This window comes from Saccopteryx bilineata, chromosome 2 (genome assembly GCF_036850765.1).
Source record: "Saccopteryx bilineata isolate mSacBil1 chromosome 2, mSacBil1_pri_phased_curated, whole genome shotgun sequence".
Lineage (NCBI taxonomy): Eukaryota > Metazoa > Chordata > Mammalia > Chiroptera > Emballonuridae > Saccopteryx > Saccopteryx bilineata.
This window is the reverse complement of record NC_089491.1, coordinates 279,659,778-279,720,725: the sequence shown is the minus strand read 5'-3', so window position 1 is coordinate 279,720,725 and position 60,948 is coordinate 279,659,778. Positions and strand designations below refer to the sequence as shown.

General features: G+C 50.3%; 2 protein-coding genes across 4 annotated transcripts; one reads left to right on the top strand and one right to left on the bottom strand.

The window, feature by feature from the left end:
• The first annotated feature begins 389 nt into the window (after positions 1-389).
• On the top strand, positions 390-15,370 carry TADA1 (transcriptional adaptor 1). Of its 3 annotated transcripts, XR_010729327.1 has the most exons (9): positions 390-537; positions 4,493-4,584; positions 4,843-4,908; positions 8,370-8,467; positions 9,909-10,118; positions 11,352-11,503; positions 13,326-13,488; positions 13,921-14,167; positions 14,763-15,370. XR_010729327.1 is itself a non-coding variant. In XM_066261040.1 (8 exons), exons 1-8 carry the CDS (start codon positions 464-466, stop codon positions 14,071-14,073), a joined length of 1,008 nt encoding a protein of 335 aa, XP_066117137.1. In that variant the 5' UTR covers positions 390-463; the 3' UTR covers positions 14,074-15,370. The 3 variants fall into 3 exon arrangements, 2 of the variants coding, with proteins under 2 accessions (XP_066117137.1, XP_066117138.1); XM_066261040.1 differs by having other exon boundaries at positions 13,921-15,370; XM_066261041.1 differs by lacking the exons at positions 390-537; positions 4,493-4,584 and having other exon boundaries at positions 4,855-4,908; positions 9,914-10,118; positions 13,921-15,370.
• A 1,144-nt stretch (positions 15,371-16,514) lies between these two features.
• On the bottom strand, positions 16,515-32,347 carry POGK (pogo transposable element derived with KRAB domain). The gene is given in 7 exon segments (XM_066261039.1): positions 16,515-18,351; positions 20,656-22,107; positions 22,109-22,131; positions 23,955-24,053; positions 24,778-24,904; positions 31,089-31,222; positions 32,241-32,347. Coding segments are annotated over 5 exon segments (1,821 nt in total). The 5' UTR covers positions 31,221-31,222; positions 32,241-32,347; the 3' UTR covers positions 16,515-18,351; positions 20,656-20,667.
• Positions 32,348-60,948: the final 28,601 nt, after the last annotated feature.

Sequence of the window (60,948 nt, the reverse complement as noted above, 5' to 3'; positions counted from 1 at the left end):
GATGATTAGGTCCCGGAGAAAAATAAAGCCGAGGAAGAGACTAAAATCGACGTTGCACTCACTCTTCCACCCGGAGGGATGAAGACACTCGTTCATGCAGCTGACAGGGCTTGGAGCCATGGGCGGAGCTCGCGAGCCAGGAGGCGGACTGAAAGGGAGGAACATGCCAGCCCAGCAGGCGGCGCTGCAGGCCCGCCGTGCACGCGGAGCGGTCACGTGACCAGTGACTTGCCGTTGGAGGGAGGGAAGCGGGCAGAGCTGGCATTGGCCCCGCCCACTTTCCCTTCGGAGAAGCGGGCGAAGCCGACAACCAAACCTACGTCTTCTGAGCGTCGGGGGGCGGAGCGGGGCGGGGTGGGCGGGATCGGGCTGGGCCTCCTGCGCAAGGCCTCCACCGCGTTGGTTTTTCGGTTGTGGGTCGCGGTGGCCAAGCGGTCTGCGGTCGGGCCAAGAGTTGGGAGCAATGGCGACCTTTGTGAGCGAGCTGGAGGCGGCCAAGAAGAACCTGAGCGAAGCCCTAGGGGACAACGTGAAACAGTAAGCCCCGGCGGCGCCGCTAGCGGCCTCCTCGCGGGGCTCCTCGACCCCGGGCCGTTCAACCGCCCGGTGTGGGCGGCCTGGCGTCGCGGGCGGCAGGGCCTCTGCACCGAGCGGGCCGCCCTGTCTCCCTTGGCACCGGGACTCTGCCCTGGGTGGGGCAGGAGGAGCGCGCTTCACGCTCCAGGCCTGCTGCTGCCTGGGTGCGGGCCCGCTGCGGGGCGCCCCTAGGAGGGCTTCCTGGAGGCGGAGGCGCCATCGGGGTGCGCCTTGGACGGCAGTTTCGGAATGCAGACAGACCCTCCGGTAGAATAATAGTAGCGGACACTTAAGTGTACTGTCTTCTCTAACCTGACAGCAGAGATGTGAGCCAGGAGCAGTTATATCCGTTTGATAGATGAGAAGAAGGGAGACCCAGAGAGGTTAGTAACTCCAACTACAAAGTCATTCACAGCAGGATTAGGGCCCTCACCTCTGCTTCCTGTCTCTGATACCCGACAGGTTGGGTGCAAAGGGCCCCAGAGGTGCCCAGCCACACTTTCACCAGGTTACAGCAGGGCATCAAGGACATCGTGGGTTCAGATGCTGAATGGGCGAGTGTTAAACTCACCATTCAGCCAAGGCTGGGGCCGGATAATACCCTAGTGACATGTTCAAATAGGTGCTTCATTTTTTGGATGACTTGGTCACATGTTACTAATTTTCTCCAGGTCTGACCCGCGTAGACTTGTCACCATCATCCTCTCCTTTGTAGAGATTGACCAGCTGTGTTCTTTGGTATTGCTCAGGAAAATAGCCACTTGGTTCTGGGTATAGAGCAAGCCACCCTAGGGACCAGGACTAGGGGACTCAGTCTTTCAACTCTGGATAGCCAGCGCTGGCTCTTGGGGTGACAAAGCTTGCCGCTGGAGAAGGTGGACAGTGTCACGTTGGCACAGCTCCCCTGCAGAGCCTTGTACAAGCTCACACACTCCTCCTGACGTGCATTTGTATGTCTGCACCTTGTAAATTTGTGATGGGGGCTTTTCAGTCATGACGTCTTTCTCACGTTTACTGACCTCTTTTGTTGGATACAACAGGTTGGGAAAAGATCTGTACTTCATTTCCTAATTGTTCCTGTCCTTTTAAAAAAGGCCTCTTAAGTGTCCACTATTGGGAAGTTATTATTCTCAGTACCGCGCGTGTGACTCTTGCCTGAGACGTGGTGACGAGCTCTAGAACTAAACAGGTTTGGTTGTTGAATGAAATGGATCTTGGGCAACCTTAGGACACCATTAAGGCTGAGATTTTTAATCCATGAAAATAATAATAATATATTGTACATGAACCCAAAGCTTTGGCTGCAACTGTGCACCTCCATGGCCAGTTACGTGCAGAGAGATCCATTGCTGAGACCCCAGAGGCTGATCAGTCAACAGGAGGAAGCTCTGGTTGGGGCTCAGTGAGGCAGAAAGGGCATTAAACCCTCTCGCTAAGAAATCTCTGCCTTTTTTTTCCTGTTAGGAACTCAAATGAGCATTAGAAAGTAAACAAGCGTGACCTGAAAGTGATTGTAAGACATGCCCTGAGTAATGCTTAATCCTCTTTTGTGAACAGGATCCACTTCCTTACGCACTGAAACAAGGGGTGTGGATGTGAAAACCCCTGTGTTTTACTCCTGTTTCTAAAATGTTGTGTTAGAAAAGGTTGGATCTTTGCTTCATCTACCAGTTAACCCAGTGGTTCTCAAAGTGTGCACCCTATGGTATTCCAGAGAAATGGGGACCAAAAAACCAACAGGATTTTTTGAGTTTAGATTTTGGGGGGACAGAGGTGTGGGGAATTGGCTGTAAGCTGACAGTCTGCCTAAGCCCCCACCTCACTTGCCTGATTAGGTTGCAAAAGGCTGTTCAGCTGTGATGCTGTATTGTTTACACTACCCTCCATGTTCCCCCGGAAAGACTGGAGGCAAGTTTCTTCTATCCTTTGTTTGGTGTCAAGTTAAGATGCTATGTATGGTGGGGGTTTTCTGCACTCAACACAAGAATAAAAAGAGAGGAATTATTCAGTGTATTGATGAGGAAATGAGAGTTTGCCTTTCAAATATATGCCCAAACATTGAAGAAATCCCTAAGACACATCAGGCTTATGTTTCTTATAAACACAAGAATGAAAATACTTAACACATTTGTGCCAGGACCGGCCGAATTTACTAAATCTTACTAAGAATGTATCTATATATATATAAAAAGATAATTTTATTGTTGGGTTTTTTTTATTTTTTTTATTTTTATTTTTTGTATTTTTCTGAAGCTGGAAACGGGGAGAGATAGTCAGACAGACTCCCGCATGCGCCCGGCCGGGATCCACCTGGCACGCCCACCAGGGGCGACCCTCTGCCCCTCTGGGGCGTCGGTCTGTTGTGACCAGAGCCACTCTAGCACCTGGGGCAGAGGCCAAGGAGCCATCCCCAGCACCCGGGCCATCTTTGCTCCAATGGAGCCTCGGCTGCGGGAGGGGAAGAGAGAGACAGAGAGGAAGGAGAGGGGGAGGGGTGGAGAAGCAGATGGGCACTTCTCCTGTGTGCCCTGGCCGGGAATCGAACCTGGGACTTCTGCACGCCAGGCCGACGCTCTACCACTGAGCCAACCGGCCAGGGTTGTTTTTTTATTTTAACCCCTCTTTTTTACGAATTCTAAAAAGCATAACTCAAAAAATGTAACATAAAAATGTTTTTTAATGTCAGAATAAATTTAATTTTGTTGTATTTATTTTATTTAATTACCATAAAAGCACGCTTGGACTTTTTTTTTCTTTAATATTTGACTAATTATTTAACATATTTCTCAGAAATTTGTATATAGTGCGCCTACAATTATTTGTAGGATTTTAAATGATCCTCAACTTCAAAAAGTTTGAGAACCACTGAATTAACCGGTTATTTTTACAATGAGCGTTTGGTTTTTTTAAATCCCGCTAAACTTCTGATATCCATTCTCCACAGGGATTTTGGTGGTGGGCTGTTTTAGACACCGACTACGTCAGCCAGTGAGATGAAAACTGGACTCCATTTGAAGGGGGAGAGGTCACCCAGAAGCAATATGAAAGACCACTCCCCAACCCATAAAACACACATTTAAAAAATATAAATCTCTCTTTTTTTTAAATTGAAGTATATAATTGACCAATAACATTAGTTTTGGGCGTATGACATGATGATTTGGTATACGTCCAGGTTGCAAAAACGATCACCTCATTAGGTCTACTTACCATCCATCACCATACCTAGTTAATACTTTTTTCTTCTTGTGATGAGAACTTTTAAGATCTCTCTTAGCTTAGCCACTTTCAGCTAGGCAATATAAGCGTCATTAGCTATAGCCAATAATACTTTTAAGTAGGCATCTTAAATGTAAGTTTCTGAAGAGGTGGTCTTTCGGGAGGTGACAGCGAGGAAGGGAAGGGAGGCTCATAGTCTGATCCTAGGACTACCTGTTGGTCCCTTTCAGGGAAGACTTTCCTTCTGTTGGTATTCTGAATGCCAGGGGTATGAGTCTGCCAGGGCAGCCGGAACAAAAAGCCACGGACCTGGGGGCTTACCCAGCAGACCTTCGTTTCTCACAGTTTTGGAGGCTGCAAGTCTGACATCATTGTGTCAGGAGGGTTGGTTTCTTTTTGGGGCCTCTGCCCGTGGCTTGTAGATGCCATTGTCTGACCCCCCTCTTTCTGACCTATCTCTTCTTACAAGGGCACCAGTCACAGTGGGTTAGGGCCCACCCCGATACTTCCATGTTAACCAATGACCTCTTTAAAGGCCCTACCTCCAAATACAGTCACATTCTGGGCTGGAGGTGGCGGGGAACTCAGCCCCTAATGCCAAGGAGTGTCCATGTCCGTCCCTGGGAGTTGGAGCAGGGACAGTGAACCCGGGAAGAAGCAGAGCCTCTGGGTCTTAATACTGGTTGTGCCTCTGCAGGTACTGGGCCAACTTAAAGTTGTGGTTCAAGCAGAAGATCAGCAAAGAGGAGTTTGACCTTGAAGCTCACAGACTCCTCACGCAGGACAATGGTAAGATAATTACCTGGGGAGTTATTTCTGTGCTCCGGAGTTTTCCAAGATTTGCAATAAGTTGAAGTATTTTCACTTAAAAAAGAAAATTGGTTTTAGGTTTTATTTTTATGTAAGGTCCCTTTAATGTGGATATTTAAAATCAAGTATAAAGAGTGGCAGAACAGGGATATGTAAAATCCTTAACACTAGACTAAAATAGTGGTCTTGCATTATAAATATTTTGTCTTTGACCTGCACCATTCTTCCCTGTTCCAGTCCACTCTCACAATGAGTTCCTCCTGGCGATTCTCACGCGGTGTCAGATTCTGGTGTCCACACCAGGTAAGGGAGCGACAGTACCGGCCGGGACGTTGGGCAGCGAAGTCCCACACTCTGGGCTTCCTGTAACAGACACTTACTCGTGTGTCTGCAAGCAAAATGCTCTTCAAAGGGCTCAGAACAAATGTTACAGTTAGGTCCACTTTCTTCTAATAGAACCTCCTTAAAGCAGGTGATCCCCCTGGACTCACGCTGCCGGTTGGTCTGACCCCCCCACCCCAGGTAGATTTTAGGTACTGAAGTCAGGAGAGGTGGGGGAGGGCTTGGCAGCAGGTGCAGGGAGGGCTGCAGGTGTGGGGAGGGAATTCCGTCAGCGGAGGGAGTGGGGGTCACAACATGTGGGGAACCTGGGCTTCCACGTGCATGCTCCCGGGAGACATTAACACCTGGAAGGTAGGTTAGCGCTGCTGCGTGTGTGTTGGGCAGATTATTGGTGGGAAACAGGGTCGTGGACGGCAGCCTGTTGGGAGGTGGGAGGGAGCTCAGTCTGTCACTTCAGCCTGAATAGGTGTTGACAGAAACACCCACCCCTGCACCCCTCAGTTTTTTGATTTAAGTGGTACAGGCCACCTCTTTCAACCGTCTTCTTTGAGTCAATTAGGCAAAAACAAACAACTGGATACATGAAACGTTTTTCCCACGATTAAACTTACTCTTGTTAAGAAATGGATGCCTCGCCCTCCTGATGTAGGTTACATTGTATTTTTTTTTTTAAAAAAAAGGTCTTGTGGTGATTGTGATGCTCCTTTATTAAAAGCCCAGGTTTATCAAGAAGTGGCTAGTCTTTTGCATCATCCCTCCCTGCTGACTTCTGTTGTGTGGCAGGGTGTTCGGGGAAGGTCTCTCGAAGCCCATTCCCTCCTCTCAGAGAAGCCCCCTTACCCTCACTGTGCCCTCACTGTACCCTCACTGCGTGGGCTCACACAGTGCCCGCTTCCTGTGTCCTGTTCAACTTAAAGAGACGTGGTCTTTAGCCAGTTGGATCATCAAGGTAGCCCACTCCATTGTATAAAACTTAACTTGGTCAGAAAGCCAACATCACAAGAATCAGGTCTTACTTCTACAGCAGGTGTATCCCGAAGTGTCACACGCACAACAGATAAGGGATGGGAAATAAAACCCCGAATGACGGAGTCGAGACCTGGGTTCAGGGTCATCTTAGAGAAAGAACTTAATGGTTGGGCAGTCTTTGCTTTAATTTATAAAATAGAGACAGTGGTATCAACCCTACGGGGTGATAAAAAAAATGCAGATATTTTAAAAAATACAAGGTGTCAAACAAATATGGAGAGGTATTAATAAGTATAGCTGGCTGATTTTAATTAACTAAAGCCTTTGATAGTCTCGAATGTTTATTACATTGGTTATTTTTAAATAAATGAAGAAATTTTTGGAATCTGACATTATTTGTCCATCAACACCTAAAACAGAGTCTCTCAAAATGAAAGTATTTACTACTGGCTTGCAACAAAGAGGTGATTTCTGTTCAACGTAAAATCTGAAAATGTAGGTCTTTGTACTTGTAACCCTTGCAAGTGGGTAGTCTTCTGTTTTTCCAAGCTGGGCAGGAAAGATGACTTCAGTAGTAATTTTTTTTTTTTGTATTTTTCTGAAGCTGGAAACAGGGAGGCAGGCAGTCAGACAGACTCCCGCATGCGCCTGACCAGGATCCACCCAGCACGCCCACAAGGGGGCGATACTCTGCCCATCTGGGGCCTCGCTCTGTCGCAACCAGAGCCACTCTAGCGCCTGGGGCAGAGGCCAAGGAGCCATCCCCAGCACCCGGGCCATCTTTTGCTCCAATGGAGCCTCGGCTGCGGGAGCGGAAGAGAGAGACAGGAAGGAGAGGGGGAGGGGTGGAGAAGCAGATGGGTGCTTTTCCTGTGTGCCCTGGCCGAGAATCGAACCCAGGACTTCCGCACGCCAGGCCGACGCTCTACCACTGAGCCAACAGGCCAGGGCAGTAGTAATTTTTGAGGGGTTGGCTGCACCAGGCTGGACTGGACACGCTCGTGTCTTAACGTTCATCATTCATCCTTCATCCGCACAACAACCTTTCAGGGAGGTATGAGCCTCTTTTTATAGATTAGGAAACAGGCTTCAGAGAAAACAAAACAAAGTAACCACGGGAGGCCCCATCCAACCAACATGTGGAGTGCTGGCTCCCAGCCAGCACCCAGCTGCTGCCCAGAGCTCTCCTTGTGCTACCACCGTTGGTCCTCACCCAAAGTCTCTCGCCACCAGACGGCAGCGTCCCCTAAGGCCCAGCTCCGTTCATTAGGAAAGATTTCTTTGGGGAGTCCTCTGAGGCTGGCTGGTCTTCCCAAGTAAGGTCCAGTTGCGGGAGACCCCTGAAGAGATGGAAGGAGGAATCTGACTTCCCAAACAGGTCTTTTTAAACTGAGGGACTTTGGAGTATTTGTTTTCAAAGATTTAAAAACTCATTCTTCCAAAAATATCAAAAAGGATATAATGTTTTGCTAGGAATGATGGGTGATTTTTTTCTTTCTTAAAAAAAAATTGAGGGAGGGGTATTTTTTCAAGTGAACTATAATGAGCTTGTATTACTTTGATTTTTTTTCTTATAGCACTAAATTATATGTTCATGTTAAAAAGAACAGCAGGAAAAAAAAAAAAGAACAGCAGAGAAGGTCTTTTAATGGGCAGCTTTTTCCCACCCTAAACCTGTTCTCGAAGACAGTTTCTTTTGTTGTTTGTCCTGGTAGGGTCTGAACAGGGCACCCTGAACTCCTGCTCGCTGCTGAGCCCATCCTGGAGGGGAGAGGTTTGTGTGGATGGCTTGAGTGTAGACCTTCCATCAGTGTTGGTCTAACGGACCCCTCCTGGTGCTCACTGCACTCACCTTCTCTAAGTCCAGACCCTTGCAGACTTCTCCCAGGAGGCTGATTCTCCAGCCTCAGCTACCAGCCTGTTCTTAGATCCCTCATATTGTTTCGCTATCCTGGGTCGTGGCCAGCACGTGTCCGCTCTGGGGGTCAGCGCCTTCACAGCCTACCCTGAAAATCTGCTGTGATCTCATCTTGTCTCACACTCATTGTCCTTGTCATCTCCCTCTTGTGTGTGCCTGCGTGCTCCATACTCTCCTCTGTTAGCACGTTAGTGGGGTCCCGAGGGAGAGAGGCGAGTCCACGCACTCCACTCACCATCGCGGACCGGAGAATCCCATTCTGATTTTACAGAACTGCTGCCACTGCTGAGCCAACAGTAGCAAGCAGCATGCAGAACAGGCCAGTCCTAAAAGCACAGCCTGGTTCCAGCTGGAAAAAAAGCGGAGGGAGTTTATGGTTCTGTTTAGAGAATAGAAAGAGAAGATCTGACTTTAAGTATCATTTGTTTACATTATGTGAGCGTTCCTTATTTTTTTTTAGCCCCAAATGAAGACAGACCGAGCAGTTATCAGTTGTTATTATTTTCTCTGATGGTCACTATTTTGTGTCTCTTAGAGGGTGCTGGTTCGTTGCCCTGGACTGGGGGCTCTGCAGCCAAACCTGGAAAACCGAAGGGAAGGAAGAAGCTCTCTTCTGTCCGTCAGAAATTTGATGTAGGTTGTTCTTCAGTAGATCCTGATAATGGCTGGTTTATGTTTTTAAATGAAATTGTTACCGGTAATAGAGTTGAGAAAAACGGGGGCATCATATGGGGGGGAGATATATTCCCTTTTGTGAAGTTGGTGAAGGTGTTCAAAGCTTGTGGCTCCCAGGTGCCTGAATTTTTATAATTCTGGTTTGTTACTGCGTAAGTAGTAATGTTATCATTAGTACCTCATGGCTTTTCAATGATTCAAGAGCTAGGCCTGTGTTCTTTCTCCTCTGAGATATTTTTCTGGAGTGACTTCTGTTTTCTGTTCTGCGGGTCCTGGAGGCCTGTGGTCCTCTGCCAGGAGCCTGGCAGTGCCCGGCTGGGCCTGGCCTTGGAGACCAGCAGCGAAGGCGCAGGCGGCATTTGGCTGTAAGATTTGTACACACTGCAGTAACTTGTTCTTTCCAGGCTAGTTCTAAGGAACCAAGTTTCTCAGAAGTATCCCATCTGTAGATTTTGACTGAGTATCGATAGTTTTATGGTTTAACAGCAACAAACATTCATTTCTACCTTGGCTATACGTTTTATATCAATGACACTCAGTCTGGAGGGCATTGGTATCCCCGGGGGGGGGCTTCCTCAGTTCAGAAACAGACGTGGTCGATGTAAAATGCAGTCTTTTGCCTGGAAAATGGAAAAAACAAGTGTTGCTTTTGTAAAAGGCGAAAGCTTTATACAGAGCATCAACAAGTGTTGCTTTTGTGATACAGACATCCAACATATTTCACTGTGAAACGTATGTCAGGCTTAAGCAAAAGCTACACAGGCACAGATGTCCTGCCGGTGAAGGAGACTGACCGGGCTCCCGGAGTCTCCCCACGGGAATGCTCAAGTGTTATGAGCAGGAGTTGGGGGTGGGGGGTGGGGAGGAGCAAACATGATTCTAAATAGTTACTATGACTGTGTCTTGTGAGGATTCTGGGGTGAGGATTCTTAAGCAGAAGATAATAGTAACTTAAAGTAGTTACACTGTTGCATGGGTCAGGCCAGCTTCTTGGGGCTTACCTGAAGGATTGGTTATATACATACTTACACTTTCAGAACCTGCTTGCTTCAAGGACACTGAACACGCTCTGACTTGTTTGGAAATAGTTTTAAACCTCCCCCCTCAGCGCTATTTTTAGCACAGAGCACTATCTGCTGTCACGCGGAGATGGTAATCATCAGCATGAACCACCATGCGTGCTCCCGTCTCTCCCCTTCACCTGCATCTCACGTGGCATGTGTGAATCTGGGGCTGTTTGCCCGGGACAAGTTGCCCTTTTTGTTTTAACTCCTGTGGTATGGTCTCGGTGGCCGGACTCCGTGGGCCGTTGGACCCAGTGTGTCGGTTCCCCAGTACGTTGGCGTCTCTTGGTCCCTCACCACTGTAATGAATAATTTTGAAGAGTTTTCTCACCCAGCACAGATTCCAGCCTCAGAACCCCCTGTCAGGAGCACAGCAGTTTGTGGCAAAGGATCCCCAAGATGATGATGACCTAAAACTGTGTTCCCACACAATGATGCTGCCCACGCGGGGTCAGCTGGAAGGCAGGATGATTGTCACAGCCTACGAGCACGGCTTGGACAACGTCACTGAGGAGGCAGTGTCGGCCGTGGTCTATGCGGTTGAGGTGGGTTTGCTGGCCGCAGAAAGTTGGTACAGGTTGCATGTGACGAGAGTGTGTTTGTGAGACTGTGTGTGTGTGTGAGTGTTGTTGGGAAGTTGCTCAAGATCCCAGATGTCGCTCTGACCTCAGAATTGTCAACAATTGCATTGTTTTCTTCTGAGGGAGAAACGTGTCACATTCCAAACACATGCCTCCACTTAAGAGACAGAGCTTTCAGAAGGGTTCCTTATGTTTGAGTCGATGTGTAATTTGTCGACAAGGGAACAGTTTTTTAAGGGGAAAAAGTTAAGATCGAGAATCCTAAAGGTGAACATCACGGGGTGTTGCCGTGTTCTGTATCTGGAGAGCGTTGGACTTGGGTCTGTGCGGTGGGGTTCTCGCCTCAGCCCGTTTCCGTCTGTCCACTCGGTGGTTCCATTCTATCATCAGACAGAATCCACACGGGGGTCTGGAGGGCACAGGGGCTCTCTGGGGGAGGGGGGGCGGGGCCCCTTTCCTCAGCTGTACCTCAGAGACTGTAGGTTACAAAACAGTAAATGAATCCTGCATGTGGAAAGTATACACTGGACCGTCCAGTCCTGAGGTGAGATGGTCGTACTGGTGTAACTGAAACCCTGTCCCTGTCTGACCCTATTAGTAACGGAGGGCCAGGACACGGTCTGTTGTAAAATGTCCAACCCTCTCTTGTGCACCTGGCTGTCATGAAGGTGAAGAGATACCAAATACCTAACTTTTTGTTTATGTCCTATATGTCTGTTTATGTGGCTTCTTGGAGAGCCAAGGTTCTTTTCCTGGGAGGACTTCAGGGGACTGGGCACTAGACCCAGTAAATCCCAGCTCTTGAAACTTTTTGTCCCATTTTAAAACACGTTTCAAGGTGGGCGGCCTCTTAAAAAAAAAAGTATTCACTGAGTTCTGTGCTTTTATTTAAAGCTAGCTGAGCATTTTTGAGAGGAGCCAATTTAGAGATATAAAACTTTGTACAACAAATTTCACGTAGAACAAGCTCATCTTCAAAAGAACAGAATAGAAACAGTGCCCCCCCCCCCATCCCTGCGTCCTAGCCTGGCCTGGTCTGGCTCTGCTCTGCAGTGAGCATCTGCTTGGTCCCACACAGGCCAGCCTGTTCCCCACCTTCGTCCACTAAAATGCCTGTGAACGTGACTGGGTCAATGGAAGTTCTAGGACTTGCTTTTAAATGGACTTTGTGCTATATTTTCCTCCTCGTTTTTGCAGAACCACCTCAAAGATATCCTGGCATCGGTCGTGTCGAGAAGGAAAGCTTACCGGTTACGCGACGGTCACTTTAAATACGCCTTCGGCAGCAACGTGACCCCGCAGCCATACCTGAAGAACAGCGTCGTGGTGTACAACAACCTCATAGAAAGGTATTGGAACAGACCTGTCCCTGCCAGGTGGTACCACGGCTCTGAGTCATGGACCACTGTGAGGTATCGGGGTCTGCGTTTCTGTCATTCCCGGGGACCTGGAGTGTGGCCCAGCCTCCTTTCCTGCATCGTCTCCTGGCATGGTCACTAGCCAATTGCTGACTCTTTCTATTAGAAACTGGCCGCTGTCTGTGGTGTGACTATGTGTCCCCTGCTTTCTGAGGCTCCCACGTGGGCAGCCCCTGCTCGGTGGTGGAGGGCCCGGCCCTCCGTCAGCCGTGTGGCCCATGATTGTTGGGTCAGGGCTGGGTTTTCTGATGGCGGGAGGATGGTGCTCCAGCAGACCTTCTCTCACTTCTGTAGCTGTAGCTGATAGTGGCCCGTGCTGGGCGTCACCGCACAGCTGGGGGTGACCGCTGTGCAGACTGAGGTCCCCAGGACCTTTCTGACACCCCGAGTCTCCCTTGTGTGAGCTGATGTGATTACCTGCGACCATGCACAGTCTGGTCCTACCTGGACAGTTTCCCAAAAAACTGTCCCAATTATAAGCCTCTTGGAAAGAAAAATCGGATTATCCTCGTGGTGACTGAAGTGACTGCATTTGTCCAAGTGCTGGACTTTGTATCTGATTACAGTGACAGGGACACAAGCTCCAAGCAGACAGTGTCATGGGGAAGTTCCAGCAAGAGTGATGAAGGTGAAAGATGACAGGACAGTCAGGGTGCGGGGTGGGGTAGGGGGCTGAGCCATGGGAGGAAACCAGGTAGACCCCCACGGGGCCGGGCCTTGCCAGCGCCCACTTCCCGCCCCCGAGGACCCTGACCGCCGGCTCACGCTGAAGGGCAACTCCCTGCACCAGGCTCAGCGTTCGGGTTACACAGGGGACGAGTCACATTCTCGGTTTCTTGCAGGCCTATCTGTTTGGGATCATCTGTTCTCATCTGTAAGTCATTCTAGAGAACAAACAACCAAAAAGAGGGCTCCTTGTGGTGGCGAATTCCCTGGACAGCGTCCCTGACCTGCCAGGTGTCCGTGCGGCCTTCTCCCCGGCGGCCAGTCGCCCGGGGCTCCTGCTGGGGTGGCAAGTGTTTCTGGAACAGGGCCGCCTTTGTCCAAGGCCGCACTGGCTCAGGACACGAGCCCCGGGCTGTGTCTCCTGTGTGTAGTGCTCTGCGTCACCTCCTCCGCGTGGCTTTGCCTCCTGTGTGTTCTTTAGTCACACAGGTTCTGTCCTCTGTGTTAGGGTGCAGAAATTATGCCCAACTTCCTGCCGATTATGTCTGGGTCCTGACTGGGGATGTTGGGGACATGGCTGGAGCTGGGTCCTTTGCCCTACTCTGCGTTTCGCCCGTGGCCGCCTTTGTGTGGAGCCCTGCTTTCCGGCATGTCGTTGGTGGTCCTGTTGGTTCCAGGAAGGAGCGTCCACCTTCCTCTCCACCTCGGTGTCCTTGTTCATTTTCTTTGCATTAAGATCTTGTTACGCTTTAAGATCTAACCTTTCCACTGGACGCTCTAAGGGCTGGAACAATTTTGGCTGGGAGTCCTGAGCCAAAATTGAACACTGGGGAGGGAGAAGGGGGGAGGTAAATACATAGTTGCTCTACATTTCTGTTTCCCCGCTGGGCCCGACAGATGGGCCGCCTTTAAAAATGAGAATTTCAGTCACTTCAGGTCTGCGCTAGCTGGAAAATGACTGGGTTCCGACTTCCCCTGAAGATCTCTGGAAGGCGACGCCGTGTTCCGGCAACCCGCTCCCACTCCGCTCCCCCCAGCTGTCCCCCCTGGGCGGCCAGCGCCATGTCCTAACACACTCTGTTTCCAGCCCTCCAGCCTGTTCTGCACCCTACGCAGGCCAGAACCCCACTTCCCACCTGCACCCCGACGAGGCCGAGCAGCAGGCCGCGCTCCTGCTGGCCTGCTCTGGGAACACCCTGCCCAGGTCCCTGCCTCCCGTGAACATGTACGACCTGTTCGAAGCTTTGCAGGTAACTCCTGGCTCCTTACGGGGTTCCCCTAGATTTACGGCCAGGCTCGTGGTTTCCCCAGGTCTGCAGAGGTGTTCAGTTAACTCTCCCGCTTCCTGGCTGTTTCGCAGTTTGGATTGTTTGCATGAAATCCTTCATCCTACTTTCTTTCCAAATCCTGGGCCCAACAGTCCTTTCTAATTCCTCTCTGCAACCTCCCCAAAGAGAGAATGAATGGGGGGGGGACACGACCTTGTTCCCTTATTCCTAGTTCAGAACAGTATTTCCTGTTTTCTGGTCAGCTGGTCTGGGGTTTGTTAGGTTCTCTGGATTTTAAAGCTCATATAGGTTTCTGTGTCTTCTGTGTGCACGTCCTCTTGATCTAACCTTTTTCATGTTGGGAAAATTGGGACCCTGGAGTGTAACTGGAAACGTGCTCCTGTCTGGCCACAGGTGCACAGGGAAGTCATCCCCACCCACACCGTGTATGCCCTCAACATCGAGAGGGTCATCACCAAGCTCTGGCACCCCAACCACGAGGAGCTGCAGCAGGACAAGATTCACAGGCAGCGCCTGGCCGCCAAGGAGGGCCTTCTCCTCTGCTGAGCCTCAGCGCAGGGGTGGGCCCTACGCAGACGCCACGACGGGGGTCATGGGGCACGTGCTCCTGGGGTCCAACTTCAGGACTGAAGCGGACAGTGTAAATATAACCTTTCCTATGGAAACGTGACATGAGGAATTCTGTGTTGCTACTGTGAAGCCACTCATAGGAACCCAACTTTGATAGGGACTATCGTGTCTGTGTGTGTGTGTACGTGTCCCCATTCGCATGGGCACTGGCAGCACTTCCCAGGAGAGGGGACGCTCGGGCCCCTAAGGCTCAGTGTCCTCTGGTCTGTGTGTCAGGTAGTGACATCCTAGACAGGGAAGCTCTCATGGCTCCATCCCCATGACCTGCAGGACATCTGTGTTTGGTGACGTCAAGTGTTCTGTACCTGCCCCTCTTCTGGGAGAACTGGGCTCTCGGGATTTGGTTGAAATAACCTACACAGTGTTAAGAATCAGATACCTCCTCTAGTGACCAGCTTTTTCAACAGATGTAGGCAGCACCCTGACTCCTTACCACTCTGTATATGGTGTGTCCCAGAAGTGCTGTACTATTAGACGAAAACATCGCAACAAAATGCCTAGAATGTAATTAACCTTATAAAATGTTTCCTCCTAACCCAAGTTTCCTGCATATAGTTAACACGCCCAAAGACTCTGATTGACAGGTTCATTTATTATTCCTACAGGATGTTTCAAAACCTTCACCTGGACATGTTGCATCTCTACTTGGTAATTCCCCTATTCCCTTGAAATATTTGTTTCTATCCTTTTGGGTGATTAAAAAAAAAAGTGAGACTAACTTACATTTGGCATTGTTACCGATAACCAAGTTTATTATTTTATTAGAGATGTGTTATTTTTTACTCAAGAGGTAGTGTTGGTGGTATATAGTTGACCTGAGCCACGTGGGTATTATTAGGGGCACCAACCCCCAATGCAGTTGGAAATTCACATATAACTTGTTGACTCCTCAAAACTTAGCTGTCCCTCAGTATCCGTGGGGGACTAGTTCCAGGATCTCCCCCAGATACGAAAATCCGCAGACACTTGTCCCTCGAACCATAACATGTAGATCTGTCTGTGTCCTCCCAGCCATGATCTGAAACAGGACAGGTATTTATCGAGAAAAGTCCGTTGTTAATGTGGCCTGCACAGCTGAAACCCACGTTCCAAGGTCAGCCATATTAGATGGGGTCTCTGTAGGTTTAGTAACATAGGTATGAATGTGTACAAATGGGTACCTGGGTCTGTGTTTTTGATTCTGTAACTTAAACGTGACAAATAAAACCTTTTGAGACAACTGTTTGCTTATTTAACATATAAGGGACCTGTTTAGTGGGTGCCTTCTACAGAAACACAGAAACCCCCACGTGACGAGACCTCAGCAAGACATCTCAGAAGAACGTTCTAAATGAGAAAGATGAAAAAGGTTCCCACTCAAGTCTGCCCCCTCTTCTGTGATCTGTAGATTAAATAAGACAAAAAAAGAAAACAGTGGAGTTTCAGCTGCTGGCACAAGCCTGAAAAGCCCTTTAAGCTTTCAAATGAGCTGACACTCGAGTGTGTAGGGTTTGGAAGCACTTGAACCAGTACAGACCAGACGTAGTGGTTGTTTTGTACGCGCACCGGGGCCTCAGCATCGAATGAGGTCTGTGCGTTCTGCGGACACAGAGGCGGGCCCACTGTAAGGGCAGGTTCCAAATCCAAACAGAAAGTTTCTTCCCTGTTCTCTAGGACCCAGCCTAAGTCCCTGCAGTCACCTGTTCTGGTGGGACCACAGGACCTCAGAGGACTCCCCTGGCCTCCTATTTTGGGCCTGCACTCGCAGGGTACAAAGGTAGGAAGAATTAATGATGCTGAGGATGGTTTTCAAGAGCCCTTGAAAGAGGCCAGAGCACGTCTGCTCCCCCAGAGGCTGCTGGGACCCTGAGCACTTCTGACCAACCATCCTCTGGGAAAATGTTTCAGGGAGGGAGAACGGTGTGAGAAACCTGGTGATTTATTTCAGACTTAGAACAAAGCTGGTATTTCCCTGCAGGAATCTCCATAGTGGTCCTTTAGCTGCAGGTTCCCTCAGGCCCCCTTGTTTTATCCCAGCCGCCCCCTGCCGCGTGCCGGCCTGGCACAGTCCCCTCCACCCCCTGCCGTGCTCGCCAAGCAGAGTTCTAACACGGTGGCATCTGAGCCAGGACAGAGACAGATCGAGGGGGATCAGCTCCCCTCCCCGTGCAGTGCCAGGCCTTCCTGGCCCATTGAACACCACATGCATCACTTTCCTTTGTCTTCAAGGTACTGCCCCTTCTGGCAAACAGACACTTTGGGACTCAAGGGCGTACTATCCCGGGTACTGTGGACCGTCCAGAGTAAATGCTAGTTTGAAACATGACTCTTCACCACACTGGCTGGTCAGTAATGAATAAAACCACCACAGCCTATGGTCTTGATTATCAAAGTTTATTGTTGAGGTCAAGTTCCTACCTACCAGGGGGGTACAACTATGTCTCTCCACCTGTGCCGGCGTCAATCACCCCGGGGTCAAAGCCGCCCCGCAGAACAGCTATGCCCAGGGATCTTGTCAGGCCCAGGTCGCAATTCATCTGTGGAAGCACGAGCCCAGAGAAACCCCGATGGCAGAACCCACACCCCAAGGGACATCCCGGTGCTGCGCAGCCCCGCAGGGCCCCACCTATCGGCCCACGGCCAGACGTGAGGTGTTGGCGGAAGGAAGCAAGGGCTGTTGAATCCATTTTCTACCCGTCACTGCCAGATAACAGAGGCTCCAGATTGTGGGTGGGGCCCCACGGTCAGGTCTCAGCAAGTCCTTTCCGCTCCCAGAGCAAGCCCACCAGGCAGCGAGAGGGGAGGCGCAGGGAACATGGAGGAGACACTGAAGGGGAATTGAAGGGAATGGAAACTTCTGGAATGCAGAGAAGCTGGGTTTAGATGCCATCTGAAGAGGCAAAGGCTACGGTTCAGTTGGCCAACGGGAGAAACAAAGTTATTCCAATAGCAGAAACTAAGTGACATTTTCCCCCCTTCTTGGAGGAAAACTGGGGTTTAAAAAAAAAAAAAAAAGGAGAAAGGTGTTTCACCCCTAGGAAAAGGAGTACCTGAGTAGAAATAGGTGTTTCAAGATGTCACGCACAGCATCCTACACGAACGAGTAGGGTGTAAGGGAAGGGAGAGGCGGAGGCCTGTGACCAGATTCGACATCGGAATGACGTGTCTGTCTAGCCAATGGCTCTTGTCTGCGAGGTCCTGGAGCATTATCTGTAGTGCAGATAGCTTCGAAGGAGGAATGTTCTCCTAACACTCGACTTAGGTGGGAATGCAAATCACTCTAGTGTCCAAACTCAAAGGCCTCTCGCCTGTCCTATGGGGTAGAAGATTTTTAGTAGCATTTTCGAACAGCAGTGGCCAAGGGCCCAAACCCTCTCACCGCCCTCATGATAAAAATATCAAAGAAGTGAATGAAACAGACGTGAATGAGCCTTGTCCCACGTGGACAGCAGGTAACTCACCCCGACTCCTGCACGCAGCAGCCTGAGAGCTGCCAGAGCCTGCCCTATCATTAAATATAATCATCGTGAGAAAACGGGGCCACTAAGTGGGACCCGAGAAAAAAAAAATGTCTAGCTGCCAACGTAGTGGGGAAGAGGAACAAAACAGCCTAGTTTATTTTAACCTGTCTCTTTCCCCACTAACCCGGTTCATCTACAGAAAAGCCATTGATCGGCTGGCACCAGGCCAGAAGATCTGAATTTTGTTACCATTAGTATCTATCTCTTTGTTTTCTAAAAAAAGGACATGTGTTAATTAAGTACATAAATGACAGGTGTGTAACATCGCTTGCTCTGCAGTCTTGACCTGCTGGGAGAAGAGGCTGGACTCCCTGGAGCATTTTTTTTAAAGGCAGAAGAAAAACGACGACTTAAGAGGTTTTCTTCCCCGGAAAGGACGCCCGCGGACCAATGGTCTTCCTGTCCCACAAATAAACTGTTCATTGTATTTACAGGTTTCTTCTGGGCGGATGCAGGTCTTCTCTACAAGAAATGAAGCACGGCGCAGTTTCTTTCCTCATCGTCTCTCTGATGAACTGAAGGGTCCTAGACTTCTGTGACTCCCCCGTGGGCTTGGGGCTGTGTCTCGGGGAGGGACGCCCAGGCGCTGTCCGGACCGGGCTGCCCCCAGCCCCGCGGCCATTCCTGTTGCTCCCTGCGCATCCACACTTCCAGCCACCTCCGCGTCGGTTCTCCTCCCCAAGTTCCCCATTGGCTGGAAAACAGAGAGAACCTCGGTGTGAATGAGCCCCCGGATTTCAGACAGCGTGTCAGCGTTCACAGGCACAACGATCCTACTAGCCCGCTCTCCAAAGAGACGAGAAGGGGCAGTTTCATGCCCAAATGCCACCCGGGTGTTCTGACCCAGCCCCGGGAGACAGTGACCTTAGAAAACTAAAAACAGGGACAAAGCTGCTGTCTAACAAGAAGAAACAAAAGGCAAAAATGAGAAAGGAAGCAGAGCTCACTGTAAAGTCCCGCTTTGACATCCAACAGTGGCAATAAACGTTTAGAGCAGTGGTCCCCAACCCCCGGGCCGCGGGCCATTTGGTACCAGTCCGCAGAGAAAGAATAAATAACTTACATTATTTCCGTTTTATTTATATTTAAGTCTGAACGATGTTTTATTTTTAAAAAATGACCAGATTCCCTCTGTTACATCCGTCTAAGACTCACTCTTGACGCTTGTCTCGTAAGTTCGACAATTATATTTAAAAATACCACAGTTTTTACTCCGGTCGCATAATTTTATTTTGTGCATTTACCCGTCCCACCTTAAAGGCCGGTCCGTGAAAATATTTTCTGACATTAAACCGGTCCGTGGCCCAAAAAAGGTTGGGGACCACTGGTTTAGAGGACAAGGCGGCTGACTGCTGGGAATGAAAGAATAGGGGACGTGATGAAAACAAAAAGCAACTTTGGTGATTTCAAGTTCACAGTATCAACTGCTTGGCTCCCCTGTAATTGCAGGGACCCCCACCCCAACGGCAGTAGGGTTCAGCAACATGAGCACAACTGGACTCGGTCAGGGGCAGGGAGAGAGGCACAGGTTACTCCTGACAGCACGCAGTGGGGCGACAAGAGACTTTCATTAGTGTCTCATTTAGAGAAAAGCAGCAAACAGGACGGATATGCCTAATTACGCTTTCAAGAGGCGGCTCAGTCCAGACAGTTTTAGGTCCCCCGTCAAAGAAGGAACGGTAAAACACTGCGCCTTTGGAGGAACAAATCAAAGGGCAATTTAAGAGAAATGAGGTCATTTGAATCTTTTGTTCTTTCTGCCTGGGACCCCTCCTGCGCCTGGCCATTCCCTCGAGGCGGGGGGGGGGACACCTGGTACTCTCTCTCTGGCAGACCCCCCTTCTCATCCCCCATTTCTCTTCCAGACTCAGCTCCGAGCACTATAGGCCTGTCAACCTGACCCTCAAACATAATCACCAGTCCTAGCCAGGCACCATATTGTTGTTATTATTATTATTAATTATCTGTGCAAGGACTCAATTTAAAAATACCTTCGCTCAGACAACTGAGGCCTACAAGAAATTATTCTAACCACTTGCTCACTCCACGGAAAGGTCATTATTTTTGGTTTTTTGGGTTGGTTTTTTTTTTACAGAGACAGAGAGTCAGAGAGTAGAACAGATAGGAACAGACAGGCAGGAACGGAGAGAGATGAGAAGCATCAATCAATCAGTTTTTTCTTGCGACACCTTAGTTGTTCATTGATTGCTTTCTCATATGTGCCTTGACCGTGGGCCTTTAGCAGACCGAGTAACCCCTCGCTCAAGCCAGAGACCTTGGGTCCAAGCTGGTGAGCTTTGCTCAAACCAGATGAGCCCGCGGTCAAACTGGCGACCTCGGGGTCTCGAACCTGGGTCTTCTGCATCCCAGTCTGATGCTCTATCCACTGCGCCACCACCTGGTCAGGCCACAGGAAGGTCATTATTAAGAAGAATCAGACGGGAGTTTTAAAACACTTGGGAAAGCCAGTGTAAGTGGCTATGCTCCTTTCCTAGTGGGCTCCCCCAGGCCATCCCGCTACAGGACTGAGATTCGAAGCCCCGAGGACAGGGTCCTGAAGCGCCACTGGGTGCAGTCCCCACGTCCTGATCCTCCAAAAGGGTCATCCCGATTTATCACAGAAACAAAAAGTGGGCTTCTCAGACAGAACCCTATCCGCCCCAGCAGTCAGACCAACTCCCCTTCAGGCCCAAGTCAGGTCAGCCACACAGCGCTGAGATGAACGGTCCCAGCAGCAGCGGACTCCCCATTAGCATTTGTCATCACAGGCACAGGCTCTGGGGTCCGGGCCCCTGAAACAAGTGCTCACAGAGGCAGCCCAGCTACAGGAGCTCCACACAGACAAGGAAACGCCAGTGGCCCGTGACCCACAGCACTGCACGTGGGTCTGAGGGGTCTTGAGAAGAGAGGAAGGTAACGGCAAGACAAAAGGTACCGTGGAACGCACACACGCCCAGTGGGGAGGCACCGGGTCCTCTCCCCCACACCCCACGGTTACCTTGGCCGGCCTTCAGTTGCTCTCCGTTCTGCTCTCCACGGGTGGCTCCCCGCCTCCTGGCAACTCGCCCTCGACTTCCCAGAGGACGTCGTCCTCGTCCTCCAGGTTGCTGGAGATGTGGCACTTCTTGAACCCCTGGACAATGGACTCGCTTGAGATGCTGTTCCATGCCACCATGACCCACTCCAGAAAGAGGCCGAGCGGTGGCTTCTTGGCATTCCCCGTGGGGCTCAGTGCCAGATTGCCTGCCAGCAGCCAGTCGGAGTACTGGGACCGCACACTGTCGTTCAGGGGCTTGTAGACCACCACATCCAGCACCTGCAGCTGCGAGGTCAGGCCCCCCGGGATGATGACCATGTCGGTGTTCAGGCTCTCCATGGAGCTCTTCACAGAGTCGGTGGCATGGCCCCGGAAGCCGTTGAGGATGAGCATTCCGCGCTGCTTGGGCACGGCGCCCGTCCGCCGCCTCCACACCACCTCCAGCCAGTCCTGCATCAGGTCTTCCGTCATCCAGCCGTAACGGTGGCACCGGATCTCCATGCCGCTGGGGAACTTCCCGGGGGGGATGTACGTGCCCCGCAAAATGATGTAGGGGGGCAGCTTCCTCCCGTCGGCCAGGATACCGAGCATCGCCGTGATCTTGAGTTTCTCCCTGCCCGGCGTCTTGACCAAAACAGGCTTCTCCCCCTGGTTGTCCACGGTCACCCTCGACGGCACCTCCAAACAGATGGGCGTCTCATCCGCGTTCCCCATCTGAGCCACTTGGTAGTCATGCGCCCGGCGCAGGGCCAGCACACTGCGCTGGTAGGTGATGAGCTTCTCGGTCAGGTCTTCGGGCAGCTGCTGGGGGACGGGCACCTTATGCCTCAAGGACAGGTCATACCTTCGCATCATCCTCCGGCACCAGCCCAGGCTGGCCTTGAACCCCTTCTCTGGAATGTTCATTTCCTGGGCGATCTCCAGCGCTTTCAGCTGCATGGCCTCCCTGGTGATCGGGTCCCCTTTGGCCTGCATGTACCGGACGTACTCGGCCACGCGCTGGTCCACCAGGGCGAAGCGCCCGTTCTTGGGACCGCGGAAGGCCCGCCGCATGGCGTGGGCGTTCTGCAGCTGTGGCTTGACCTTGCGCCAGTCCCGCACGTTCTTCTCCAGCACACCAAACTGCTTGGCCGCCTGGCAGTTGTTGGTGCTCTCGGCGAACTCAACCACCATCAGCTTGAAGCCTGCGTCATAGCTGCGGCGCACGCCCCGGCTGAACTGGAACTTGGCGGCCAGGTCATAGGCCGAGAGGTCGTACCCCGGGAAGCCCACGGCCATGTAGAAGGGGTACCCCTCGCTCCAGTCGGGCAGCTCGGTGATGTCCCGAGGCAGGCGGAGCCCGAAGCTGTCCAGGGGCTGTGGCAGGGGGCAGGGGGATGCTGTGGGCACTGGGCTGGCCCAGTCTGGGGGGGGGCTTGACATCGGCTTCTTCCTTTTCTGGGAGACACAAAGAAAGGGGGTAAGATAACACCAGTCAGTAAAGAGATGTCCAGCTTGTTCCCCGACTTTGTCGGTAGAAACACCAAGAATCCTTGAACCTGAGGTTCCCCAGAAGGGGTCACTTTGAACAACGACCATGTCCTACGTCCTTACCCACCTACTGCCTCCTGCGGATTACCACTTCTGATCTCATGGCCACTCTGGGCCACCCTTCCTTCTTTGCAGAGGAGGCTGCAGAAGTCAAAGTGTATCAAGGCGGCTGAGCCAGACGGGGCAGAGCTGAGAACCGGGCACAGGGACGGAGCTTGGGTCATGTCACCACATGGCAGCCACGTTTGGGTCAAAACAACTCTCATAGCTTTTGAGAAGCCAAATGCAGTCCACACTAACGTAACACTAATGAGTGTGGCCACGTCATGGCCTGAACCACACCCCCCGAAACAAGTTAATTAGAGCATGCACCACACTTGGCCAAGTCAAACTTCTAAAGGCAGGAAAAGTGGTTCTCACACCCCCAATGTTAGAACTGGGTCTCAGTGTGTTTATCCGTAGAAGGGGGGGGGGGGGTCACAGAAATTGAATGCAATCTGGGGAGATTATCCTGTCTGACCTAAACAAGGATGTCATCCGTGGCAAGATGCACCCTAATTTTCAGAGACGCTAACGTGGTGGGGTGGACATGTCCTAGCATCATGGACTGTAGCGTTTTAGACTCTTAAACCCAAAGAGAGGGCAAATAAAACCATCCTGGCTGTTGGAAGCTATAGTCCACCAACAGCTAATCTCCTACCATGTTTTCTTTCTTTTCTTTTCTTACCTTTCTTTCTTTCTTTTTTTTTTTTTTTTTTTGTGACAGAGAGACAGAGAGAGGGACAGATAGGGACAAACAGGTAGGGAGAGAGATAAGAAGCATCAATTCTTCATTGCGGCTCCTTAGTTGTTCAGAGATTGCGTTCTCATATGTGCCCTGCCTGACCTGTGGTGGTGCAGTGGATAAAGCATCGACCTGGAAATGCTGAGGTTGCCGGTTCGAAACCCTGGGCTTGCATGGTCAAGGCACATATGGGAGTTGATGCTTCCAGCTCCTCCCTCCCTTCTCTCTCTCTCTCTCTCTCTCTCCTCTCTCTCTCTGTCTCTATCCCTCTCCTCTCTAAAATGAATTTAAAAAAAATAAATAAAAAAAATTCATATGTGCCTTGACCAGGGGGCTCAGCAGAGCGAGTGACCCCTTGCTCAAGCCAGCAACCTTGGGCTTCAAGCCAGTGACCATGGGGTCACATCTATGATCCCACGCTCAGGCCAGTGACCCGATGCTCAAGCTGGATGAGCCCACACTCAAGCCGGTGACCTCAGGGTTTCGAACCTGGGTCGTCCATGTCCCAAGCTGACGCTCTATCCACTGTGCCACTATCTGGTCAGGTTTTCCCTACCATGTTTCTTGATGAAGGCCCCTGTCCTCAAATGTGCACTACAGTGAGGAACTCGGGACGTATGCTCTGTCACGTGCTATTCCCTAGTCCATCCGAGGTGCACAGGGTGCCACTGAGGTGGCTCCATTCACCCAGGACGCACGCTGGGCCCAATGCCACACAGGCCTCGGCATGCTTCATAGTCTTCAACAAGAAGCTTCTCACCCACAGCAGAGCGAGGGAGACGAAGAGGCTCAGAGAAGTCAAAGATGCCGCCTAAGGCCACACAGCACTGGAAAGATCTTTAAACACCAAAGCCCAAAACCTTTCTGCCTCAACTTTCACACGGCCCCCGGAACACACACGGAAGCTTAAAACCCCCGTGTCATAAAGCCAGTTTCACAGAGGTACCTGCAAGGGTTCCTCCTGGGGGCTGCCGTCCATCCGCATTCTGAGACTCCTCCTCCGCATCCAGCCTCGAAATCATGTCCGGCTTCGGGAACGGGAATTCTGTCCGGAGGAAGCAATAACACAGCCAAAATCAGTCCTCTACCATACCTGCCCCCAGCCCCGCCCTCTCAACCTGGAGGATGGATGCAAGATAAGGGAAAGAGCTTGGGTCGCTTAAAGAAAAAAACAGGACGGGAAATAGGGCCCATCCGAGGGAATTCACGGATATCTGCAAATGAGGGCTGGTCCGCACGATGACAGAAAAGAACAGCCTTTAGCAGAAAAGTGGGTCGATACAGCCAAACCATGAATGAAAACTCTGGTACCCGTCCCATGCAAATGGGCCAACCTGGTTACATTCTGATAACCTGGCTATCTATGCTGGGAGGGGAGCAAGGATTCTCGGGAGGTGGGGGGGGGTCTCACTCTTAGTCACCCCTCACTCTTCTGAGGCTGAGAAGAGTGACAACAAGGCCCAGGGACTGTGAAGCAGAGGCCCGGACTCGTGCTGACATTTCTTAGGCGATGTCTTTGTTGTTGTTGTTGTTTTGATGCGGATGCCCAGGTTGAATGAGGACCGTCCTGAAAGCCAGCCCAAGTTACTGAGCAGCGTGACAATTTGTATCCCTGACTGAAGCGAGCACAGGAAACTGAACGGGCATGGGGCGCTGAGCGGCCAGAGGCCAAGCTCAGGAGGGAGGGACGCTGGCCCCTCCACGGAGGAGACGTGGAAATAGCACTCTGAGCTCAGAGCGTCCAGCAGACAAGGAACACAAAGCAATACCCAGGGACAGCACGGTTTCATAGTTCATCCTCATGACCTCCCGGTAGAGGGCCTTCTGGGACTCAGTCAAAACTTCCCACTCCTCGTCGGAAAAATAGATGGCCACCTCGTCAAACAGGGCTGGCACCTGGAACAGAACAGGCCTTTCTCAGCTACTGGTAGGCACGTGCAGGTGACTCACACCTTCATCTCGCTGGGAGGGACCTTGACCTGGGCAGCCAGGGGGTGGGAAGGAGTCACACACACACACCATCTGTCCACCCCCACACACAAGGCCACAGAAATGGATGCAAGATAAGGGAAAGGATGCACAGGTCCCCATGCCCCGAGTGCTGGCCACCCCCTTCAGCGCCCGGACGAGGAAAGCAGCACCCCGAGAAGACACCCCCACTCACCCATCTCCAGGTCGGCTACCCTCCTGCACACCGGGGACCATCCCTAACTCCAGAGCCAGACACCGACACCCGTGGGGCGGGTCCCCACACCCCACACCCCTGCCCCGCTCTCTCCCTCGGCACAGGTCCCCCACCGGGGCCGGGTTTGGCTGTTGTTCAGCGTATCACGGCTCCACCTGGACCTCCGAGGTTCCCAGACGCTAGTCTCCACCCTTCGCCGGCCTCCATGTTAGACTCTGAACCTAGAGCAACAGGAGGGATGGAGGGGCCACCGGGCCATTCCCACACGCAGGAGCAGAGAGGGCGAATGAGAGCTCAGAGCGTGGCCCATCTGCCTGGACCTGCACCTGGCCTCAAGGACAGAGATCTGCCCCACTCACATCCCCCAGAGGGAGGGGACGGCCGGCAGCTACAGGCGGCCAAGTCACCCCAACCACCTCCTCTTGTCCATTTAACTATTTGCTTTCCTTTCCTGCTACATTTCTCATTCGCGGTCACTAGAACCCCTGCTGCAGAGGTCACCGGATTCAGTGCTGAGGAATCACTGGGCTGCGGGCTCCAGGCCGGCTACTGTGATTACGGCCTTCAGGGCTATTCCCAAAGCTAGACCTAGGGCCTGGGTGACGATGATGGCTTTCTTCATCAGCTTAGAGCAGTGGTTCTCAAACTTTTTGAAGTCAAGACGCATTTAAAATCCTACAAATTGTAGGTGCACTATATACAAATTTCTGAGAAATATGTTACAATTAAGTCAAATATTAAAGGAAAAAATATAAAGTCCAAGCGTGCTTTTGTGGTAATTAAACGAAATAAATACATCAAAATTAAATTTATTCTGATGTTAAAAAACATTTTTGTTATATTTTTTGAGTTATGCTTTTTAGAATTTATATAAAAGAGGGGTTAAAAAATAAGAAAACAACAAAAAAGTTATCTTTTTATATATATAGATACATTCTTAGTAAGATTTAGTGAATTAGGCAGGTACCAGGCATAAATGTATTAAGTTTTTTCATTCTTGTGTTTATGAGAAACATGAGCCTGATGTGTCCTAGTGATTTCTTCAATGTTTAGGCATATTCTTGAAAGGCAAACTCTCATTTCCTCATCAATACATTGAAGAATTCCTCTCTTTTTACTCTTAATTGTGTTGAATTCAGAAAACCTCCAACATACATATCATCTTAACTTGACACCAAACAAAGGATAGAAGAAACTTGCCTCCAGTCTTTCCGGGGAACATGGGGGTAGTGTAAACAATCCAGCACCACAGCTTAATAGCCTTTTGCAACCTATACAGACAAGTGAGGTGGGGGGGTTGGGCAGACTGTCAGCTTACAGCCAGCCAATTCCCCCATACCTTTGTCCCCCCAAAATCGAAACTCCAAAAACTCTGTTGGTTTTTGGTCCTCAACAGGCAGATATTTCTCTGGAATACCATTGGGCGCACCTGGAAATCTTCCAGGGCTGCACCCTGGCGCACACTTGGAGAACCATTTGTCTTAGAGAATGAACTGTCTGCACAGCCCAGCTTCCTTGGGCGGCCAGTAGCCCGGGGCTTTTCTACCTCACTCCCCAAGCTCACGTATTTCCTCCACACCCTCACAGCACCCGACAAGCAGGGAGCTCTCTCTCACCCACCCCCCCAGAACACTCTGGAACCAACTCACTGTTCCCCCAAGCACTGCAACTCATCACGGAGGAAACGAGATCAGAGAAGGCTCGTGTCTGTCCAAAGTCACACAGCCAATAAACGGGACCGAGCACTGTCTGACTTCCAACCCGGAGCCCTTAACAGAGCCGGGTGGCCTGCTCCATGACTGCCCCCCACTCTGCCCCACCCCCATGCTCAGCTGCACCCCCAGAAACCTGCTTTCCTCCCCACTGCACCCCCACTGTCTCCGAGGTCCCCCCACTCCTGGCCTGGTCGACACCCACACAGCATCCAGGACTCAGCCCAGACGTCCTGAGCTGGGTGCCCACACATCCACGTCTCCGTCTCGCAGTGGGCACTTGTCACACTGGGTGTTCCCGGTTCACGCACCTGCTTCCACTAGCAACACAAGCCCACGGGGGGTGGGGGGGAGGGGCGTGGAGCTTTAACTTCTGTCTCTCTAATCACTTAAAAAAACGTATTTCTGAATAAAAGATTTCGGCAGACACCCTCTGAATTTCCCTGCTCCCCCTCCCAGTGGAATAGTTTCCAATGATCATCACATCTTCTCTGACACCAAACCGAGCCTTGACTTTTGGGGTAAGGGTGGACGAACCCCCCCCCCGTGTGTGAAATGCCAGGAGGACCACATGGCTGGGTCACCAGGCTGTCCTCAGAACTGCACCCATCTGGTCCTGGCAGCCCGCCCCTTCCCTCCCCACCTCCCAGGCTTTTCGACAATGCTCCCTTTCGGCCTATTCTCTCCCGAGGAAATTCCAGATCTAGGCCATCCCTATTTATAGTCCCTTCCCCTCGCTGATAAGAAGGGATGCAGGGCTGGCTGCTGCGTCATGTCGGAGGGGCAATCGATCCGTAGAGGGCAGCATGCCCCAGGCCCGGGGAACAACATCCAGGGGCGAGGGGGTGGCTGGAGGCTGGTGCAGGCTTGTCCCCTGGTCCTGGGGACCGAGCCACAGAGGATCTTCACACAAGCCTGCATTATGCCGCAGAAGGACACAGTGCCCAGCTCGACAGTCCCCTCACAGCCACCCTCTGTGACAACTGGGCAGGGCTTCAGCCTTGCGGTGCTGTCAGCCCTCCACAGAGGCCTTTTATCTGGCTGAGCACAACAGAAGCTCACAGGGCTGGCCCCAGGCAAGACGCGGGAGTCAGCCATCCCAAGGTCTGTCCTCGCAGGGAGGGGCCCTCATCACTGCCCTGCCCCCCAGCACTCAAGACCATCCTCACTGCACCAGAGAGGTCCTCCTCCTCCAGGCTGGCTTCCTGGGACTTACCTTACCTCCAGGGTCAGGGCCAACCACACCTGCACACACTGCCTGGCCACATGGGGGGGGGGGTCACAAGGCTTGTCCCGCACACAGAGAGAGCACCTGCTACCTGCCAGCACCGTGTAGGCACTCACTCCCACAAGCTCAAATGTATTATCTTATTGGATACTTCAAATAACAGCCAGAGAAGAGGATCGCCCACTCTGCTTTCATGGGGGCAAACTGTTAAGTAACAGGCTCACAGGGTGAGCAGGTCAGACCCCAAATCCTCCTCAGGCTGCTCAGGCCTTGGTGTGGTGTCTGTCGGGAGCCTCAGGCTTCCCTTGGAAAGATGCTGTGGCCCTTGTCCCCCAGAGCCACCAAGGAGAGAGCCCCTCTCCCTGAAGTTGCATTTCCACCCTGGACTCTCTGAAGGAGGACCCTGCTCCCAACCAGCACGGTGCTTAAGTCTGAAAGCTTTTCACTGATCACCTGAACACACCAACCGTAGGAAGCGGAGTCTTCCCTTCCCCGAGTTGAATGCCCCAGAGCAGGGTTTCCCACCTTCAGCAGAACTGACATCCTTGCCCAGGTAACTCCTTGTTGTGGCCCGGTCCTGCGCTCTGAAGATGTTCGGCGACATCCCAGGGCCTCTACCCAGGAGATACCAATAGGATCTACCACTCCTCGACCTCACCTCGAGTCAGGACAACCAAAGAAGTCTCCAGATTTTGCCACATGTCCCTTTGGGGGGGGGCAAAATGGCCCACTGACCAAGACCAGGTCCAGGGAGCCTCTGGAGTTGTCCAGCCTGAGGGAGACCCCCTCCCCCGGGCCCAGGAGCTGACTTCCACTGCTACACCCTGAATACTGTACAATTGTTTTAGGTGTCCCTCACGAGACCAGCGACTTCCCGTAACTGGGGGGGAAAGGGGGGGCTCATCTCCACAGCACCCAGTACTGCATTCACTAGTTGCTTCCTCCTTTCCCAGGAGAGCCTGGTCTTCACCTTATGCATTTCTACGTGTCCGACACTGATGCCCGCTGTCACTGCACTTGTCTGCAATGTTCTCCACTCTATACCTAGACGTGCTGGGTGGGCTAATTTAACCTCAAATCCCATGGCTCCTGCGGCCTCGAGTCTTACTCTGAGCTACGTGGGAACCAGTGCATGCCCTCCTGGGTGTCCCCAGCTGCAGGAATCAGAACCAGAGGGGAGCAGGTGGGCAAAGAACACGGAAGAGACAGGAACAGCACAGCCTCTACAGCTAGACGGGCAAACCAGAGCCTGCTGGGAACACTGTGTTTCTATTCCGTACTATTGGGATACACCATGCACACCGCAAAATGCGTTAACTTTTAAGGGTCCGGCTCAAGAGGCACCTGAAGAACAGTCAGGGTACACGGGTATCCTTGGGGCAAACGAGATCCGATTCCTGCACCCCAGTTCCCTTGGGTGGGAGGGGGACTGAGGGGCTGGCAGAACCAGGATTCTCCAACTACAGGTTTCACCAGAAGCAAAGGACAGGAGGAGATTGATAATGTTCACAAGCAATGGAAAACTAACCAGAGAAAAGGAATGTCAACGTGTTGCTTATTTAAAATGCTTGGCAGTCACACCCAACTGTACGGCTGGTTAGCCGTGGCCAGGCAGGTTCATGCTGGATTCGGGCACATGGTAAAAGAACTGTAGAGCCGGAAAATGGTGGGTCATTCCATTTATTAAAGTCTCACAACAGCAGATGAGCAAGCAGGCAGGGAAAACTACTTCTCTCTCTCTCTCTCTCTCTCTCTCTCTCTGGGCTGATGAGCAAACAGGCACAGGGTGGGGGAGGACCCCTTCTCTGGCAAACAACAGCAAAAAAATGGCTCCTCCCCAAGGCTGCAGGCAATCCACAATCTGCCACCCCAAGGGCAAGTACCTGCAGCCTTACACAGACCATACACACGTGGTGCTGCCCTGTGCTCATGCACCAATCACGCAAAGGACAAGCAGGCAAGCCTAACACACTTGTTTGCCCCACACCCAACTATCACGAAGTCCCGTAAGCGCTGTGAATAATTACACCTAATTATACCTCTAGCTGTTGCAAGGGCATTTTCACAAGTCTATCCAAGGTCTCCCCTACTATTTTGCTTAGAGCTGCTCCATATTCCCAGCTGCCGACCGCCCCCCAGCCCCCCCCCCCCACTGTCCAGGTCTGGCAGGTAATGCACGTCTTGTTGAGAGTGAACCCAAGTCTTACTGAAAGTAAGTTCCCTTCCACCACCAGCAGGCGACAGACTCTCTTCTTGCCCAAACTTGAAGCAGGCTCCTCAGAGCCCTCTTCTCCATGAGGTCCCCTCCTGACCTCTGCCTGCCCAGCTCAGTTTTAGCAAGAAAGCTGCTAAGTCACTTTAGAAAGCCCCCAGCCCCCCCTCCACGCTGCCCTGCCTTTGACAAGAATCCTGTGAGATCAGTTTAGCAAGAATCCCCCCATCCTAATTGCATTTACATCCACTGACCCCTCCACATGCTGCCTCTGGGCTCTAAATCCCTTCTTGCCTTGACTGTATTCGGTGTGCAGCCAGATCGGTCCTCTGCTGTGACATCCCGACACCATCTTCAGTAGTCCAGAATAGACCCTTCCTTACCATCCAGCAAACATGGAGCACATATTTTTCTTTAACATCGGTCAGCACACATTTAGTGGTGTCAACATCATGCCTGACACTGAGCAGGGGCTGCAGAAGACCCAGGGGTTCAGGAGAGACTGGGTCTTGGCCTCCCAGAGGGACGGAAACGGAAGGGCCTGCTCAGGTAACCAGCTCTGTTTTCAGGGCACTTCTTAAAGCCACAGCCCTGTTTTCTCAGGAATGCAAACACCCCCGAACTGGGCTGGGCTATTTTTACTTCCTCCGTCTGCCCCAGGAGGAGGCTTCACACAAGCCCCAGGGCTCCCAGGCCTACTGCTCCACCAGCAGTGTGTCCCCACCCCCACAACCTGGACTTACCCATGCGCCCTCAGAGCAGATGCGGACCTTCTGCATATCTGTGGGAACACCCTCCAGTTCCGGGCTCTGAATCTCTTCTTCACTCTCCTCCACTTTCAGGGTCAGATTCAGAGGGAAGGCTGTGGACTCCATGTCTGCAAGCAAGATGCGTTCAGAAAAGAATCAGGCTAGTGTGAAACTGTCTCTTAAAGCCCCAAGCTCTGCTGGGCTGGGATGAAGGAAGGGAACAGTCAGGCCTGGGGGGTGGGGTGGCGGGTGGCACCAGGAAGCTGGAAGGGCACACAAAGGGGGGCTGAAGCAGACAGTCTACGTGGCTGCCTTCAATATTTAAAAAGCTCTCTGTGGAAGAGACCAGACTGGTTCTGTAGGGACCCAATGGCAGAACTGGCTGGTGGGTAAACATTCCGCCTGAAAAACTGCACCGAAAGGCCCAGCGCCCACAGCCAGCACCGCCCAAACATGGACTCAGCCCAGCCAGGGTGTTGGCTTCCTATCAGCGAAGGTGCCTGAACACACACAGGTCACTTGCTCGACTGGGTCGTTCTTCCAGAGCCAGTTAAGCATCAGGAGGTTGTTTGGCTCAGAATCGCCATCACCTGGATTTTCGAGATTCAAAGGTTCTTTCTGTCCATGAACCAGCCCAGAAAATAGTAATTCTGGAGTCTGTGACTAATAGTGACGCCTGGATACCCAAGAAGGTGCCCAAATCTGCTGGGGCCTGGGCCCAGCCCCCCGGGAGTTGCCTGGCTGTGGCCGGGCACAAATACCCTCTTCAGTGGAGCTGGGAGGCCGGTACAAAGGGCCTCACTCCTGCCCTCTGGGGGCGGGCAGTCCCTAGGTGAGCAGTTAGGGTGCATCTCGGCGGCCGCATCGTCCCGGGCGGGCGCGCGGCCGCAGAAAACATCGCTCCTGAGTTCAAAGTCGGATTCTCCCATATTTCCGAAAAGGACGGGCGAATGTGGCAGGGAGGGGTCTGGGGCTCGCGGAACAAGCTTCAGATCTCGGAGTAGGAGCCCCAACTTGGCCGCGGCCTCCCCGCCGCCTCCCGGGCAGCGGGTCGGGGGTGGGAGGCGGGGTGCCCGCGGCCTGGCCGCCGCCCGGGGCCGCTCTGGGCTTTCCAGCCATCTTGTCCCAGTTCTCTTCTCCGCGTACCCGCGCGGCCGGCCCGGTCCGGCCCTGCGCACCTGCCGAGCGCCGCCCGCCTCCCGCTGGCCCGCAACAAAGGCGGCGGCGGCGGCAGTGCAGCTGCAGTCCCGGCGCCCGCCCTGCCTGCCCCGGCCCTGGAGCGTCCCCGCCCCGGTCCCCGCCCGCGCGCTCACCGCCGCCGCGCGCACTCACCTCCGGGCCGACCGCCGGGGCGCGGGCCGGGGCGCGGGGAACGCCGAGAGCTCCAGGCCGGCTGTCACAGCGCCATCCTGGCCGTCTCTCCGGCGGCCCGAGCGCGCGGCCCCTCGGGAGGGAGCGCGAGGACACGTGGTGGGAGAGGGAGGGTCCGGCCGCGAGCTGAGGGTGTTGGGAGGCGAGGGGCGGAGCGCGCTGATGTCAGCCGCCCGGGAGCCCGGGGACGCGCCCACCTCCACCCGCGGCTTCCGGCCGCCGCGCGCGCCCCTCCCGCCCCGCGCGCTCCGGTGCACTCGGCCTCCTGTGCGCCGAGCGCGACCTCCGGTGGAGGCGGCGGGAACAGCCCGCTCTGCGTTTTAACGCGTGACCCGGGGCGCACGCCCCTGTGCTCCGTGGCACTCCCCAGCGTTCTGCACCCGGGGCGCCCACTCCTGCCCCCAGGAATGCGTGATGCCGAGCAGACCATATAGGGGCTGCGGCCGGCGGGGCGTGTGGGCTTGATTTTTGGGGACTACCCCTGCTATGTGCCCGCGGGCATGTGTGCGGAGCTTGGTCTTGTGCATGAGAAAGAACTTCCTGGTTTGTGTTGTCATTGCCAGTGGTGGGATCTCGTGGGCGAAGTGTCTGAAAGGATATTCCCCCGAAATGTTCAAAGGAGCTGTTTGCTTGCTGCTCGCTCTGTGGAGAAGCCAGAAGCCCTTCTTCCAGGACGAGGTTCTGGGTTTGAGTTTTTATTGGGAACGCGTTCAATTAAAAAATATATATATAATTAAAATATATATATTATTCTGACACTTGTTAAAACTGACAGGAAAACTTTATTCCGGATTACTGTATTGAGATAGGTGTCAAAACTGTCCCGAGAAAGGAGAGACATCCACTCAACCCAGAATACAGCAAAGACAAGTTGATGGAATTACAGGCGAACAGAGAGGCCGTGGGCGTGAGGTGCAGGGTCAGCCGGTGAGAATTTACCAAGGGGACACACTAGGGTTGAGGGGATTCTTGTTAAACAGATTTAACAGGATTCTCGCAGATGGCAGGCTAGACTGATCAGACAGATATCAAGGATGGGGGTCCCTAGAATGACGTAGCAGTAGCCCTGACTAACTCAGCCAATACAGCCAAGGTGGCAGCAGTCAGGGCATGTACAAGAATAACCAATGAATGCAAAAATAAGTGGAACAACAAATGGCTGTTTCTCTGCCCCTCTAAAAGTCAATAAAAATATAATTAAAAATACAATGACTTAGGAGAATTCTTGCCAAAACCAGGCTACTAGGCTGGGTAGGTCAAGGACGGGGAAGTGGGGGGGGGTATATATCTGAGACAGAGGCCTGGTGGAGGGGTCCTGGAGGAGCCTGGCTACAATTTGGTCAAGGAGAGAGATTAGTCCGGCTTTTCAGACTGTCCACAACATAGAGTAACAAACACATCTTTGCATAATTATGGAGGTCTAATCCAGTGGTTTTCAAAGTGTGCACCAGGGTGCACTGGTACACCCTAGAAGATTTCCAAGTGCACCCTATGGTATTCCAGAGAAATATGTGCATGTTGGGAACCAAAAAACCAACAGGGTTTTTGGAGTTTAGATTTTAGGGGGACAGAGTTATAGGGAATTGGCTATAAGCTGACAGTCTGCCCAACCCCCCACCTCACTTGCCTGTATAGGTTGCAAAAGGCTATTAAGCTGTGGTGCTGGATTGTTTACACTACACCCCCCCCCCCCCCCCCCCCCCCCCCCGTGTTCCCCAGAAAGACTGGAGGCAAGTTTCTTCTATCCTTTGTTTGGTGTCAAGTTAAGATGATATGTATGGGGGTTTTTCTGCACTCAACACAATTAAAAGTAAAAAGAGAGGAATTCTTCAATGTATTGACAAGGAAATGAGAGTTTGCCTTTCAAATATATGCCCAAACATTGAAGAAATCGCTAGGACACATCAGGCTCATGTTTCTCATAAACACAAGAATGAAAAAACTTAACACATTTGCACTGGGACCTGCCAAATTTACTAAATCTTACTAAGAATGTGTGTGTGTGTGTGTGTGTGTGTGTATAAATATAAATAACTTTTTTGTTGTTTTTTTAAATTTTTTAACCCCTCGTTTTTACGAATTCTAAAAAGCATAACTCAAAAAATGTAACATAAAAATGTTTTTTAATGTCAGAATAAATTTAATTTTGTCGTATTTACTTCATTTAATTACCATAAAAGAACGCTTGAACTTTATATTTTTTCTTTAATATTTGACTCAATTATTATAATATATTTCTCAGAAATTTGTATATAGTGTGCCTACAATTATTTGTAGGATTTTAAATGCGCCCCCACTTCAAAATGTTTGAGAATCACTGGTCTAATCAATGGATGGAGAACGTTATTCAAATACAGGAGGGAGAAGGTGTTAGAATGTTTTTGTTTCCATAAAGTTCTTTTCTTTCTTTTCTTTTCTTGTCTTTTCTTTGAGAGAAGCAGGGGGAGAGAGAGACAGAGCATCGAGTGCTCCTGTATGTTCCCCGACCCGGGAATCGAACCATAACCTCCATACTCTGGGAGGACACTCCAGAGCCATCCAGCCAGAGCTTAACTTCTATTGATTTTCAGAGTGACAGAGAGAGGAAGGGAGAGAGAAGAGAGGGGAAAGGGAAACATTTGTTGTTCCATTCAGTCGTGCATTCCTTGACCGCTTCTCATGTGTGCCCCAACTAGGGATCAAACTCGCAACCTTGTCGTTTGGGGACAATGATCTTAACTGACTGAGCTAACCGGCCAGGGCCCCCATCAAGTTCTTTTCGTGTGTCAAGTTAGCATTTTTGGAGCAGGGGCGGCACCTTAGCTCCCACTGGCTGGCATTCCTGTCTTCTGAGGATAAGGCTGCCTGAGAAAGGAGAGTGGGAACAAGCAGAAGGTGGAAAAAATGAGGACGCGGGTCAGATGAGGTCCTGTCATCTGTGCATCGCTGCCTGTCCTGAGAAGAAAATGAGACGTAGGACTATGGAGTAACAGAGCCAATGCCACTGAAGGCAGGACTGATTTCATTCATCCCCAGGGACCCTTGTTTTCATCTTTTATTAAAAGTGGTTCTTCTCTGGCCGCTGAGTCAACACCTCAGACGCACCTAAAGACACCACCCTGTGGGGGTCTAACGTTGGAAATTACCATCACTGCCCCCTGCGTGGCCCTCCCTCCTTGTGTGTGTGTGTGTGTGGGGGGGTGTCAGTGGCCCAGATGCACGGGTTTAACCCTTCAAAGACCACGTTCACTCCCATTAATCTTATTTGTGTTTTGCCATTATCCTATTAATATAATTTTAATTTTTTTATTTTTTGGCAATACATTGGCAAGGCTGTATCTCTCTCATTATCTTCTATCATCGCTGTTTTACGAATGAGAAAACTGAGGTTCAGGTAGATTGAGCGCCATCGGGGGTAAGAGGCGTCCTGTCCCCGGCCCCCGGTCCCCTCCCCCTTTGCAGACGCTGTTTCCCCCTTGCTGCCCCTGCTCCCCACACGGAGCCCAAAGGAGAACGATGCTTTTCTCTCTGGAGTATCCAACCAATCCGTTCCACCTCCTCCTCTCTCCCCTGTCTCCTTAAAATACTGTGTTTGGGGAAGGCGCTTCCCAAACTGTAAGGAAGGTGGCCTCACTTGCAGCCACCTGCCTTGCGGAGTGATGGAGGGCCGAGGGCGCCCTCTGCTGGCCATTCCCAATAGGGCCAGGATTCTGAACAAAGGCGGGGATCCTAGGGAAAAAGGTCACCCAGTCCCCAAATCACTCCCCCAAAATGGATACTGTGATAAGATTCCAGTTATCAGCTAGGAAGCAAACGCTGCAAGAATTCCTTTCCCCTACGTGTTATATGAAGCATCACCAGAAAGAAAAACAAAAAAAGAAAATACCGAGAGGATTTTGGAAATTCATGTGGGATTCTTAAGCCATGAGAGGCATCAGATTTGTAAAATTACTATATATATATATATCTTAACTGACTGAGCTAACCGGCCAGGGCCCCCATCAATATATATATTACATTACAAAGAGCCCAGGCTTTGAGATCAGACAGATCAAGAGTCCACTCCCAGTTCTGTTATTGGTCAGGTTTTTGATCTTGGGGACATCACCCCTCACTTCTCTGTAAGCCCCACTTTATCTTTCCTTGAAAAAATAAGCAAACCGAGGACCATGGGCCCTCCACAGCGAACATTCAGCGGAGGAGTGGAAAGGGACAAGAGGAGGGACACAGAGCCACCGTGAGCAGGAAAAATACCTACCTACAAACCACCTCAACGAAATGCCATATTCAACTTGTAGGTGTTTTTATTTTATTAACTATTTTATATCTCTATTCTGGAATTTTTGTCACTTTTTCAACATGTTCCTGTTATGAAAAATGTGTGAACGTGTCCTTAAAATTAATTGCCTAATGGCCCTGAACGGGTAGCTCAGTTTGTTAGAGCATTGTCCCCATAAGCCAAGGTTGCAGGTTCGATACAGGAATCAACCAATGAGTACATGAATAAGAGGAACAACAGATCAATGTTTCTCTCTCTAAAAAAATAAAACACAAAAAAGCAACAAGTAGTTACCTACTCAACTCCATCGCCCCCAAAAGAAGAGGTATCCTTCTACACAAGAGGAAAAGCTTCCATTTCTGGGACATGCACCAAACCAATCCACGACTTGGATCAAGACTTAAAATATTTCCATCAACACTTCCCATGAACCTTCCCCTGACCCCGCCATCCTCTGAGGCCTTGGCCATCACTCCTGTGTCTGTAACTACAGATGGGTCTTTCTGTCCTAGAACACCTCATAAATGAATGCTATAGACTTGATTGAGCTTCGAGGAGCCTTAGGTGTCTGGGGAATTGGGGTCCAACACAGCAAGGGTCCAGCCATACAGGAGAGTCCTCTGACTTTATTTTTTTCCAGGATGGGGAAGGAGCAGTAAAAAAGAAAAGGGGGCCCTGGCCGGCTGGCTCAGTGGTAGAGCGTCAGCCTGGAGTGCAGGAGTCCTGGGTTCGATTCCCGGCCAGGGCACACAGGAGAAGCGCCCATCTGCTTCTCTACCCCTCCCCCTCTCCTTCTTCTCTGTCTCTCTCTTCCCCTCCCGCAGCCAGGGCTCCATTGGAGCAGGGTTGGCCCGGGCGCTGAGGATGGCTCTGTGGCTTCTGCCTCAGGCGCTAGAATGGCTCTGGTTGCAGCGGAACAACGCCCCAGATGGGCAGAGCATCGCCCCCTGGTGGGCGTGCCAGGTGGATCCTGGTCGGGCGCATGCGGGAGTCTGTCTGACTGCCTCCCCGTTTCCAACTTCAGAAAAATACAAAAAAAGAAAAAAAAAAGGGAGATCTGAAAAAAAATAGATAAGTAACTGAGGAGAGATCCTTAAGCTCCATGACGTTGGACTGAGAAAAGTCAAGGTCAATAAAGCGCCAGGCTCTGGCTACCACACCAGAAAAGAAATTTCAGGGAAGAGCTGAATTATCACAGGAAGTGAAATCTGGGGTAAGGGGCAGATGGGACACCCTTGGAGTCAAAGGTCAGGCGACCCTTGAAACCTGTTGATACACACCTCCTTAAACCATACTTAATCTCCAAATAAGGTCTATGACACTATTATGTGCAATCATTTTATGTGATTATTATAAAAACAGAACCACCGCAGGGCCAAGGTCAGCATCGTACGCTGATTGAAAGCATTCGATGCTATAAACGTACCATAGCATTTCCTGATCATCTTCGAGATGCTACCTCTCTTAAAATGACAGAAAACCTAGACTTGGGGCCACTGAGATTTCTCCAACATTAATTACAATCCGGGGAGTTTAAGCGCAGATTTATTTTTAGCTCTCTATTGGGAAAGGCCCAGGGGCTAATGCACTCTGATCCGTTGTTACCTCTAGATCTCAGTTCTACCTTTGTCATCAGCCACCAGCGGGCTGGGAAGCCTTTTCTACCTGCTGGAGAAATCTGTTTTCTCATAACTACTCCTGTGTCGGCACTACCTTGAGTTAGTCTACAAATGTGGCTCGGCCAAAGCCATCAATCAGGCTGTCTTTGGGAAGCTCATGGGATTAGGTTTACAGACAGCTTTTACCTCTGGAAGAGGGAGAAAATGACAAGGCACGTGATAGGGTTAATCTCACTGAGGGAAGATGCAAACAGTTGTCAGCAATGGAAAGAAATAGTCTTACCACGACTTAGATAGAAAGACCCGATTGCTGCCTTATTTCTAAACAATAAGCATGGCCTTCCCTACCTGCTGAGGGTACTCAGTGCTTGGTAATTACCATGGTTCACAGAGCACTTCAAAAAACGTGTCCCAATGGGGACTTTGCTAAGTGGGGTTCGCCTTCCTTTTACCTGTTAGCGATGACCTCCTTTTGTGCTTAGATTTTTTTTTTATTCACCAAGGAAATGTTATAGAGCACCTGCTCAATAAGTGTTATAGAGCGCCTGCCTGCTTTTCTTCATGGTTTATTGATGGTTTTGCTTTCCACAGTTTCAGTTGCCCCTGGTCAACCACAGTTTGGAAATATTAAACGGAGAATCCCAGAAATAAACACCTGGCACGTGTTAATTGGCCGGGTGCTGAGCACGGAGTGAAACCTCGTGAGTCCAGCTAGGTCCCACCCTGGGACGTGGCTCCTCCCTCCGGCGGCCTAGTCCACTCCAGACTCTCCGGCCCTGGTAACTTAGCAGCCTGCTGTGAGCACTATAAGGGGCAGCATCACAGGGCTCCTGCTCACGTGACCCTGACTTTACTCTCAGTGGCCTCCAAGCACCGGGGCGTGGTGCCGGCAGTTCCCATGGGCCCAGGGGAAGCCAGAAAGTGCTTGTTCCTCATTGTCACAAGCTCAGCTGTCCCCAGGCCCACGTCACTCACCTACCTGCTTTCATCTCGCCACCTGAGCATCGTGTCAGCTCAGAACATCACCAGAAGGAGGTGAATGTGGCACAGTAAGGTATAAGAGACCGTGTCAGGGTCTATTGCTACACTTACTCTGCTTTATTACCAGTTACTGTTTCATTCATAGGAAGAATGGCTGGAAAAAGTTAATGGGCTCACCTTGGAAATTATGTATCTTATGTATTGTTTCTATAAAGTCCATGGAATCATCTGTTGGGACTGATGACTGGACTGGAAACAGCCACGTGGATACTTAGTGGTTCTTGGTTCTTCACTCTGCTTCTCCAGAGGCTGCCTTGGCGTGGAGCTAAGACAAAGGTCGTGCATGACACTGTCATTCCAGAAAGTTCTGAGTGTTCTCTGTCTCATCCCAGTTTCTGTCTGGATGGTTTGTGGCTACTCACCAGCCCTAGATGTTTTTTTTTCTAAGAGGGCTAATTAGATGGCATGAATAGAGTACGTTTCATAATCCGAATGTTGCAGGTTACACTTACTAAATTTAGGGACTTGGGTTGCCCTGGAAAACGGCCCATGTGATTCAGAATTCTGCCACCAGGGGCAGTGGTGTGCTTGCCTTAGCGATAGAAAGTTTCCAAAAAGATGCCTACCACCACATCGCGGTTCCCTCTTACCTCCTGCCCCATGGTTTCGTCTTCCCAACTTTCTTCTGAACAATTTGGAACGAAGTCTACACGTGCTGATAAGTGCACTCAGTTTCACAATCCACTGGCATTCCCATTCTAGGCATAAAGGGAGAACACTTTGTATCCAAATGGCTTGAATAGGACAGTTCCCATTCAGCGCCTCTACAGAAATGGTTTCTCGGACTGGTTTAAATCAAACAATAATTCTGTTCTGATTCATATTACCTATTTGTTTGTTTTTGGAAATTTTGAAAAAGTTTATATGTATAGTCACACTTTCGGCTGTCCACCCCTACCTGGCAAAGGCTCAGAGTGCGGAAGGATTTTGTACAAAGTTGTCAAAAAATTATAACGCGCAGGCAATGGTTGCTTCTTTGAAACACACCATCCAGGATCCAGGGTAAGCCTAGGAATAATACTCTCTCCGTGCCTGACCAGGCGGTGGCGCAGTGGATGGAGTGTCGGACTGGGATGTGGAGGAACCAGGTTCGAAACCCTGAGGTCACCAGCTTGAGCGCAGGCTCATCTGGTTTGAGCAAAGCTCACCAGCTTGGACCCAAGATCGCTGGCTCAAGCAAGGGGTTACTCGGTCTGCTGAAGGCCCGCGATCAAGGCACATGTGAGAGGGCAATCAGTGAACAACTAAGGTGTCACAACGCAAAACGAAAAACTAATGATTGATGCTTCTTATCTCTCTCCGTTCCTGTCTGTCTGTCCCTGTCTATCCCTCTCTCTGACTCTCTGTCTCTGTAAACAAAACAAAACAAAAAAACAACAGCAAAAAAACCTCAAACACCTCTATTCATGCCAACGTCACGGCCCTTCTGTAAGCATTATTCACCTGGCCCTCCCGGCCGCTCTCTGAGCATGACACACCAGAGGTGGCAAGTTCCAGTGGAGAGGTGGGACTCTGGGTTTGGAAAGATCATGTGACCCACTGCAGGTCTCCCGGGATTACTCAGGGGATACACCACTTAGACCCTCGGTTTCTTGTCTCTAAGTCAGAGATGGTGCCAGCCGTGGGAAGTTGAAGTCCAAGCGCTGAGGCGGTCAAGCTGGTAGGTGGCTGGCCTATGACAGATGCTCGTAAGTCAGCAAGCACGGGGAGAACCAGGGTCTGCCACCTCTCCCCACCACCCTCGTCCTTCCTTTCAGGATGTTGGTTGTGGGTGTGGTTTGGTTTACATCTTCCTCACGGCAGCTTAAGAGAGAACTAAACATAAGGCATGAGGTGAGAGGAAGAGAAAGGAAGGAAGAGGAGGAAAGGGGAAGTAACCCTCGCTGCCACTGTTGACAGCTCGACAAACGGCTGCTCTGGGTGTTTGTGGAAAGTGCGGACTTGGTCATTCTACAAAGCGTTTTATGAAATAATATCTGAGAGGTGCGTTGGAAAACACCGCTAGATAAATACAAAAGACTGGGAATACAAAAGTGGAAGACAGTTTCAGATATCCAGTCTGTGTGTTAGAAAAAAATAAAATTGCTTTATTCATCAAAATGATCCATGGGCGGTGAAGAGAGCACAGTGTTTTATTTCTTGGCAGGGCCCGCAGTCTGGTTTTCCCAAAGGATTAATCCAGTGTAAACATGTTCACTACCAAGAGCAGAGCCCGCGGAAACACTGTCTCTCTCAGTCAGCATGAGGGTAACATGCAGCTAATTCAATCACTGCAGAAACGATTCCACGGGCTTGAGGGCTCACGCTGACAGCCCAGTGTCAGTTATAGTGAGTACAGAATTCTACGGTTGGTAGTTCCTTGTATCAAGGTGTCCGGCTTTCAATACCCTTTTCTTTCAAAAGAATCCCTTTCTGGACACAGCTTCAAAATATACTGGACATTATTTTTGAACCCAATGAGCACCATCATTTCAAAGTATGACCGAATAAAAGGGGCAAGACGTGGCACTCTTTCCTCAACTTCACCTGTACTAAAATGCTTGTGCCAATTTTTTTTTTTTTTTTGCATTTTTCCGAAGCTGGAAACGGGGAGGCAGTCAGACAGACTCCCGCATGCGCCCGACCGGGATACACCCAGCATGCCCACCAGGGGGCGATGCTCTGCCCATCTGGGGCGTCACTTTGTTGCATCCAGAGCCATTCTAGCGCCTGAGGCAGAGGCCACAAAGCCATCCTCAGCGCCCGGGCCATCTTTGCTACAATGGAGCCTCAGCTGCGGGAGGGGAAGAGGGAGACAGGGAGGAAGGAGAGGGGGAGGGGTGGAGAAGCAGATGGGCGCTTCTCCTGTGTGCCCTGGCCGGGAATCGAACCCGGGACTCCTGTACGCCAGGCCAACACTCCACCACTGAGCCAACTGGCCAGGGCTGCTTGCACCAATTTTAAGAAAGGGGTACGGTACGTTGGGCTGCAAGACAGCAAGAAAATGACCCTTTCTTTCCTTTATCCCAAGAAAATAATTTTGAATGAGAAAAAAAAAAGAAAAGCTAACTACGCAAAGATACTTATCTCTGCATGATTTGTGATAGGAAAAAAAAAAAAGACCAAACCAGAAACAACTTTAAATAACAAAGAAATAGTTAATAAATCATTGCATGTCGTTCAATCCGTAGGCTATTATTGAACTCTTATGTTCACTAAAAGGCTGAGAAAATCTTTGCTACATAATGTTTTGAAAGGTGTCGAACAAAGGGAAGTATCTGTATACTATGATTCTGTCCATGTGAAAACCAGTATATTGATGGAGGTGACGTGTGATGAGAATGGGAAGAAATGGAAACTGTTGCTGAGTCAGTGTATCAGTCGGTATAAACAAAGTTATGCCCTGTAACAAACAATCTCTATCGGTGACTCTCACAGAAGCCATGCTATGTGATGGGGCTACTCATAGTCACTGGTTCCATCGTCATGCCTGCTTCTCCAGTGATCTCAGGCCCGGTAGAGGAAAGATGTGGTTGGTGCTATGTCTTACAAATTCTGCCTGGGAGCTACAAATGTCACTTCTTTTTGCATTGATTTAGCCAAATCAAGTCACGGGGCCATGCTTGGTTTCAAAGGAGGCAAGAAAGCCCAACCCAGAAATTAAGAATTGATGATACACACCATATTAATCATTCAAAGAAGGGCTTTTCATGGGAAAAAATGCCTTCAAAATGTACATTCTTTTACCCAAACATTTTACATGGACTGAGATGAAAAATATTTTCGTGTAAGAACACGCAGTTGGATTGATAAATATGTCTCGTTTTCCCATCATCATTGATACACAGTTTGTAAATGATCCGGAAGGTGGAAACGACCACAAGGCATTGTTTAAAAATTTATAAGCACTCTTAGGAAAAAAAAACCCAACACAAACCCTTTTTTTTTTTTTTTTTTTTTCATTTTTCTGAAGCTGGAAACAGGGAGAGACAGTCAGACAGACTCCCGCATGCGCCCGACCGGGATCCACCCGGCACGCCCACCAGGGGCGGTGCTCTGCCCCCCAGGGGGCGATGCTCTGCCCATCCTGGGCATCGCCATATTGCGACCAGAGCCACTCTAGCGCCTGAGGCAGAGGCCACAGAGCCATGCCCAGCGCCCGGGCCATCTTTGCTCCAATGGAGCCTTGGCTGCGGGAGGGGAAGAGAGAGACAGAGAGGAAAGCGCGGCGGAGGGGTGGAGAAGCAAATGGGCGCTTCTCCTATGTGCCCTGGCCGGGAATCGATCCCGGGTCCTCCGCACGCTAGGCGGACGCTCTACCGCTGAGCCAACCGGCCAGGGCTCGAACCCATTTTTTACCTCCGCACAATGTAACGATTTGCTTGCTGTGGCAAGCAGTCAGCAGTAAACAAAATATGTGTCACACCAGTAGGGTTTTAATACTGCAGGATGTAAGTTCCTGAAAAACACCAGTCGAAAATGAACGGGGTGTATGGCAAAGAACAACAGCTTTGGCACGAGGTAGGTTTACAGGCGGACTCCTGTTTATTGCATAGCCTGGGGCTGTCTGGGCTCACTTCTCTCGCAAAAGGAATGAAGACCTTCTTCCCCCCCAGGTGAACTGTTGTGACGTTTGTGAACTAACACATGTCACACACTTTGAAATGTGGCTAGCACGTGGTAGGTAAATAACTTTTTCCGCTTATGTATGCGTTAGCCGAATATTGTGCGCTGCTTAGAGGAGACATGATGGCCCCGCCATATGCAACAGGGAGTGCATGTTTTCAATGGTCAGAGCGACATAATCTGTCTGTGCTGTTCAAACAGAGTTCCATGGGGTGTGTGCCTTGTAACTGATGCCCAACCAGCATGGGCTGGGTACCATATGTATAGTGAGCACTGATTGCGTCGTCATAACCAGCCAAACCCATCTCTTGGGATCTAGGATGAGTCACTTGCTCTCTGGGAGCAGGCCACGCAGAGGCAGCAGGGATTGCTTCAGGAAGCAGGGAGGACATTGAGCCCCTGCCGCCTTTGCTCCATCCTGCTGTGGACAGAGTGGGAGAGGCCATCTCTGGCAGATGTTCACAAACACCGAGATGGCCAGATCTGCACAGAGAAACCAGAAGTCAGTGGGCCTGTGACACTGGTGAACATCCTCATGGACCACCCTGGTCCTTACAGGCTTGAGAACCCATACTCTCTGGGTGAGGATAGGTCTTTGGACTGCGTTCCATGTCCCCAGTCCCCATTGGTGGTCCTCGTATGGGTGCATCATCTAAAGAAAACTTCCAAAGCAAGGTCGGAGTCAGTGATTAAGAGAGGCAGCCACCTAGGTTTTGTTCCTACCAGAGAGGCAACTTTGTCCAGGTAGGTGATGTAGTCCTACTGAGGCCTGACCCGAGGGTCCTCAGGTTACCTAAAAACAAGCCGCGGGGAGGCCCTGGCCGGCTAGCTCAACAGTAGATGTCAGCCAGGCCTGGGGAGTTCCCAGTTCGATTCCTGGCCAGGGCACACAGGAGAAGCACCCATCTGCTTCTCCACCCTTCACCCTCTCCTTCCTCTCTGTCTCTCTCTTTCCCTCCCACAACCAAGGCTCCATTGAGCAAAGTTGGCCCCGGGCACTGAGGACGGCTCCATGGCCTCTGCCTCAGGTGCTAGAATGGCTCTGGCCACAACGGAGCAACACCCTAGATGGGCAGAGCATCACCCCCTCGTGGGTATGCCAGGTGGATCCTGGTTGAGTGCATGAGGGAGTCTGTCTCTCTGCCTCCACGCTTCTTACTTCAGAAAAATACAAAAAAAACCCAAACACCAAACCCCAAAAAACAAACCACAGGGCTCTCATTGAGAATAAGAGAGAGGGGAGAGAAAGAATTCATGTCTCTACAGCATCTGGGGCTGCACTCGACCCTGGGATGCTCAGCCTCTCCTTCCCTTTTGTGTAGACAAATGCAATCTTCAGGGCAAAGTTCAAGTCCCCTTCTAACCACAGAAAGGGGCTGACGGGCCATCCCTGCCCTCTCTGAGTTTTCCCTGCTGCTACTTGGTGGTGCCTTGTACACCATCTGGGCGTGTCCCCTCATGCCCACAGGGCCTTGTGTTTGTAACGATGCTGTAAGCTGATCATGGGCAAGGATGTACTGTCATTCACGGCAACGTGGATGGACCTGGAGAACATGATACTGAGTGAAGTAAGAAAATCAGAAAAAGCTAGGAACTGTATGATTTCAACACAGGTGGGATGTAAAACTGAGACTCACGGACATTGATACAAGTGAAGTGATGACCAGGGGGAGGAACGGGAGGGGCAGAGGAGTAAAGAGTTGACAAATATATGGTGACTGAAAATGACTTGACTTGGGGCCCTGGCCGGTTGGCTCAGCGGTAGAGCGTCGGCCTAGCGTGCGGAGGACCCGGGTTCGATTCCCGGCCAGGGCACACAGGAGAGGCGCCCATCTGCTTCTCCACCCCTACCCCCTCCTTCCTCTCTGTCTCTCTCTTCCCCTCCCGCAGCCAAGGCTCCATTGGAGCAAAGATGGCCCGGGCGCTGGGGATGGCTCTGTGGCCTCCGCCCCAGGCGCTAGAGTGGCTCTGGTCGCAACATGGCGACGCCCAGGATGGGCAGAGCATCGCCCCCTGGTGGGCAGAGCGTCGCCCCATGGTGGGCATGCCGGGTGGATCCCGGTCGGGCGCATGCGGGAGTCTGTCTGACTGTCTCTCCCTGTTTCCAGCTTCAGAAATAAAAAAAAAAAAAAAAAAAAAAAGACTTGACTTGGGGTGATGGGCCCACAATGCCACCAACAGTTCAAATACTATCAAGGTGTTTACCTGAAACCTATGTGCTCTTACGGACCAATGTCACCCCATGAATTTAATTTCTAAATAACAATAATAATAAAAAAGTTATGTCACATGCCTGGGGATAAAAATAAAGTGATTTAAATATGTGTTTGTCTCTCCCCTGGATCAGTGGAGATTTCCAAGAGCAAAAACCAGTTTATTTATCTTTGACTATTTTGTGCCTAACGCCACCCCTTGCCCGGTGTGGGATCCGATAACTGTGTAAAGAATGAATAGATGGATAAGTCAGTGAGTTACCAAAGATAGCCCTGTCGCAGTAATGATGCTGACGTGCATTCTCCAAGTGAGAATAAGCCGGGCAGAAAACTCTGATGGCTGGTCTAAAGTCCGACTCTCACCCCCATTAAAGACTCAGCTAAGCAAACAGTACATAACGTCTTGAACACAGTTTGTGTCTTCTCCACGTCGAATTTGAAGACAGAATTATAGAGCGTTGTCCAGTTCCCCAGGGCAGCCCCCCTGCTGTGACAGGGTCATGGCCACGCGCTGCTCTTAGACCCTGAGTACAGCCCACGACTCAACTGTTTTCTGTAAATGCAGCCACCCTCCCAGGCACAGCTGCGGAGAATTCTCCCCACCGAGGGCCTTGTGGAAATGATCATTTACCCTGAACTAGGTGATTTTTTTTCTTGATCAGGAAAGCATGTGCACCAGCCGTTGGCATCAATCAGCTCTTTAGACCCCATTGTTCAGTTCCTAAAGAAAATTTTCAGGCTGATTATTAAACATGGTCATTAGTAAAAGTACTGCTGACTTACAACTGCCTGAATGTTGTTAGAAACCAAGAGAACGAAGATTTAAAATGAATCCCTTCTGATTTGCTCGGTTCTATTTGACCTCTGCCCGTGCTCAGGAGGTGATGCCCAGTGTGTGTGTGTGGGGGGGGGGGAGAGGAACTCTATCCACAATGACCATCTCTCCCCAACGCCATTCAGAGCTGGAAATTGGCCTTGGTGGGGAGATTTACACCTTACCCATCAGCAGATGCTGCCAGTCTGGCCCCACCCCCACCCCAGCCCTCCAGAGCCCACGGGTAAGCCTTTGCCAGCACACCAGGGAAGTGCGCTGGAATAAACCAGTCAGTTTCAACCTTGCCTCTCGATCAGAAGTCAACGTTCAGATGAGGACAGTGCTTTCAACCGGGCACAGAGAATGCCGTCAACGCGGGCACCACAGTCTCTAATCCCCAAGAAAGAAAATGTCCCATAAATTCGCTGGAATGGAAGCTCCTTCATTTCATGAAAGCCCACACCCCAGTGTAGAGCCTCATTCCCCCTCCCATCCCCCCCTGGGGCAGCACTTCCTGGGGACTGAGCTAACGCTGGACAGAGATTATGTCCCAACTCCATTTTCCTACTCTGGCTGCAGACCTTTAATAAAAAAAAGGCAGAAAAAGTACATTAAAAGCCGCATATTGATCCATCAGGCTTTTATGAGCCCAGACGCAGATGGGGAGAGGGGAAGCAGGGCCATTATCGGACTGGTAACAGCACAGCAAATAAACAGGAAAACATTAGAAAAAGAAAAGTGTGGGTCTGAGCCTAAGGAAGAGGATTGCAAAGAAGTCACCATCTGTGGGACTCTAGGTGCATCACAGCAATAAAGCAGCCACCACACGACCGCTGAAGCTTCCTCTTGGAACAGTGTGCATGTTTTAAAGTTCGAATCGAGCCAAGAAGTCATTGCTAGAAATGTACGAGGTAGGGAGATTCATGTTCACCCAAAGCTGGGTCATGTATGGTCCAATGTATCCAGCCATGGATTTATTTTCATCTGTCTAGAAGACATCATTGTGAAAATGCATGGTTTGTTTTTTTTTAAAAAAGAGCCCTGGACAGTTGGCTCAGTGGTAGAGCATCCACCTGGTGTGTGGAAGTCCCGGGTTCAATTCCCAGCCAGGGCACACAAGAGAAGCACCCATCTGCTTCTCTCCCCTTCTCCCTCTCCTTTCTCTCTATCTCTCTCCTCCCTTCCCACAGCCAAGGCTCCATTGGAGCAAAGTTGGCCCAGGTGCTGAGAACGGCTCCATGGCCTCTGCCTCAGGTGCTAGAATGGCTCCAGTTGCAATGGAGCAACACCACAGATGGACAGAGCATGCTGGGTGGATCCTGGTTGGGCGCATGTGGGAGTCTATCTGACTGCTTCTCTGCTTCTCACTTAGGAAAAATACAAAAAAATAAAAAAGGCAGCAAGTGCTTGCTTTTAAAAAACAAAACAAAACAAAAAACATTAGACACTGGTTATAGTAACGAAAACAAGCGTTGACCCAGACGCTGTGTTAAACCTGACCGCAGCCACCGGGTCCCATGGGTCCCAACCTTGGCAGGGTTATTCTCTCCTCTAATCCACAACCTTCAGCTTTGGTGGTTTGGTGGATCCTGAAACTCAGAGCACTCACTTCTGTGATGGCAAAAAAAAAAAAAAAGAAGAAAAGAAAAAAGAAAGAAAGAAAATAGCAAATCTTGCTTTCTTGAATCCGTTTGCTTGATATTTGCTAAAGCAATTTTACTGTGAGTGACGGTTGAAGATGCTCACAAAACATGTATGAGCAAGGCACCTCACTAATTCAGGTAAAAAAAATGTAATGTGTTAAAAAAGCAGCTGTGATCAGAGACACATTTTTCCTAAGCTCCAAAGAAAGTGTGATCTTTTTCATCTCTGTTTTTAACTCCTTCTAGAGGCAGCCTGGCGGAGGGTGGGGTAGGTAGGGGCCAGGTTGCATGGGAAGAGGTGTCACTTCTGGGGTAATCTACTTACGCAGTGAAACCAAGAAAGGTTATTTCCTCCTGACCTGTGGTGGCGCAGTGGATAAAGCGTCGACCTGGAAGTGCTGAGGTTGCCGGTTCAAAACCCTGGGCTTGCCTGGTCAAGGCACATATGGGAGTTAATAATTCCTGGTCCTCCCCCTCTCTATCTCCTCTCTAAAATAAATAATGTCTTAATAAAAGAAAAAAGGATTCTTTTCGATGTATCCCGACTGATATTACTTCTGTTCTCATTTCTGTAAAAGAAAGAGGTTCTTTACTTATCTCTACTTTGAAAAAATTTTTTTTGCACAGAATTGTGTCTTATCCCATGAGTTCTGGTTCATAGAGCCCATATTTCCTAAGCCTCTGATCTGCAGATTCACCTATATTGGTTTTTGCCCCCAACTCTTTTGGGATTCGTGCCAGAAGGTGTGTGGGGTCGTTCTAACCCCTCTCTTTGGAGACCGTGACCTTGCTTGTGTCCTTTGACTCCATAGCTTTTCTTCCCAGTCCAGCCTAATGCCTCTCTCTCCGGCCACTGGCCTGGTTGCCCCTTGCCCGCCCCATTGTAATAGCCTTCTAATGTCTATCCTTTCTAGAAGAGACTATTCCTGCTATTACTTTGGTTGAAAAACTTCCCCTCCCAACCCAAACCATAGGCTATGCCTATGGGAAAGTTTAAACGTCTTACTGTGTATTTAAAACCCTCCAAATTCTTGCTTTAACCTCAGAGTCCAGACATATTGCTCTGCACTCCACCTCTAGACACTTGTTTTCACCTCACCGGTCCTTGCTGTTTGCAGGACCCATTTTATCATTTCCTCCTCTCTGCCTCCGGCCATACGCAGGGGCCAGAAACACCTCCTCCCCCCTCTCATCCCTCCAGGTGTCCTGGTCCAGTGCAGACCCACCCGCCACCTTTGTGACAACTTCCCCAGTGTGGCCATCTGCCTCACGTCCACTCTCCCTCATCTCTGCTTCCCTTACGCTCTGAATAATTTTTTTTACTATTATAACACGGAACAGTTTCGGCCTTGACTTCTAGCTGCTCATAAACAGAGGCTTCTCTGTCACCATTCTGTAACTTCCCTCAGGGCAGGGCCACTTCTTAGTCATGCTGTTCGATGGGGCAAAGCTTAGCAAACAGCGCCTTGCTAATATGAGGCATTCAGTCAATGCCTGACGCCACAAACATAGTCGAATATAGCTCGCTTCTGAGTGAGCGACAGAGGCTATGTTAAGGAGTAAGAGCTAAAATTATGTTGAGGTTTTGCCGTTGCACTGACAGAATTATACATTTGAGCAGATGCTTCCATTAGGGTAATTCTTTCTGAAACACCAAACCTCTTCACGCAAAGGAACTCCCCATCTCTTGCTCCTTATTCTCGACAGCAACCTTCATCTGTGTGTGTGACTTGAAATTTCAGCAGCTTATGGATAAAAGCAAAAAAAAAAAAAAAGTTTGGATTAAACTGAGGAAAGTGCGTGCTAATGCTTTGTTAGGATCTTGGCTTGTAAAAACTAGGACTTGTCCTCTGAGGGGGGCTCAGCATTCTCCAGACTGCTGATGAGACACACATGCTATCACAAAAATGGTTATGGAGGCCCTTGTGTTAGTGTAATCCATTCCTACCACCCAAACATTGAAACTAGGGCTTTGAGAAAGTCGCCGAGTCTCCTGTTTATGGAGACACCTGTTGAGCAGAGAGAAGGGAAAAGGCAAGACGTGGTGGAGTCAGAGGACACATTAGAGAGCCTGAACAGTGGGCTTCCGGAAGAATCTGATGGCCTCGTCACCTTCCTGGAGTTCTGTGGGTGACACCTAATTTTGTCGGTGATTAGACACCGTGATTAAAGACTAAACCCTGGGGTCCCAGTCCGGGTAGTTCAGTTGGTTAGAGCATCATCCTGATTGCACTGAGGTTGCAGGTTCCACCCCGGTCAGGGCACATACCAGAAGCAACCAAGGAATGCATCAGTAAGTTGAATAACAACAAATCGTTGTTTCTCTCTCTCCTTTCCTCTCTCTCTCTCTTTCCGAAATCAATTTATAAAAAACAAAACAAAAAAACTCCAACTTTTAGCCACCAATAATTGCTGTCACATATGTCATTACTTTTTCGTGTACATATAGGCATCGAAGGAGATAGAAATCTCGAAGACGGGGAGGAAGAATGGTGACTAGCCCTCACAGGGATAACAGCTGACGGAGATCTAACGAGAGGACGCAGACCATGGGAAGGAGGGGAGAGGAAACTCGCGCATGGGCGGCATCTCCGCCGTGCGTTCTCTGGGGCCCTCACTCGCCCCCAGATCCCACCCAAGCCTCATACACCACGTGGCTCATCCACACGCCATCGTTGTCAACGCCATCCACACTATCAAGCCTTAGACGTGGATAGAAACAAGCGGCTGCTCTTAAACGCAGCTTCGTTAGCACTGTGGGAAGCCAGTACGGGGGGGGGGGGGAGCTTCTAGCCTGTTTGCATATGTGGGTGACAGCCACCAAAATAAGCTCTTGGCTCAGGGCCCCATCCAAAGGCCTAGAGAAACGCAAGGCGGCAGGCGTGGAGGTGGGGAGACTGGAACATTAGAAGAAAGCACTGAGTTGGGTGGCCTGCCAACATCGTGCTCGTGAACTTTCTGTTTCCTCTTTGTCCCTCATTTTCAGATAGGGGAATGTGACACACAGACAAGTGAAGTCACTTCAGACCTAGTGCCAACTGTCCTAAGATGCCTGCTTTTGACCATTTATAATATCCTGTGTGGGGGCTCACCCTGAAACCTAAAATGAGTAATATTTTCTACTGAATAAGGATCTGGTCTAGCTACACAGGGCCCTTGGAGGTGTTCCAGGTCTGAGAGAGGAGGCGGGGCATTTACCCAGCACTGAGCAGTCGCTGGGTGCAGTCTGGCCTCCTGTTTGACCATGGGCAGGCTCCCCGCGGCTGTGGGCAAGTCTTCGAGGGGGACGCGGGTGACGGCTGTTGGCCACCAGCGCCCAGCATCTGGGAGAATGAGTGCTTCAGGCCTGGAGGGGGTCCTGGGAGAAGCACAATGACATTGCCCCTGAGTCAACTTCCAGCCGGCAGCACCCACCCCTCTGACGCCGTGAGGACGGACACAGGCACCACCAGGTGAAGTGGGTGTTCCGGAAGGAGGGTGCTCACTGTCCCTCCAACCAATCCACCACAGCAAACAACCCTTTCTCTCTTCAGTCACCCTGACAGCTCTTGACATGTTGCCCCCCCCACCCCAGCCCTCAGCCTGTTATGACACATACACTTCCTCCCCAGAACAACATGAGGGTTTTGTGTCCTTGCAGCATCTTCTGTGCTTTGGTGGTGGGTCTTTCCTTCACAGGTGGACGCGTGGCCAGTGTGTGGTTCCTCCTCCTCCACCGCCAACAACACAAAGGAAGGACGAGGCTGTGTCAAGCCTGCCCCGGATGGGAAGCCTCTTGCCAGCCACGGCAGCTGCTGATGGTGAAGAATTCTGGATCTTAGATGGACACCAAGGTCTCAAAATTGATCCAAAGGGGTCAATTCTGAACAAAGGTTTCCCCAGGAGCCCAGAACAACGAGGTGATTGATGTTCAGAACTTCTGAGACGCTAGGGGAGAACCTGAAAGCATTGACATCCATCAGGCACTAGAGGGCGTCATGGTCTTGAGGAATTAAGTTCCTCTAAGAACAAGTTCTGTCTTCACCTTGAAACCCCTCAAAGCTCCAAGACTCGCAGCCAGAATGGGACATTAGGACATCAGCTTTAGGGCATGCCCGCACTATTGGATGGATGATTCCAGAACACTCCACAGTTCAGGATCTATACGCCACTGCTAGAGATGTTCAAATCCACCTTCATTTCTAAACAATAACAAAAGCTACCTCATTACGTAGTATTTACTAAACACCAGCCGCTGTTGCAAGCACTTTCTATGCATTAGCTGCATATAAAACACAGGGCAGACTGTTCCAAACTTCTGCTTTTAGCATAAGGTTACCCAAAATTTACATATAAGGAGACAGAGGCAGAAAGGTTCAGAGGTTTGCCCAAGACCACACTGGTGGTAAGTGGAAGGGCCAGGACCCACATCCAAAAATCTATCCTGGACAGTGGATGACAGCGGAGAAATGATAGTCAACAATACCAACTACAATAATGACAATAATACAATTATTATCATTATATAGTTAATCCTTATGGTTGATATATAACTTATACAATAGTATAATTGTATAATATATATAATGATTATACAGTGACAAACTTCACTGTTGCTAAGAGATGAGCCCTAAATTGTTCCCACCACCACAAAGAAATAATAATCACGTGACATGGTAGAGATGGATCGCTTTGCAATAGGTCAATAGATCGCATCAATCCGTTTTACGTGTTAAACTTTCACCATGTCATATGCCAGAGTCCTTATCGCGATTTTTATACTATGAGTTTAATTCCCTTCAACACTTGTACACATAATCCTGAATCTTCTCAGGACTGAAAACAGACTTTCTCCCTAATAAGACGATTAGGTCATCCAAGAACTTTGGGCTGAGGTTGAAAGATGACCAGATTTAGGCAAGGACACGTAGCCCTCCGAGCCCGCACCAGCCGGGTCCCGGGCCACTCATGGGAGCCCAAATCTCCCTAGCCTAGCTGCTTCCTTGCTTGACTGGGTTTATATTTCATTGGCCTTTAGAGTTGTTATATGCATTTCTGACTAGTTCTTCTTATTCTCATGGACCATAAGACTCTTAACATCTGTAAGAGATCATCTGATGAGTTCATTAATTGATCTACGGTTAAATTCTGAATATCTCTTATGCCTTGGTCTGTCCACAAACTAGCCACCTCTGAGGTCATTCTAGACACGGCAGCCACCAACCTCTCTCCCACTGCTGCCTCTCGATTCCCATCCCAATAAAATTGGATGGACACAGAAAAGGACTCTTCCCCCTCTAGGTGATTGGGGCCAGGGGCCAGGGGCCAGGGGCCAGGGCTCAGGGCTCAGGGCTGAGCTGGGGAGGGCAGGGTGGAGGTGAGATGGGCCTCTTCCATTGGCCCAGCCTGAGGATGATTAGAGAATGATTGGGTTGGCCCTAGCAGTCAGTAAAGGGGAGGAAAGTGAGATTCAACAGGGTAGAGCTGAAGACCATGATTAGGAAAGAACTTGTTTGTGGCTCATACGTCCCTGAGGTCATGTTCTTCAGCCCATACATGCCACATTGGAGCCAGGACCATTTGCCTCTTACTGAGCCCTTAAGAGGAGTCTGCCTCTGATTGTTGGGGTTCCTTTGAGGATGTGTGGACGTGTCATCTTCTATGTCTCCTTTGAGTCCCCACTGCTAACTCCAGAACAAAAAGACACCCCCTGCCCCCTCAGCACCCTGTCATGTCATCTCCTGAGTAATACTATGCCCCTTCCCCCAAAACGCGGCATCTGGTGTCATCCCCAGTCACCCTTGCCTTGTCATAATCGTTTCTCCATCACAGCCCCGTTTTCATGGCTGGGCTCCCCAATGAGCCCGGAAGATTTCTCAACGGCAGGATGAACATTCATAAAGCATCCTGGATGTAGGTCCTTTGCTGGGACCCCCAAGAAGATGGAAACTCCCACCATGGCCTCTCCTATCTGAGAGCTCTCTTCTCCCTTATATAATTAGCTGTCTTTGGAAAGAGCAGGCCCTTGGTGAGGGAACCAGTTGGACAGAATCTGGACAAGCCACACAGGTCCAGGCTCCAGTCTGCAAGGCTAGAACGGGTCTTCTCTGGGTCTAGGACCACATGAAGCCCCACCAACCCACCAAGGCTGTGCATCTGTAATAGGGGAGAAAGCTGGGCAGGGACCTCAGCAAGGAGGCCAGGAGAGGAAATTAAAACCCTCCGGTTGCAGCGTATTAAGTCATTGCCGCACTCAAAGGCGGCCGCTCATATCATGCAGTAAAGCCCGGAATAAATGTTTCCGTAATGAGACACGCAGACAGGAGCTTGTCACCCTGAGATAGTCCTTCTGCAAAGACTCTGATTTAAAGGTTGGTACCAGAGCGTGAACCATGTTAAAATACAATTACAAAAGAAGCAGGGATTTCATTAGTGAGTTTCAAGGAACAGCTTGGACCTGAGGAGGCTGCTGCGAGCTGATAGGGGTTTGGCAGGGAGGAAGGGGGAGAAGGGGTGATGTGTGAGGGATGAAGCCACCTGTCCCCCTGCCCCACGCTGGGAGGAAAGGCAGAGACATCGCCTTCAGGGAGAGAGAATTGAGCTTCATGACCCCTGAGGGGGTCTGGAGCTTCTCCCTCCTATGAGAAGCCCCACCAGGATTCCTGCAATGCTGTATGCCTCCCCTTCTCCCCACGACCTTCTATTCAACACGCACCCCCTGCATCTCTGTTAATAGGACCCTGATTGGGTATGGCAAATGCCACCTCTGGGGAATTTGGGTAAAGGAGGTTTGGACAACTGGTGGCTGAAATCCCAGGTGTACCACTGATGACCAGTGTGACTGTGTGGGTACCAGTAATTGATTAGCATGTCACTACATCTCTTTCTGAGCCATAGCTTCTGTCTGCAGTAAAGAGGTGCCTTGCCAATTGCCAGGGCTCAGTAACAACCCAAGACTGGTTATCACTGGGTTCCAAATGGGCAGATTAAATCAGAGGTCTGAAAAGTAGGTGGGTGCAAGGGGTGTGAGAAGGAAACATTAGAATTTATCAACATGTACTTTTTACCTAAAATATCAAAATTAAGCTTTATTCATATGTATTTGATAGGTGAACAGTAGCTAAACTCTCTACTGATCTAGGCTTAGAAGGGTGTCTAACCCACACAGTGAGCACCATACATGAGTTTGCTGAAATTATATAATTGTGTGTGTGTGTGTGTGTGTGTGTGTGTGTGTGTGTGTGTGTGTGTTTGGTGAGTGCTCAAACTCATTTTTAATTATAGAGATACACCATAAAAATATTTGAGACTGCTGTCTAAGCAGTGTGTGCTCTGGTAGAATAAGGAGAGAGAAGGGAAAAAAGAGCTAAAGAATGAAAAAGAGAAGGTCTCCATTGGACCAGGGCACCCACTGATGGACAGCATTTGCTCAGTGGTCAGAGCCTCTCATGTGTGAACTCAACAGGGTAGGAGCCAGGCCAGCGTTGTTAGTCTCCTCATCTGCAAGTGGCCTGGAATATGTTTCTTTTGAAAGCATGCGTGAATGTACTTCCCTTTGGGAACAGAGGACACCTCCCAAATTTCACTTCCTGTCTCCAGGAGATGGTGAGGGCGTGGGGGGTGGTGGTGGCAAAGCATGGCTCTGTCCCACAAGGGCGGATGTCTCTCACACTCAGCTCTTTGTTGGTGGCTGATGGCATCTCAACCCTGCAGGGTTTCAAGCCAGGATGAGGCAGCTCACAGCTCATCCATGCAACCAATTATAGGAAACACCTCCAACCTCAGGACAAAAAAACCCCACACAACTACCCGGGACTCTGATTATCTACATTGGCATCCAGACATGTTGAGAAGTCAGCAAGTGAAGATGACCTGGAAGAGACTGGGAGGCATTTGAGGGTATCTGTCCGCTTTGGTCTATCAATGGGACCCAAGGGTGTCCCCAGCCAGACAGTGGGCAGCAGGGACAAATAGCGAACCATACAGCAAAATGTTTGAGATGCACCAAAAGCAGCACTTTTGGAAAAATTTAAAGTATGAGATACATATATAGAAGTAAAGTCTCAAATTATGTACACTTCCACCTTAAGAAACCAGGAAAAAAAAAAAAAAGGAGCAAATTAAATCCAAAGCAAAAGGAAAGAAATAACAGAAATAAAATTAGACATCAAAGAAATTGAAACAAGAAAAGCAAGAGAAAATATCAATGAAACCAAATGCTAAATCTTTTTTAAAAAAATCAATAAAAATTCTAGCCACACTGACCAAACAAAATAAAAAGCAAACATACAAATTACTAATGTCAGGAGTGAGAGGTGGTGGGGCATCACTACAGTCCCCATAGACCCTGGAAGGGTAACAAGGCCAACGATAACAACTTTACACCCATTATTTTGAAGTCTTCAATGAAATGAACCAGTTATTTGAAAGGTGCAAACTACCAACATTCTTTCAAAATATATACATAATCTGAATACTCTTATCTTTTTTTTTTTATTCAGTGAGAGGAGGGAAGGTAGGAGAGACAGACTCCTGCATGCACCCCAACTGGGATCCACTTGGCAAGCCCACCAGAGGGCGATGCTCTGTCCATCTGGGATGTTGCTCTGTTGCAACTGGAGCCATTCTAGCGCCTGAGGCAGAGGCCATGGAACCGACATCAGTGCTGAGGGCCAACTCACTCCAATTGAGCCAGGCCTGCGGGTGGGGAAGAGAGAGAGAGAAAAGCAAGAAGAGAAAGGATGGAGAAGCAATGGGCTCCTTTCCTTTGTGCCCTGACTGGGAATCAAACCTGGGACACCACACGCCGGGCTGATGCTCTACCACTGAGCCAACTGGTCGGGGCCTGAATAAGGCTATCTTTATTTTGAAAAAAAAAATTGAATTTGTAGTTAAAAATCTTTCCAACAAAGAAACTTCAGGCTTGGCTGGCCTGCCTGGTGAGTTGTACCAGGCAGGGAAGACATCGTGCCAATGTTATACTTTCTCTTCTAGAAATATGAAATATTCCTCAGAACCAGATGCAAAAAATAACCCTCAGCAATATATTGGCAAATCAATTCCAGGGATCTAAGAAAAAGATGTTGTGCCCAAGCGGCGTTTACCCCAGAAATGCAAAGCTGGCTCAACATTCAAAAAAGTCAAGCAATCTAGTCCTCCATACTCACAGAGACAAAGGGAAAGAAGTTGTATCATTGTCTCAGTAGCTGCAGAGAAAGAGTCTGGCAACATTTTTTGCCCGTTCACCATAAAAACTCTTAGTACACTAGAAACAAAGGAGGACTTCCTGAACTTGATAAATAGGAGCTACAGAAATACCTACAACAAGGTATTTACATATCAATCATGTTGAAAGACCGGGTGATTTCTTCTCCCTAAGATCAGAAACAAGGAAACTGTCTGGTTCTCACAATCCTTAGCAAGAAAGGCCTACAGGTTTGAAGGAAAGAATTAAAACTCCCTCTTTACAGATCACAGGATTACGGATATAGCACACTCCACAGGTATAGACAAACCCCTCCTTATGGTGACGAGTGAACTCACCGAGATAATGGAATTCAAGACGAACGTGTAAAAATCCATTGTCTCTCTGTATACTAACAACAACGAAAATGTGGAAACTGAAAATAAAACACAATATCATTTATAATCAATCCCTCCCCCCTCCCAAAATAAAATACATAAGTTATAAATTGAACAAAAACATGAACTGGACCCAAGAGCTAAAAATTATAAAACATTGGTGAAAAAAAAAATCAAAGAAGACCTAAGTACCTGAAGACATATGCTTGCTCCTTCCTGCCTTTTATTGGATCGTTTTTCTGTGTGCCTCCTTATCTCCACTTGGGGTGCATTAAAGGTGAAGGGAGCCCTGGCCAGTTGGTTCAGTGGTTAGAGCATTGGCCCGGCGTGTGGAAGTCCCGGGTTCAATTCCTGGCCAGGGCACACAGGAGAAGCACCCATCTGCTTCTCCACCCTTCCCCCTCTCCTCTCTATCTCCCTCTTCCCCTCCAGCAGCCAAGGCTCCATTGGAGCAAAGTTGGCCTGGACACTGAGGACTGCTCCATGGCCTCCACCTCAGGTGCTAGAATGGCTCCGGGTGCAGTGAAGCAACAGCCCAGATGGGCAGAGCATCGCCCCCTGGTGGGCTTGGTGGGTGGATCCCAGTTGAGCACATGCGGAAGTCTGTCTCTCTGCCTCCCTGCTTCTAACTTCTAAAAAAAATTTTTTTTTTTAAAAAAAGAAGAAGCAAAAGGGGCCCATGAGAGGGATACCTAGCAAGGCCATGTTTCTATCTTCATTAGGGATAAGTCCTATTAGGTTTGACCAATGTTCTTCCCTCCCTTTTCCCCCCCACCCCCAAAACGATTGGTGAGCTCACAAACGGTTTCTGGTACTCATGAACTCAACTCATCTTTATGGGGCGGGCACCTGCCAGGGACAGTGCTCAGTTCTCGGGGTGCAGAAGGGCAGACACATTGCCTCTCACAAAAGACCCAACAGAGAACAAATTATTTTTAAACCCCAGCGCCTCCCGGTTAAGGTCGAATCTCACAACCTCGGCAGAGACTGATGGCAGGAGCCTCGGCTTGAAAAGGGTGCAATGAAAAAGAGTGTTTTCTAGAAAAATTAGCCAAAACCTCAGCTTCCCTCAGAGGTTAATACATTTAGCAAAATATCCCACAAAAATGCGGCCGTTTCGTGACCCTTTACCTTCCAAATTGACCCTGAGAGCTGTGGACGTGCTGTCCCTTCCTTACCCAACTTCCCCTTGACGTTCCAGGGCCTGATGGCTCTGTCTCCACAGTGCCCCTGGGACCCATGCCGGGCTGGCTAAATGGTTTGCTGATTCATTATCACCTTTTACCAGAGCCAACCATATGGTACTCCAAGGACATCTTGGGAATGTGGTCGCCTTGGAGGCACGCTCTGAGCCAGCCAAGGTGGTTCCGAGGCCCAGCTCAGGGTCTGTGGGCTGTTCAGTCTGGATTCAAAACCCCTTATCCCCTCTGTGACTGGGCCCACTTCCATGAGCTCCCTGACATCTCAAATTCCTTTTTAAGATGGAGATTCCAAAGAAAAACAAAACAGCAATGACAATCTTCTTTCATGGGGATATGGAAAAATAAAATGAGCAAAATGGCAACCAGAGCTGTAAAGCCTATATAATATGTACCAAGAAAGGGTCAATTTTCCCCTCACGTCCCCCTCACCACCCCTGAGACAGGCCCAGGGAGGCCTGACACCTCCAAAATGTCTCCTCAGTCAGACCAGTTTCAATGGAGGCCTACAATCTCACCTTAAACGTTTCTGCATCCCAGTCCGATGCTCTATCCACTGCGCCACCGCCTGGTCAGGCACCTTAAACGTTTCAACCCACCTCTCTCTGCGGCCTGGGTTCGTCCCCAGTGTCCTGCCTTTCTTGGGTTCCTGACGCCTCCAGGCGGACATTCAGTGCATGATATCCAGGCACGCATGGGTGCCACGGGCACGCTGAGGCTTCCTAACCCCTCAGGGACAACCTTAGGCCTGGCAGTGGGGACAATAGTTCCCACCTGAGAGGAAAGACCATGCCATCATGCTCTTCGAGCTTCTTGTATTAACTCCTCCTTGAAATAAATTTTAAAAGCCACAGGTCCCAAAGAGCTGACCCTACCCTGGGCTCCAGCCCCTATCAGGCTAAGGACACCTGCTTTGTGTCACACGGGCTTGCTCTGGGTGTAACCCTCCCATTGCACTTAACTCTCGAGATCCGGGGTTGGGTCACGCCCCTCCAGCTCATCTCACCCCGCAGAAGGTAAACCTGTCATGGCCGGGAGGATGTCTTCTTCATGGTCATATGTCCAGTAGCCAGCACGGTGGCCAAAAAGTGTTTGTAAAATGAGAGACCAGTCCCCTGAATGAGCAGCCCGCTCCTCCTGTAAGCATTCCATCCGATCACCCTCCTTCTGATGGCACCACCACGTTCCCCTCACCCTCCACCCCCCTACCCCCAACCCCCACCCCCTGCCCCAAGCACCAACCACGTAGTCAATGGAGAAGGCTGCCCACGTCATTCCGCTGGATAAACTGGCTGCCTTCTTGGGCCTTCTTCCACAACACAGGCTGCTATCCAGGCCGCTAATGCTGTTCCCCCGGGTGCGGGCCACTGAGGATGCCATGCTTTATTAGTCGAAGCGTGTCAACTTCATGTGAGAGCTTGCTTGCTATGAGCTGGCATATCTCACCATCGTGGACGTCAGTGTGGTTGCGAGGGAAGCGTGCTGACTGTCACCCAGGAAAGGCGAGCATCTCCAGGGAGACCAGGGACG

What these genes read in the sequence shown, in the direction of transcription:
- TADA1 (XM_066261040.1), top strand. Translation starts at nt 464, where the DNA reads ATGGCGACCTTTGTGAGCGAGCTGGAGGCGGCCAAGAAGAACCTGAGC. An exon ending in ACTCCTCACGCAGGACAATG is followed by an intron (nt 4,585 to 4,842) that starts GTAAGATAATTA and finishes TCCCTGTTCCAG; the next exon opens with TCCACTCTCACAATGAGTTC. An exon ending in CCGTGGTCTATGCGGTTGAG is followed by an intron (nt 10,119 to 11,351) that starts GTGGGTTTGCTG and finishes TCGTTTTTGCAG; the next exon opens with AACCACCTCAAAGATATCCT.